Source organism: Pyrus communis, chromosome 15, assembly GCF_041283825.1.
Source record: "Pyrus communis isolate YQ-2024b chromosome 15, ASM4128382v1, whole genome shotgun sequence".
NCBI lineage: Eukaryota > Viridiplantae > Streptophyta > Magnoliopsida > Rosales > Rosaceae > Pyrus > Pyrus communis.
Window position 1 is genome coordinate 26,944,540 of NC_142579.1, and position 56,663 is coordinate 27,001,202.

The 56,663-nt window shown below is 37.2% G+C and overlaps 5 protein-coding genes and 1 pseudogene across 10 annotated transcripts; 2 read left to right on the top strand and 4 right to left on the bottom strand.

Moving 5' to 3' along the window:
- Positions 1-5,017: 5,017 nt before the first annotated feature.
- Positions 5,018-7,266, top strand: LOC137737394 (uncharacterized). The gene is made up of 6 exons (XM_068476855.2): positions 5,018-5,222; positions 5,321-5,404; positions 5,560-5,644; positions 5,880-5,968; positions 6,631-6,742; positions 6,931-7,266. The coding sequence occupies exons 1-6, from the start codon at positions 5,187-5,189 to the stop codon at positions 7,164-7,166; spliced, it is 642 nt and encodes a 213-aa protein (XP_068332956.2). The 5' UTR covers positions 5,018-5,186; the 3' UTR covers positions 7,167-7,266.
- An 88-nt stretch (positions 7,267-7,354) lies between these two features.
- LOC137737387 (GDP-mannose 4,6 dehydratase 1) lies at positions 7,355-8,855 on the bottom strand. Its single transcript, XM_068476846.2, has one exon. It carries the CDS (start codon positions 8,665-8,667, stop codon positions 7,549-7,551), a length of 1,119 nt encoding a protein of 372 aa, XP_068332947.2. The 5' UTR covers positions 8,668-8,855; the 3' UTR covers positions 7,355-7,548.
- Positions 8,856-22,558: 13,703 nt separating this feature from the next.
- Positions 22,559-26,045, top strand: LOC137714713 (zinc finger CCCH domain-containing protein 6). 4 transcript variants are annotated; one of them, XM_088685148.1, is made up of 5 exons: positions 22,614-22,852; positions 23,966-24,030; positions 24,143-24,346; positions 24,469-24,593; positions 24,685-26,045. In XM_088685148.1, exons 2-5 carry the CDS (start codon positions 24,016-24,018, stop codon positions 25,751-25,753), a joined length of 1,413 nt encoding a protein of 470 aa, XP_088541274.1. In that variant the 5' UTR covers positions 22,614-22,852; positions 23,966-24,015; the 3' UTR covers positions 25,754-26,045. The 4 variants fall into 4 exon arrangements, with proteins under 4 accessions (XP_068309961.2, XP_088541274.1, XP_088541275.1 ...); XM_088685149.1 differs by having other exon boundaries at positions 23,966-24,027; XM_068453860.2 differs by lacking the exon at positions 23,966-24,030 and having other exon boundaries at positions 22,559-22,852.
- Positions 26,046-30,978: 4,933 nt separating this feature from the next.
- On the bottom strand, positions 30,979-31,716 carry LOC137714364 (protein SMALL AUXIN UP-REGULATED RNA 12 pseudogene; annotated as a pseudogene). The gene has a single exon (XR_015956427.1). The product of XR_015956427.1 is annotated as a protein SMALL AUXIN UP-REGULATED RNA 12 pseudogene (transcript).
- A 4,934-nt stretch (positions 31,717-36,650) lies between these two features.
- On the bottom strand, positions 36,651-39,562 carry LOC137709620 (transcription initiation factor TFIID subunit 14b). The gene is made up of 6 exons (XM_068448650.2): positions 39,195-39,562; positions 38,772-38,860; positions 38,455-38,676; positions 38,188-38,375; positions 37,984-38,105; positions 36,651-37,110 (listed from the first exon to the last, which is right to left on the bottom strand). The coding sequence occupies exons 1-6, from the start codon at positions 39,309-39,311 to the stop codon at positions 37,015-37,017; spliced, it is 834 nt and encodes a 277-aa protein (XP_068304751.2). The 5' UTR covers positions 39,312-39,562; the 3' UTR covers positions 36,651-37,014.
- Positions 39,563-40,612: 1,050 nt separating this feature from the next.
- Positions 40,613-43,955, bottom strand: LOC137738264 (uncharacterized). 2 transcript variants are annotated; one of them, XM_068477895.2, is made up of 3 exons: positions 43,710-43,955; positions 41,805-42,667; positions 40,613-41,033 (listed from the first exon to the last, which is right to left on the bottom strand). In XM_068477895.2, exons 2-3 carry the CDS (start codon positions 42,662-42,664, stop codon positions 40,859-40,861), a joined length of 1,035 nt encoding a protein of 344 aa, XP_068333996.2. In that variant the 5' UTR covers positions 42,665-42,667; positions 43,710-43,955; the 3' UTR covers positions 40,613-40,858. The 2 variants fall into 2 exon arrangements, with proteins under 2 accessions (XP_068333996.2, XP_088542485.1); XM_088686359.1 differs by having other exon boundaries at positions 43,683-43,870.
- Positions 43,956-56,663: the final 12,708 nt, after the last annotated feature.

Sequence of the window (56,663 nt, forward strand, 5' to 3'; positions counted from 1 at the left end):
TAGAAAGGAACAAGCCATAGATTACCTCAGTAGAGTCCTTACTGAGGTAGAGACAAGATATACTCCAGTGAAAAAATTATGTTTAGCTTTGTACTTTACTGCTTGCAAGCTAAGGCATTACATGTTGCCTTGCCACATCCATATCATTGCTAAGACCGACATGATCAAATATATGTTGTCAAAACTAATGTTGACAGGTAGAATTGGAAAGTAAATTCTCGCACTATCAGAATTCAGTTTTCAGTATATACCTTAAAGAGCCATCAAGGGGCAGGCAATAACAGACTTCTTAGCCAAACATCAAGAAACAGGAGATGAGCTTATCAACATCCCTGGAACTCTGAAGGTGGCTAACCTTTGGATTCCACCAAGCAAAGCCCTCTCGGGCAGAGAAGAATGGGTTTAACAAGAAGTAAAGAAGATATCAAGCCTTTGGATTACTCCATAGAGGCTAGATTTTGATAGATCTTGTACCCAAAGTGATGCAGGAGTGGGGATTGTCATCATCGATCCTAGAGGAACTCATCATTGTTATTCTTTCTTCCTAGATTATCAAGAAACTACCAACAATCGGGCAGAATATGAGACATTAATAATTGGCCTAGAGATCTTGGTAGAGTTGGGGGCAACTGAAGTCAAGGTATTTGGTGATTTAGATTTAGTGGTTAATCAATTGAATGAGGAGTACAAGCGCAGACACAATACCATGGCCGATTATTACTTAGCGGCCACTCAATTGTTAAGCTATTGGGCACTAAAATATCAGTCAGCCACATCCCTAGATGATCAAACGCGATAGCCAACGAGATGGCACAATTGGCTTCTGGAGTACATATCCAAGAAAAGAGGTCTGAAGGGGATATCGAAATCCAGAGAAAGAATCTCCCTTCTATCTTTGAAAAGGGATTCAGTGTAGATGTGTTGACTGAGGAAATAGAGATAGAAGATTGGAGAACACCTATTGTTCAGTATTTAAAAGATCCACCATTCCCCACAAGTAAGAAAAATAGACAACAAGCAACTAAGTACATCATATGGGATAAATATATGTTAAGAAAAACTCTAGGGGGACTGTTATTAAAGTGATTAGGCCAAGACGAATCAATAAGGGTAATAACCGAAGTACATGAAGGGATTTGCGGAGCATATTAGGTTATAACTAAGATGAGATGGCTACTTATAAGGTATGGTTATTTCTAGCCCGAGATGGAGAATGATTGTAAAGCTTATACCCGAGGGTGTGAGGAATGCCAAGGACCTAGGCCTCTAACATATGCCCTCAGTGCCCTTAAACCCTATGGTCAAGCCTTGGCCCTTCAGAGGATGGGCAATGGACTTCATCGGGCAAATTTACCCATCTTCTAGCAAAGGACACAAGTTCATAATTGTGGCAACGGATTACTTCACCAAGTGGGGAGAAGTTTCAGCAGTGAAGACAATCACCTCGGCTACAATCAAGAAATTCATTAAAACCAAGATCTTACACAGATTCGAAGTGCCCGAGACAATTGTCACAAACCGTGGACCATCTTTTATTTCAAAGGAAGTGGTCGTAGGAAAGTTTAAAATAAAGATGATTCGGTCCAGTCCTTACTACCCCCAGTCAAACGGTCAAGTAGAAGCTAGCAACAAGGTCTTGGTGAACATTATCAAGAAGATGGTGGCAGAAAGCCCTGAAAAGTGGCACGGGAGGTTGGGAGATACTTTGTGGGCTTATAGAACTTCTAAGAGAGCGGGAACTGGAACTACTCCTTATGCCCTAACCTTCGGGCAAGATGTTGTCTTCCCCATGGAAATTAATGTGAATTCTATCAGAATTCAGCACCAATTCGAGCTACATAGTGAAGAATACATTCAAGCTATGTGTCAAGGAATTGAAGATCTTGATGTAGCCCGAATCGAAGCCCCAAACAAAATCCAAGAGGTGAAGAGAGTTGTTGCCCGAGCATATACTAAAAAAAGGTAAAAATAAAAACTTTCAAGGAATGAGAGTTGGTTTGGAAAGCTATTTTGCCTTAGGGAACTCAAATTAGAGGCTTTGGAAAATAGAGCCCGACTTAGGAATGTCCTATCATTATTAACAAAATATTGGACAAGGGTGGATATTACTTAGCAAATGTGGATGGAGGCTTGCAAAAGCATCCAATCAATGTTAAATTCTTGAAGAAATATCACCTAACCTTGTGGGATGTTAGAGACTGTTACGTAGAAGAAGAAGTATAAGCGTCGCATAAAGTCATTTTCGTGCTTATCATATATGGATCTCAAGAGGATATAAGACAAAGTAATTTAAAGAAATCTTGCTCATTTCAGCAAATGTTGAAAGTTACATCAGATTTAGCTCAATGGTTTTACATTAAGGACCTTAACTAGGGAAGTTATCCTAAAAAGATGGGTCTACATTTTGCCCGACTCCTCCTAAAACATTATTACTAGTGGCCAAATATGTTTCAATATGTCCAACTTTCATTTGTTGTCTTAACTCATTCAAATCTTATGTGCCTTCGCCCGAAAGCCCGACCAAGTTGTCTAGTCGATCAAGTCGTGGTAGTTAATCCCAAAGCATACACCTATGATGATGAAGTGACCAAGAAAGCAGAAGCCATGGGGAACTCTAGGCTTGTGAATATTAGCGTAAACGGGATTTACCGGTGCGATTAAGGCTCCTCGGTTACTCCTCAATGTTATAGAAGTCCTGAAACGAAAGCGGGAAGTAGTGCACCTTTCTAAAGATATTATAAGAACTGATTTCTTACTAGGCATGCTATCTCCAACAATGATTGGGACCTAAGAAGTCCATCCAGGTTCCAAGGGATACACTCATTCCCCTTTGAAAGAGAACCTAGTATAAAAGCCTACCCGAGGATGATGAAGGCCATTAAGAAGGTGATGCATGGTGGAAATCCTTTCACTAGTCTCAAAGGAAAATTGGATTCATGCGGCTTCGGGTATCTTTGAGAGAAGATGGGAAAAAAAGTTGGAATTATAAGGGTCTGAAAACTTTTAAAAGCTTTGAGAAATTTTGGGAAGATTTTGATAATTCAGAAAGACTCGAATTGGTTAAAGTATCTAGCCAAAGAATGGAATTGAAGGGAGTTTTTTAGCAAATGATCAGGTGACGGTTAGGATTCATGGGTTAGTGCAAATGACCCAGTTTACAAATGGTTGCATTAAAATGGTACAAGTTTCAAGTAAAGGCGTGTGACGGTGGTTACTGAAAAGCAGTTGTTCAATCATTATTAGCATCTTGGTTTGCAGGCTTAACAACGATTGAATGAGGCACTATTTAGGTTATTATTTAACTTTGGGCTTTAAGAGAAGAAAGCCCAAAAGAGCTCAATAAATGAGATTTTGCCCGAGGCCTAAGGTCAAGCCCAAGAGAAGTTACAATCGATGGAAATCAGTCTACCTACTCTGGGCCCAAAAACACTTTCTGAATGGCAGACCATGTAAAAATACTGATGACTCACTACCCTTCAGTTGCTTTCGAGCAAGAACAGAAATAGTATAGTTGGGTTAATTCGCCTATAAAAGGAGGAAGAAAGCCCAGAGACAAGGACACTCAACCAATCAAACAAACAAACATACAACTTGCCTCTCAGTTAAGCAAATACCCAGAAAACTGTGCTTTGTCCAGATTCTGTACCCTTTTAGCCTTATACTCCCCTTAAAAAGACATCTTTTGTTTAGTGTAAAAGCTTTGCTACATTTCTAAATGTTGTAGTATCGATTCTCTTAGGTAAACCTGTTCACCATTGATCCTGCTTTAAGTACTCTACCCTCTGTAACTACAAAGAGAATAAACCGAAAGATGTTTAAACCTTGCCCAACAAGGTGAAATCTTGCCTGACTCTCTTTGTTTTGTCTTTAAGTTAATAGATGTGGTGTTATGATGTATTCCCCAGTATATATTCAAGTCATTTCCAGTCTTTTGACAAGCCAAAATTCCTTCAGTTCTCAGATATGGTTCACTTAATGGTTTTACCGTCATAAGAAGACTAAATGTGAATTGAACTGATGACTTGATCAGATCTGGACCTCCACCATTTAAGCATACAAGATAACCAACTAAAAGTCTTTGATCTCAAGGCATGGAAAAGAACTTAATGTAGACTTAACACATCTACAACAATCATTTGATAACAAGAAGTCATAATAACTTGGGGTGCAAGTAATCAGCTTAAACACCCTTGTTCTACATCTACCATACTGAGATGGCAGTGGCACGCCTAAGAACTCAGTTAGTTTTGGTCGTGAGCCTCAAGACCTACACCTAAGGCCCCATAAAGGCACCTTTCAGAACTAACTTTATCCTCCTTTTGCAGCATCTCAGCAAGTCGGAGCCCGACAATCAACCAAAGTGCCAACTCCTCGGGGAGCTGTGTGCTCGAGCTAGAGACCCCTCCCAGCAAGATTTCCTACCCAAACAGTTTCATCGCAAACGTGAGTTTAGTAGTCAAATTTAAATTCTCCTTGTCATAATCTTTTCGCTGATAATTTTTTATTCAACATTGCCATATCATATGCATTATTCGATAGTTTGAATCTGAATCGTTACTATTGTTTCTCTAGTTTGTTTTACTATGCTTCAAATTGCTCTTGAGGGTGAATTAGGAGAGCAATTTACATGAAACGGATTTATCATTACGTAGCGTCTCAATTCAATAATAAATGATCATGTGAAGAAAAACTTACAATTGACAACATATTATTAGATACGAAACATTACATGATGGTGAACTCGTTCTATATAAGTTCTTCTCACATATTAAAAATTGACTTGAATACTTTTCTTGCTTTTTTGTGTGCGGTTCTCGTGAGATAGGATTTGCAAATGTTGTTTGTGAAGACAATTTTACAGCGAATCAACCTGCTTTTATTAGTATGAGAACAGTAATTTGTACCGCAGTAAACTTGCTTTTATTAGTATCAAGCCAGTAATTTGTACACCTCCAAAATATGCTACACCGTCTAGCTCAACACAAATAAATAGGCAAATGCGACGCTCCAAGTCTTCGAGCCCAATACCAAACTCAAAGTCGGGGCGCGCTTTCCGTACACGCGCGAACCTTGTGTCGTTGAAGGGTACTCGGAAGTATAAGTACACAGTCGGTTATGACCGTTTTAATTCCGCAGTATTCAGCTCCACTTGAACGCTGCGTTTCGGTCGTACAGAAGCAGCACCGATGGGCGCCTCAGAATCCACACTCTCAAGCTCACAGGTACTTCTCCGTCGTAATCATCTCCAAATGTAATTTTATTTGTCTCATCATCCAAATTTATTTAATTTAGCATTTTTAATTTTTAATTATGCTTTAAGAGGCCGGCCGAAGAAATCACCACCGTGTCGGAACGATCGGAGACCGCCGATCCCGTCTTAGAAAAGCTCAAATCCCTCAAAATCGTGAGTTTTGTATTCTACTTTCCCAAATTTTCATCAATTTGAGAAAATTGTAAGGAAAAATAAACCTAGGGTTTGAAATTTTGAATTCAGTTAATTGGTTACTGTTCTCTGAAAACGAGTTTTTGAATTTGCGTTTTTGAAATGTTTGATTGCAGTCGACGCCCCTGCTGATTTCACCCCCGGCTGAGGGCAGCTTGACTGACATTTTAGTGAGGAAGCCTTCGTCTTCTTCAGTGCCAAGTAAGCTGCTTCACTAATTTATATTTTTTGATTGCGAAAAAGATTGAGGTAAAAAAACACCAAAATGAAGTCCTTACAGAGGAATTGGACTAGCTGAATTTGGAATTCCACAGCGATTAGTATAATGGTTGTAGTTCTGTAGATGCTGTGTCTTTTTTCGTGACGAGATTGTGGCTTGTATTTTATTAGTTTTGATGCGGAAATTTTGCTACTCTGTTATGAATTGACAATGTAGGTGTTGTGGATCCGAAAGTGCTATTGGAACTCTTCTCGATGTACCGTGAGTGGCAGGAGGATAGTGTCCAAAAGATAAGCAAAAGACAGGTTTGTTTTCACAACAGTCCTTGTTGAATAATTTGAGTTTGTTTGAAGAAATAAATCTCTGGTTTTTAGGGTTCACGCATGCACTGACTGTCCGTTTTCTACTGTCGGAGGGTTATTTCATATAATTTCGAAGTTCAGGAGGCAATTTTTTAGTTTAAAATCTAAGTAGAAAATAGAACATGGGTCAAGGTTTAGAGTATTTTCTGCAGTGTCCTTGCACGCATAGAGCATGTCATCGTCTACTTTGTTGTTCTGATGCTCTGGTTGGTAAAATGAAACCACTGAATTAAGTGGATCATGGTTAAATCTGAACTAAGTTAAACAACTTAATGGAGGTGACCACTTTAAGAATGTCGCAATGAAATTCAAGTTATTTTTTCATGTGATCGCCCTTAATAAAGCGATGAGCTGGTTTCTGACCGGGTGCAAACTTTGCATATAGTGCGGTATAAACTAGTGTTAATAAATTTCGTTGGAGTCTGACATGGTCATACACTTTTGATATGTTTGGAATGAAGTATGTGGTTTGTTCTTCCTTATCCGAAGCCTGTTTTTCTCATGTCGAGATTTGTACAAGATTCGCAGTATATTAGTTAAGTTGTTTTGCATCCCTTCTCCCCCAGAGGAATGTTTAAACCTTACTTCGGTAAAAATTGTTGCAGGAAGAGGTAGAAAATAAAATAGAGGTTACGGATGCTTTGGCTGCTAAACTTCTTCAGCGTTTTAATTATTCAGTGTCAGCAATGAAGACATCTTCACAACATTTATCCGAAGGTAAGTGATCACATTATACGCTTTAAGGGGAGAAAAATGTATGTTCCAAGCGTCTTTTTCCCTCAGCGGATTTCAATGGACCTAGTGTATGGTGAAATCGGTACTATCTACAATCTGTCGCATGTCTGTCATAACTTTCTGAGATGTGTTTCCACTTATCCTATCTTCGTATTGGAACACACATGCAGTTCATTCATTGCAGGTGGAGATTGGGGAGCTTAAAGGAAGGTTGACAGAGGTCATTAGCAACTGTGATGCACTGTGCCGGAGAATATCTGTTGAAGGACCCGAATCCCTCCGGTCATCCATCAAGCCGTTTGCAGTCTGCACCACGGGCCAAGAAATCCAATCTAGCTCTAGCTCATCCGACGTGCAAAGAGATCCAGACCAAAGTCTACCATCCGGCGTATCCAAGTTAGACTGATTTTGCATTCTTTCGTGTACAAAATCTATGAACGATAACACGTTTGATTAATTTCTTTTCAGCAAGATTGTGGCGTATAAAATACTAGTTGATTGTTATAGTCCTTGATTCATTTTTGGATTAACCGAGGACCATTTTGGAGCGCTAATAACATCTCTCTGAAAAACAAGAAAACGAAAATGACAGGGTAGGAAACAAGACAAGTAGGTAATTTGCTGAAAAATGAATCAAGTTACAGAAAAATTAAGAACAAAAATAACCCTCAAAACGAACAGCACTGAACAATTAATTACTGGAATTCAAACTCTATTGAGCTCTAGAACTAAGCCACATTATATAACTTAAAACTCTTTTGGCACCCATGTACCCAGCGTCAGAGGAATCAAGGCTGTTGCTGAGCATCCATGTACCCAGCATCCACAAGCACCTTCTCCCTCTTAGCCAATTCAACGTCTTCGTCCACCATCATCTTCACCAGCTGCTGAAACCCGACTTTCGGCTTCCAACCCAGCACCTTCTTCGCCTTGCTGGCATCCCCTTTCAGATTATCCACCTCTGACGGCCGCAGGTACCTCTTGTCCATCACCACGTGGTCTCTCCAGTTCAATCCCACGTACCCAAACGACACCTCCAGGAACTCCTCCACCGTGTGCGACTCCTCCGTCGCCACTACGTAGTCGTCCGGCTTCTCCTGCTGCAGCATCATCCACATCGCCTCCACGTAGTCGCCGGCAAAACCCCAGTCCCTCGACGCCTGCAGATTCCCCAAAAACAGCTTGCTCTGCAATCCCTCCTTGATCCGACCTACGGCCCGGGTGATCTTCCGGGTCACGAAATTCTCCCCCCGCCGCGGCGACTCGTGGTTGAACAGAATCCCGTTGCACGCGAACAGCCCGTATGCCTCGCGGTAGTTCACGGTGTACCAATGCGCCGCGCATTTCGAGACGGCGTAAGGGGATCGGGGGTGGAACGGCGTCGTTTCCGACTGAGGAGGCGGGGTGGCCCCGAACATCTCGGACGACCCGGCTTGGTAGTACTTAATGTCGGTGCGGCCGGTGGCGGCGATGTGGGAGCGGACGGCCTCGAGGAGGCGGAGGGCGCCCGTGGCGACGACGTCGGCGGTGTAATCGGGGATCTCAAACGAGACGGCGACGTGCGATTGGGCGGCGAGGTTGTAGACCTCGTTGGGGGCGATTATGTCGAGCCAGCGGCGGAGGGAGGAGGAGTCGGTGAGGTCGGCGTAGTGGAGCTTCATGCGGGCCTTGTGGGCGTTGTGGGGGTCGATGTAGATGTGGTTGATGCGCTGGGTGTTGAAGTTGGAGGACCGTCGGATCAGGCCATGGACGTCGTAGCCTTTGTCGAGGAGGAATTCGGTGAGGTAGGAGCCGTCCTGGCCGGTGATGCCGGTGATTAGAGCGACCTTTCGGTGCTCCGGCGGATCAGGGGCGGAGTCGTTGGGGGTTAAGGTTCCGGATCTGACGGTGTCAGTTTCGGATGCCATTGTGGGTGTGAGGATAAATGGAGAAGGGGAGTGAGATTGTGAGGAGATGATGGACTTTTCGGAAGAATTTTAAGAGGGAGGGAAGGACAGATCCAACGCTGGTAGCGCGGTTGGACACGGACGCGCTTTTGGCGCTTACTTTGGTGACGTATTAGAGGGCGCCAGCTTGCATGATGGTTGGGTCCCACAGCACTACGTTGGGAGCTAAGATCTGCCAAATTTATAAGAAATTCATTTTCATTTATTAATCTACTAGCCTTCATGCATTCGTTTACGGAAGACATTTTTTAAATTACGACGTGATACCTACGATTTATACATTTTAAATGTATTTATATGCTTAAATTGACAAAAGGAAAGTTAAATATTTGAACTAAATGAATAATTTTAGATCATGCTAGAAGAAACCCTTTATAAACCAATTAAAACAACTGAATTAACATAATAAAATCGATCTCTATAGTGAAATTAATATTTAATAAACAACTAATTTAATCACATTATTGCTAACCCATTGTGAGGCTATCTCTACCCCTCCCTCTTAGTGTAGATAATATTGTTTGTTAAAAAAAAAAAAATCATTTGACAACTAATTTAATGTAATTTAATCACATTATTATCCGCGTCCGGAAGACCTTTGCTATAACTGGCATAACAAGCCTCTTAAGATGTTTTGAACGTATTTAAAATAGAGAAAATAATCTTTAATAAACAACTGATTGAATCACCTTATTGCTAGCTCATTATGAGATTAAGCCCACCCCCTCCCCTTAGTGTAGATTTTGTTTGTTTAAAAAAAAAAAAAAAATCATTTGACAACTAATTTAATCACGTTATTATCTGCGTGCGAAATGCTATTTTTATAACCGGCATTACATGTGACAACCCGTTCCAAATTTTACGTTTTTATTTTATTTTAAAAGCGTGAATTTACGAAATTGCCCTAGAGGTAAGGACTTTGACTTCTGTTGACCATCGTCTAGAGAGACGTATGATTTATTCTTTTAACATATTCTCGTAATACTCGTGGATGTGAACGCATAGGCGAAAGCCGTTTCCGAGTCCGGATTATAACGGTACAATTACGGACGTTCGAAATTGGTTATTCAAGGTTTAGTGTTAATTAAATTAAATCCCCAATTAGAAATTGGTTATTTAAGGTGAAGCCCAATCAGAAATGGAGAAATAGAAAGAAGAAAAAGAAAAAAAAAAAAAAAAAAAAGCCAGCTTTCCCGTGGGTTTTTCTAACCCGCGACCACCCATCTTCCAAGGTCGATTCCGGCCAACTCCGGTGGAGTTTTTCGATGCCACCACCACCATCTTGAAACTCTCATTCCCCTCTCCAAAACCCACCCAAGAACCACCTTGATTAACCATGGTATGTGGCGGTTTGAGGCCACGAAAGTTGACGAAAATCAATGGTGCTCCGGCCACCCTTTTCAATTTTCCGGCAAATCGGAAAAGCGATGGCCGATGCCACCACTTGGGCTTTGTAGCCCATCATCCCAGGAGAAAAACCCAACCAACCTTGACCCCGTTGGACCACCGTAGACGACGAATCGACGTCAGGAAGTTTTAGGCACACACAGGCTTTGTGGGCAAAATTAACCATCTTCCGTCCACTTTTGGACTTTGTGACAGGTATGAAAGTTGCTCCACTCACTGAGATATTCATTTCTGTGAAGTTTGAGAATTTTTGGAAATAGTTGGATTTTCCGGCGAGTTGGGGCGGCCGACCGCCACCCGCGGCGGCGCGTGCGGCGGCGCGTGGCCAGTGGGCCGCCAATGCTATTTTTAGGCTATGTCAAATGTCTTGAATTCAGTTTTGTCAGTTGAATGACGTAGGTTGATAGTTGGAACCTAAATTCGTTACGATACGTTACTTGATAAAAATGTGAATCGATGATCCGACCGTTGGATCGTCACCAAAACTAGATACATTATAATACGTAATATTTAAAGATCATAGGAGTTTATGGATTAGGAATTTGACTTACGGATCTTCCTGAATTGGGTTTGTAAGTTAGTAAAATAAATGTTCACGACCACTTGTTTTAGGCAATTGGCGGAGATCTGACCGTTGGATCGTAATGAAATTTTAACATGTTATTCTAGAAACATATTGTGGATCGTTGGGAGTTGCGGATTGGAAATCTGATATGCGGATCTTCCGGGTCAAGTTATACAGGGTTGTAAACCCTACTGTCGATCTTTGATCGACGGTTGACTTGTGGTCAATGGGTCTCAGACTATTTTAGAATGTCGTTGAGGTTGTGTTTTATGTGAATTACATATTCTACGAATAAGAGTTCTGAGATGTGATTTGATAATTGATCACAGGGACCAATCATTCAGGACGCCTCGATGTGTGCGCTAGAGAATCATAGCGTGGACTCCAGGTGAGTGCATCTTTTCATTTTTATCGTACATATTATTGAGAGTTCTATCGACACTTTTAAATTGATTAGGCATATTACTTTCATATATAATTATTGTGAATGCTTAAAGTACTATATGAACTACGAATGGCTTGATCCCTGTTTAGGGTACGTAGGCAGTCTAACGAGACGTTAGATGCAGCCATAAAATATTTGAGACAAAAGCCTTGCTTGGGAAATTGAGTAATGCGAAGGAAATTGGTAAAGGGAAGTTTTAGTTTTATGAATTAGTTAGCTAAATTAGTGTTAATTGGGTCGTCATGGATAATTATCCCTGAAAATATGTAGTTCGGGAGTAGGGCGTTATTGATTGTACACTTCACACCGTATTGTTTATAATTGAGAATGTTTCGACATGGTTGAGTATTAGATTGCATCATGGTATATCAATATGTATATTTCTTGCATATAATTATTGGGAATGCTTTCAAGTGCAAAGGTGAACTCAAGACACCCAGGTAAGTTCAGGTGAGTTTATGGTACTAGTTGAATCGATTGCGTTATAGCATGACTACAGTTATGTGTTAGGCAACTTCGATACTGTCGTACTAGTTGCCATGAGTTGCATATGTTATATTGAGATGCATTGAGAGCTCATAAACCTGCACCCCGGTGTTAGTGTTCCCGCCCGTGGCCAGGGCACACTCCTTCACGTGATGTTCACCTTCTGCACCTTACGCTCACCTTAGATTCAAGGTAGGTGCACAGTCCTGTCGTACAGACCACTTTAGCTGGTTCCAACTCGTAGCTGACCCGCGATTATTCGCCCACTCTTCACGTGATCGTAGCACTTGAGCGTATTTATTTACACCCAGTCCTGTCGTACAGACCACTTTAGGTGGTTCCGACTCGTGTGCAGGTATACTTATTGAGCTATTGGCTAGCCAGGATTGATGAGATATGGATAAGTCGTACAGGTCACTATAGGTGACTTCGACTTATATGCTAGGCATGATTGATGAGATATGGATAAGTCGTACAGGGCACTATAGATGACTCCGACTTATATGCTAGCCAGGATTGATGAGATATGGATAAGTCGTACAGGTCACTATAGGTGACTCCGACTTATATGCTAGCCATGATTGATGAGATATGGATAAGTCGTACAGGTCACTATAGGTGACTCCGACTTACATGCTAGCCATGATTGATGAGATATGGATAAGTTGTACATGTCATTTTAGATGACTCTGACTGATATATCACTTATTAATGTATGTTGATTTAGTTCATTTGGCCTACTTATTAATGTATGTTGGAGTTGATGGCAAACCGTGGTTTTGGTCATTTCTGAGTATGATTTGGATATATGTATATATGTTGTACTGTCTTATGGAAAACGATACGGGTTTTACATTTAGGGGCATTACTTTTAGAGAGGTAATAACTTTAGGAAGCTTGGTTTTATTGCTTACTCATACCTTCTGTTTGGTGCCCTCCAGGTTTTAGTTGCTGAGTTTGTATCGACAAGAATCTGTGGCGAATCTTAGTATTGATGGATATTTCTGAGGGTATGATTCTTACCCACACTATTGTACCTTACCTATGCTCTGACATCGCGTGTGAAATGGGTTCGCTCCCACTCGTAGCGCACTCTGGTACTTAGACACTTTTAGATTCAAATTTATTCACTTTTTATACACTATCACATTTTATGGCTTCGTCACCTTCCAGGTGTCGGCCAGCACAGCTCGATTCAAGGTCCAAGTGGACTTTCTGGGTTGGGGTGTGACAGTTTGGTATCAGAGCATATGTTAGGCAGTATTGTGTTCATCACACGCGTGATGTGAGCACTCTTGGTTTTTGTGTTTGACGTTCGAATGATGCCACCTCGTCGAATATCGAAAAATATGTTAACTTTTCTTCAGTTTTGGACAATTTTGTGGTCTTGACGACATTTTATAAAATCATTTTGGCGGTTGTCCTTAGAATTAAAACGAAGATTTTCCTTGTGGAGGAAAGGTATAAAAGTGAGGCAAGTTGATGGCTTAAGTAAATGTTTTGATAATCATGTATCGCCAGAGATATTACCAAATAATTTTATCATTGTCCTACCGCCGTTAGTATTGATCCTTTAGAGATTGGAAATCTTAGTTAGTCTTGATTTCTTAGTAACATTTCGCGGAAGATCATCTGAGGGATAATTATTTTTTTTGGTCCCTATTAGCACTAATATCTTCAAGCGTACTTGTGTTCATGTTGAATCTTTAGGAGGAAGATCGACTGTCAATGAAGTCTTTTTGAAAGTAGATCTTAAGCAAGGTCTTTTTCTAGCATTGGGATTTTTCAATCAACGCTATTCCCAGATTTTTGCTTTCGTAGTTGTACTTATTAAATGGGTGAGAATAGGCTTGCGAATGTAAGTTGTCATATCCTGGGAGTTGTAGAAATCCAAAAAGCAATCATCAAATCCTCCTAGGATCAATGAACTACTTCGCTTGAGCCGAATAAATTAGGATCGTGGAAGCTTAGGAATAAGCTTTGCAATAGGGCGGTAAACTCATGATTGTTGTTTTTACCCTATCACTTATCTAGGTAAACGAAAACCCTTTGACTAACCACCTCTCGATCACTTCCATAGGTAGACATTAGAATCGAAATGCGGGATGATATCTCACTGTTAGATTGTTATGAGTGTCGAGGAAACTGTGAAGATCTTTTAGTTCGTGTCGTAGAGTTGGTTAGTAATACCTTAATTTTCGAGGACGTATACTTTTGGCGTCATATCCCAAAAATCTTACCGCGGATACCACCACATTGTTAAGTTGGTATGGCAACATGACGGAGTATTGCTTTTACTTTTCACGATTAGAACCGTTTGAAACAAACCATCTTATTCATTGACCTAAAGTCAACAGTCATCACCTTATTTCGAAGGCTAGATGACACTTCTCGGTGGAGATTTTGATGATGCATAGTGATTGTCGATTGATGTGACAAGTCAATTCGGATTCAGACTTTCTTAGTATGTTAACGATTATGTTTCTCGGTGGTAGAACCGCTAAAGATGAACCATCATACTTATGACCTAGAATTAACAATTTCTAATTTCATTGGAATATTGATTGGGACTCTTATGTTGAAAAGTGTGTCCAAATCTTCATTGATCTTAGAACTTTTTATTACATTTACTTTTTGGAACAAGCTAAGTTCTGTCAGAGGCAATAGTAGAATTAAATTAGCATCTATGAGTGCACTATTGTGTATCTACTCGCGCACACTTCCAGCCTGTCCTATTCTATTTAGTTGGGAAATATGAGTATCGATATAGAGTTACCTTTAATCTATCAAGAAATGGTTCAAATGATTTTAATCATTTTGTATGAATGGAGTTAGCAAGTATCTTTTTATATGCTCAGTTCGAGATATGTTGTATATGTAAATAATGTGAAATTCATTAATCGTGATGCTAAACCAATGATACGCTTATATGATGTTCCAATTGGTGGTTGTTTACTTAAGTAGAAAACAATATTCTTCTTGCTTTAAAAATTGAAGTATTGGCAATAGTTATTTCCTGAAAATGGGTGTTGAAATTTCAACAACAAGACACTTGTGAAGACCACTAAGATAGAAGTGGGATGTAGTCAACCTCTTCGGGTGATGTGATCTAGAAGTTCTCTTTGTGACGTGACCAAATGTGGAAGTAGGAAAGAGATAAAATCGAGGCTCCCTTTGATGTGTTTTAAATGAATCCTCACTCTAGATGCACCTTACTTTTGATTAATGTTGTGGGGATATTGAGGATATAGAGTTCAAATTTCCTGGACAACTACAATTTTCTAATTACGTTCAGAGGACGATGACTTTTTGAGAAAACTACTCCTAGACTTCTATACAAAGTCAGCAAACAGAAACCCGACAAGATTATCATCTTGATGTATTTATATTTCATCGTGTTACATGTTTCACTTCCAAGCCTTTGGAAGTTGTTATGAAGGTTTTGAGTATTAGAAGTTGTTCAGTATTGTATTTCTACCCCTAGATTAAGGATTAATTTGAAATGAGTTACTCAGACCTTTGTGGACGAGTTGCATCTTGTTTGTCCCACCATTAGCATGGTTGCAGTATATCCTTATATCTATTCTAGTCACTTGTAACGGCAGTTTCAATTTTGGGTTAACTATGGTATCATTGGAGTTGACATATAGAGATTTTACGCACAGTGCATATTTAATAAACGCTTACTTTTGTTAGGATTATGGGTAACGACAGTTACATTCCTGTTTAGGAGTATAATATCATTTGAAATAACAATATGCAGCTTGTGATTTACAGAAGAATATTGCGAACAAATATTTGATTGATTGAGATTGTGATGTAGAAAATTTATGTTATTAACAATGTTGCCTAAGAAGGTAGTGAATGAGTACGATCGAGACTTGTATGTGTATTTCCCATTGAGGGGCAAGATGGTAATACTGCACCCTCGAGAATTGTTACTTACTTATCAAGACGACAGTGAATTGTCGGTATTGTGAACTGCAAACCGTAATATTAATAACTTATTCGTTCGGTTGTTAAGCAAGTAAACAAGTAGATTATTCTACTTTAATATTTTTATTTACTTATTTAATTCATTAATGGTTGTTTGGGCTTGACCCAAAAATATTACATGCTTAATTTCGAAGTGCGTTACGCTTTGAACACGTTTATGAGAGGATAGTAAGAATTTGGAGGCATGAAAGAAGAGTCACTACACTCCGATCATGATGGAATGTCATCTTTTTTTTTGTAGTCGCTATAACTTGATGTCTTCCTCGTGTACGTATTTACATACATATCTCTTTAAATTTGAGTATTCTACATTGGACTGATGATTTTAAATTTCGAGGACGAAATTTTCTTAAGGTGGGTAGATTGTGACAACCCGTTCCAAATTTTACGTTTTTATTTTATTTTAAAAGCATGAATTTACGAAATTACCCTAGAGGTAAGGACTTTGACTTCTGTTGACCATCGTCTAGAGAGACGTATGATTTATTCTTTTAACATATTCTCGTAATACTCGTGGATGTGAACGCATAGGTGAAAGCCGTTTCCGAGTCCGGATTATAACGGTACAGTTACGGACGTTCGAAATTGGTTATTCAAGGTTTAGTGTTAATTAAATTAAATCCCCAATCAGAAATTGGTTATTTAAGGTGAAGCCCAATCAGAAATGGAGAAATAGAAAGAAGAAAAAAAAAAAAAAAAAAAAAAGCCAGCTTTCCCGTGGGTTTTTCTAAACCGCGACCGCCCATCTTCCAAGGTCGATTCCAGCCAACTCCGGTGGAGTTTTTCGATGCCACCACCACCATCTTGAAGCTCTCATTCCCCTCTACAAAACCCACCCAAGAACCACCTTGATTAACCATGGTATGTGGCGGTTTGAGGCCACGAAAGTTGATGAAAATCAATGGTGCTCCGGCCACCCTTTTCAATTTTCCGGCAAATCGGCAAAGCGATGGCTGATGCCACCACTTGGGCTTTGTAGCCCATCATCCCAGGAGCAAAACCCAACCAACCTTGACCCCGTTGGACCACCGTAGACGACGAATCGACGTCGGGAAGTTTTAGGCACACGCCGGCTTTGTGGGCAAAATTGACCATCTTCCGTCCACTTTTGGACTTCGTGGCATGTATGAAAGTTGCTCCACTCACTGACATCTTCATTTCTGTGAAGTTTGAGAATTTTTGGAAATAGTTGGATTTTCCGGCGAGTTAGGGCGGCCGACCGCCACCCGCGGCGGCGCGTGCGGCGGCGCGTGGCCAGTGGGCCGCCAATGCTATTTTTAGGCTATGTCAAATGTCTTGAATTCAGTTTTGTCAGTTGAATGACGTAGGTTGATAGTTGGAACCTAAATTCGTTACGATACGTTACTTGATAAAAATGTGAATCGATGATCTGACCGTTGGATCGTCACCAAAACTAGATACATTATAATACGTAATATTTAAAGATCATAGGAGTATATGGATCAGGAATCCGACTTACGGATCTTCCTGAATTGGATTTGTAAGTTAGTAAAATAAATGTTCACGGCCACTTGTTTTAGGCAATTGGCGGAGATCTGACCGTTGGATCGTAATGAAATTTTAATATGTTATTCTAGAAACATATTGTGGATCGTTGGGAGTTGCGGATTGGAAATCTGATATGCGGATCTTCCGGGTCAAGTTATACGGGGTTGTAAACCCTACCGTCGATCTTTGATCGACGGTTGACTTGTGGTCAATGGGTCTCAGACTATTTTAGAATGTCGTTGAGGTTTTGTTTTATGTGAATTACATATTCTACGAATAAGAGTTCTGAGATGTGATTTGATAATTGGTCACAGGGACCAATCATTCAGGACGCCTCGATGTGTGTGCTAGAGAATCATAGCGTGGACTCCAGGTGAGTGCATCTTTTCATTTTTATCGTACATATTATTGAGAGTTCTATCGACACTTTTAAATTGATTAGGCATATTACTTTCATATATAATTATTGTGAATGCTTGAAGTACTATATGAACTACGAATGGCTTGATCCCTGTTTAAGGTACGTAGGCAGTCTAACGAGACGTTAGATGCAGCCATAAAATATTTGAGACAAAAGCCTTGCTTGGGAAATTGAGTAATGCGAAGGAAATTGGTAAAGGCAAGTTTTAGTTTTATGAATTAGTTAGCTAAATTAGTGTTAATTGGGTCGTCATGGATAATTATCCCTGAAAATATGTAGTTCGGGAGTAGGGCGTTATTGATTGTACACTTCACACCGTATTGTTTATAATTGAGAATGTTTCGACATGGTTGAGTATTAGATTGCATCATGGTATATCAATATGTATATTACTTGCATATAATTATTGGGAATGCTTTCAAGTGCAAAGGTGAACTCAGGACACCCAGGTAAGTTCAGGTGAGTTTATGGTACTAGTTGAATCGATTGCGTTATAGCATGACTACAGTTATGTGTTAGGCAACTTCGATACTGTCGTACTAGTTGCCATGAGTTGCATATGTTATATTGAGATGCATTGAGAGCTCATAAACCTGCACCCCGGTGTTAGTGCTCCCGCCTGTGGCCAGGGCATAGTCCTTCACGTGATGTTCACCTCCTGCACCTTACGCTCACCTTGGATTCAAGGTAGGTGCACAGTCCTGTCGTACAGACCACTTTAGGTGGTTCCGACTCGTGTGCAGGTATACTTATTGAGCTATTGGCTAGCCAGGATTGATGAGATATGGATAAGTCGTACAGGTCACTATAGGTGACTCCGACTTATATGCTAGCCAGGATTGATGAGATATGGATAAGTCGTACAAGTCACTATAGATGACTCCGACTTATATGCTAGCCATGATTGATGAGATATGGATAAGTCGTACAGGTCACTATAGGTGACTCCGACTTACATGCTAACCATGATTGATGAGATATGGATAAGTTGTACATGTCATTTTAGATGACTCTGACTGATATATCACTTATTAATGTATGTTGATTTAGTTCATTTGGCCTACTTATTAATGTATGTTGGAGTTGATGGCAAACCGTGGTTTTGGTCATTTCTGAGTATGATTTGGATATATGTATATATGTTGTACTGTCTTATGGAAAACGATACGGGTTTTACATTTAGGGGCATTACTTTTAGAGAGGTAATAACTTTGGGAGGCTTGGTTTTATTGCTTACTCACACCTTCTGTTTGGTGCCCTCCAGGTTTTAGCTGCTGAGTTTGTATCGACAAGAATCTGTGGCGAATCTTAGTATTGATGGATATTTCTGAGGGTATGATTCTTACCCACACTACTGTACCTTACCTATGCTCTGACATCGCGTGTGAAATGGGTTCGCTCCCACTCTTAGCGCACTCTGGTACTTAGACACTTTTAGATTCAAATTTATTCACTTTTTATACACTATCACATTTTATGGCTTCGTCACCTTCCAGGTGTCGGCCAGCACAGTTCGATTCAGGGTCCAAGTGGACTTTCTGGGTCGGGGTGTGACATTACACACCTCTTAAGATGTTTTGAACGTGTTTAAAATAGAGAAAATAATATTTAATAAACAAATGATTGAATCGCATTATTTCTAGTGTGACAGCCCGTCCCAAAATATTTCTATCGATGGCGTGGAATGACGATTTACCCTTGGACGGTAATTGGTGTTGTGTGACATGCACTTTGGTTGTGGACCAAATAAGTTTAGTCCAACTTGTTTGGATCCAATTAGAACTAAAGGGCTTAAGGTTTTGTTTTGGTTGGTTGCCCAAATCCAGATCACACACACACTTACCCGTTGACCCTTCTTTCTCTCTCTCTCTCTCTCTCTCGATCGTTTTCTTCCGTCTGTACAACCTGTACGGACAACTCCTAATCTAGCTTTCCATTCACGAATCAAGCTTGTGGACACCATCATCACCTTCCTTGTAACCATACGATCCCATCTATACCAATTTTAGGACGTGAAGCCGTCGGAAAACTCGAGAACCATAATTCACGATTTGGTGCACTGTTCATGCAATCATGATCGTGAAGTTTTTAGAAGTTTTTAAGCTTCTAGGGAGCTTTAGAACGTCTTCACAAAGCTCGGAGAAGAAAAATGAAGTGTTTTGGAAAGCACTTATACTCGCAAGTGTTTAAGTAGGAGAGTTTTTATTTCAAACATATCAGATTTTTTCTTAATTTTGAAAAAGTATATAGCAATGTTATGATTCATCACTTTTTAAAATGTATTTACCAAATTTATGCATAACTATTTCTCCTTCTACATGCAAGAATAACTTACATGACACAGGTATACAATCAATATGATGTTCCGTGTCAATGTTTAAAGATATGTGTAATCTTTTTGTCTATATGTTTGTATTATTGACACAAATCGATAGAATGATCATATGTTCGTGTCATGTAAGTTTCTCTTCTTACACAACCTCTATTCCTTTAGTCTTTAGATGTTGGATTTGAACAAACTAAAGAAAAATCAAATGCCAAGATTAAGAGAAAATGTGCATAAAGTACAAAAAAAAGTTTTGTAAAATTACTCACATATGCTTTTATTTCCGACAAAAAAAATTGGTTATGCCGTGATTTATCTTCTCAATTTCTTGGAACAAAGCCGAATTAAGACATGGTTCCAGAAAAGAGAAAGACTTACATGATGGATACATCATCATGGTGCCATCTTATGCCAATGAATAAACATGTGTAAATTTTTTATTTACAAACTATTGTTTTATACAAACCATCACGTGATGATGTACGATCTCCTGTAAGTTGTCCCTGTAAAGGCATTGGGCTATAGCTCAATGCATTTTTTAGGATGAATTGGCAATTTAGTCATTGAATTATCATCTGAGTGAAAATTAGGTCTCTAAACTGATTTTTTTTCAAAAAAAATTAGTCCTTGAATTATAAAAACCTACCAATTGGAGACAGGAAAAAAAATCAGTCCTTGAATTATAAAAACCTACCGATTGGAGAAAGGAAAAACTAGTATGAACGCCTAACATTGACGAACACATTCAGCTCACCCACTTCTAAAGCTCACTTCATGGTCCAACAATGGAAATAGAATAATACTTACTTTTTCCCTATTGGGGAAATGCACATATCTTTGCGAATAAGGTATCTTTCCCGTTTAAACTTTATAATTGAAATCATTTAATTTCTTAATCTTCGTATGAAGATCATCCCTATGAAAATATTATTTGAATTGAAGGTCATTTAGTCATTAATATATATATATATAAATTGACGGTTTATCATGAGTATGTTATTTGGTGCTAATACTATCGATTTGTTCCATACATTTAGATGATTAAACGATCTCTGAGTGAATGTTTTTTTTTCTTTTGGGTAGAAATGATCTTCAAATGAAAATTAAGAAGTTAAATATTCCGATTATGAAATTTGTAGACTAAATATACGTCATTCGGAAAAAAACGAAAGATGTGCATTCCCCATAAGGGAACACAAGTATTATCCATAAAAATATATATAACCCCGCAACATAAGTTCTAAGCCAAAAATTCAATCCCCCTTGTAAGTTCTAAAGCCAAACCATAAAACATCAAAGTTTTACAAAAATAATATCCCTTGTTCCTGAAAAGTTTAGGGGATGAAAGGTTACCCCATCCACATTCAGGGACAGTGCATACCACAAGTTTCTGAGGACTTACAAAGGGGGTTTTAGTTTTTTTTTTGTTTGTACAGATCACCCACCAAGAGGGATTGTCAGCAGCGGGACTCGGATCTAAGTCTTGGTTTAGCAAAGAGAACAATCATTATCAACTCAACAAACCATCGTAGACTTACAAAAGTAATATCAAGCAAATGGAAAGAATGTACAAGTTAGTATTGACTTTTTTTTTATATTATTTTTTATTAAAAAGATAAAATAATTATAATAAATTTATCTAAATTACAGAGAAATAGATTCAAAATTACGTGTAGAAAATAGAGCACATTTATCTAATTAATGTGTCTAAACCTCGGGTCTACGTCTACATCTTTGACTCCCTCCCCCTCAACTGTATACCCCGTCAATCAAGTATTAGGTTTTTGTCAAAATCTTCGAGAGTGTGGTGTGTTCTCCACGTTCTTTACTTACGCATCAACGTAGAATGTCAGCTTCCTTCTCCTTCGACCACGGCATGCTTTGACTTGCGAAGGTGCCACCAGACCTCAAAATATTTAATTGTCGACGTGGTTTCTTTGGACAAAGATAATTTAAGGAAAATAATTACATATGTTAAGGTGAGGTATTTCCTTAAAAGTAAAGGATGGTACAATGTATTTTATCTTCTCAATAAACTTGGAAGATGTAATGTGTTTTACCTATTTTGACAAAAGGTGTTTTAACCTTTTCAAGAGATTAGGTTAACCAAATATCATACGAATTTGTGAAGGACTTGTAACTTAAATGATTAGAACTGTACTCGTGCATTCAATTCTACATTCGAACTTCTTATCCTCTAATATCGCTTACATAAAAAAAATTACACCATCTAATTAGTTGTCCAACCCTCAAGGAAATATAAAAATCCAAAAAAAAAAAGGCTTTTTTATCCAAAATAGTTATTGTGATTGACATAATTACTCACTTTAGTCCCTAACAATGAGAATTGATAGAAGTAGTCTTTGAGTTTGTCCACTGTAAATGATTTTGATTTTTTTGTAAAAAATATGTCAATATCCTCATTAAATTGTCATGCAAACGATCGTGTGATCACTTTTTAAATAGATTTTTGTCAGACTCAAGAAACACTTCTTTTTATTATCAATTACTAAAATGAAGAGTATCAATCTCAAAAATCATTTTAACTAAAAATTCAAGAAAATTTTTATATAAATTGCCCAAAAGGGTCATATGAAATGAAAGGCCAGATAAGAATTAGCGCATTTTCGCGGGTCTTACCAAATATGACGTCATAATTGAAATTTACAAAATTTGGAAAACCCAAAACAACCAATTAGCTGTCTCTGTCGATTCCCGACGCTCCCCCAAACCAAATCACCCAATTCGATTCATATAAGACCACCAAGTTACCAACACCCACCCACACTCGAAGCGACGACGCATCGCCTCTAATCTTCTTCCCGGTTTCAAAAATTAGGGTTTCAATTTCCAAAATCTGTATAAATCGGACCGGTAATTTTACAAATTTGTAGGAAGAATTTTGTGTAAATTGAGATTATGAGAATGAATTTGAAGCGGTCGAGGAAATCGAATTCGGTATCTTGGGCTTCTGGACCCGATCTTCGTCAGGTATAATCGCCGATTCTTCTGAAACCTTTTCTTGCGTTTTTCCCAGAAAAGTTGTTCCTTCTTTCTTTTGATTCGATTTTTTCTGTTTGGCGGCTGAGAAAATACCCCAATCGATCAGTTTTGTTCTTTCCCTTTGATTATTATTTTCCCAGATTTAATTAACGAAACTAAAACTCTTAAGATGATGATTAAAGCTTTGCTTCTGGTTATTAATTTTTAATTATCGTTTTACTTGTTTTAATCTTTCTAATTGGATTTGGATACTCATTTGAAATCATCATCAGAAACTCATTGAAACTCAAAAAAGAAGAAATTTATTTGCAATATTGGACAAAAGCTTGGATTAATGAAAATATCAAGACCAAATATCCAAAATATTGTAAAAAAAAAAAAGAAAAAGAAAAAAGAAAAAATGAGTTTATATTAAGGATTAACAGAGTTATAGCATTAATCAACGGATCTAGAACAAGAATCAATAGGATTATACAATGAATCATTAGGATTAAGTTTGATTTCGTTGCAACAAAATCGTGCACGATGAAGTTCTTTAAACCAGTTGAACGATCTTACTGAAACTGTAATGCTGTTCTCTTTATTTTTTGTCAACAGAATTACTAACTAGGATCTTAAAAGAATCAGCAGGTTTAAATCCTGTTTTAGTGTTATGATGTGTACAATTTATGACGTCGCGTGGCTATCTGTACACACTTGAGTAATACCATCACGTGGTGTTACGATCCACCAATGATACATTTATTAATAATTGATCCTGAAGTAAGTAACCCATCGCCCACCACATGTTATAATTTGGGTGGATTGGTAAACCCCATGGCGAGTTTGTATGCATGTGGTCCATGTGGTGGGCGATGGTTAACTTATTTTGAATAAATTTGTAATATATAACGAGGGGTGATTTAATGTCTAGGCTTTTGAATAGGTAATAGCTCACTACTTAATCTACATAAGAGTTGTAGGGGATGCAAATTATCTTCTGCTAATGTTTTGAGTGCTCTGTAAACGAAAATGGTCAGTGAGAGCATGTATACTTTCCTGATCAGGCTTGTTTTTCCTTGCTGTTTGAATTCCAAGATTGGGCTGTCTTGAAATTTGCAGGACATACAATGAAATGCTGAACCGTCGTTTCAACATTTTCCTGCAGTCGGATGCTTTTTCTAGTTGTATAAATTTGATTCTCGAAGTTTATCTTTCCAATATCTTGTGGGAAATGCTACTGATTGTTTTCATTCATCTGTTCGTTGTGACCTGACTCGATGTTTTTCTGCTGGATAGGTAAAGCTGTTCTCTTCTGAAGATTGTCCTGTGGCTGTTGGCGTGAAATATCAAAATCATCTTCAAGCAACGGTGTCATATATGTCGCGTTCAGCTCCTATAGAACATGATTTTCCCCCTGGGTTTGAACGCTGTGTTCGTGTGAGACAACCAAAAGTGGAACGGCCACTCATCCGTCAGATTCAGTGGAAATGCCCTTCCAAGGTGAGTAGGCGTTAGATCTTTTCTAAATTGTTGTTTAAGTATGCATGCGACGAGAATATATGGTCTGTAATCTGAGTCGAGGTATTCATTTCAATGGTGTTATGTTTGTTTTATTTGAACAGTTTGTCGTGAATGACGCCTGGCAAGTGGCAGCAGGTGAGGAAAGTGAGGAAGTCGAGGCTCAAAAGTTGAGAGTGATGAGAGTGCTCGAAGCAGCTTATCCTCGTCTTTCTGCAATTCCCCCTAAGTAAGCGTTCTATCTTGTATCTGGACGTATGTTTCATAGTCTTTTGTTCTTTTACATAATGGAACCTGATCAGCTCTAATGTTTTATACAGCCCCTCTGTTTCTGCGGATGTAAAAGCTGAGCGTTATGACGACAGCCTCACTCCATCTGCCCCCCTTATTCCAATTGAAGAAATTGAAGAAGAGTCCCAGAATTTACCATCATCTGATATGGAATTGGATTCCGATGCAGAATGTAAGCCACCAGCCTTGCCCCAAGGTCTGCCCGCGTCTCCTCAGCAAATTGCCGATGATAAACCATCGCTAGGAAACTTACCTAGCCAAAATGCGGATGTGATTGCTGCTGCAGTCGCATTGACTGCAATCGTCGAAAGCTCAGAGAAGGGAAGTTTGATTGATACTGATTTGCTCGTTAAAATTCTAAGCGACCCGAAAATGATCCAGAAATTGATTAACGAACCCGGATCACTGGCCAAACTAGGAGATGCACCAACCAACTCCTTTACTGCACCCATGCCAAAGACAACAGTTCCATCAGTGCCCTCATCTCTTCCAAAAACTGATATGCTAACGACTGCAGGTGGAAACTTGTTCCCTATGGCAGGTACAGTGGGACTGGGAACTACTATGAATGCAATCCCTCTTCAATCAGGTAGTGTTCAAATGTCCGGGTTGAACCGACCCGCACCATCACCACCCGTGCCCGTCCCCCAATCCAACTTTGGCACGTTACCTAGGCTGCCAAATCAAATTCAAACACAACCCACCATCGGTGCAATGACTTATCTGAACAGAGCTCCATCACCGGCATTCCTCGTCAGGGAAGCCCCGCTCCCTCCGGCGAAGAATATCAACAACTGTAAGAACCTCATCATGCAACATGGAGCGGAAAAGCAAGGAATCCCGTACCCCTTTGTTGCCCAAAAACAAATTGGTAACAAATTTAATCTCTCGAAAGACATGAAAATGGCACGAAACTTTAAACCAGTAGGAAAGAAACCAAAGAAGCCAAAACAGTGCAAGTACTTTAAGGGCTCCAACGGATGCCGTAACGGCGTTAATTGCAAATTCCAGCATAACATGCCGCCTCAATGGGGTAACGGTAACCTTATTGGGGCCCGTATTGCGAAGAGAGCGAAACCTAATGGGGTTAATACTTAATACCTTAAGGATGTGAAAATCCTATAAAATTTGGAGCGCCATTTTTAATTTCTGTACAGTTTGCACACTGAAACTTGGGGCGGTTGGGAACCCGAGACACAGGCTATAGGGTTAGTTTTCAAATTTTGTATTTGTAGGCGACCACTGAGTAGATTTTTGGCATTTTTTTGAGATTAATGAAAAATTAGTGTTTTTATTGTCAATGGCCCCCAAATGTATAATGTTGAACAAGGACAAATAAGTAATTTCAGATTTAACGTATATTTTCAACATTTGAATTAAGTGAATCCAATATTTTTAGTCCGAACCCCTCTTAGGGCATATGTTTACGTAAAAAAAATGGAATTGGAAGAAATTAGTATCGATTAAGATCACGTGTTTAATCAAAATCAAGGAATAAGCGAGAGAAAGGGTTTATATTCCCTTTCATCTTTATTCTTTTTCATGTATTCTTATGATTTCTTCAACTTCAAGTAAACATGTTATTAGAGTAGTGATATTCTTCTCTGCTTGCAAGTTTAACTCACAAAAACGATAAGTTTGATACCTAACTATTATTGTTGAGTCCTGTGGTTTATCTCAAATTCCCTCTAATAGTTATTGTTGAATCAGCAAACGAAAATAAAGAGAGCAATCTTTTATAAGTTGTATTGACATTTTAATTGGAGATGAGAATTTTCTCTATTAACTTATTTATGAAAATAGGGTAATGCGTGTGTGTGTGTGTGTGTATATATATATATTGACTTGTGGCAAAATATGAAATCATTTAATTGGTATAAGTCAACTTTCTAATAAGTATTCAAACTTTTTCATATTTTTTAAATCCTTAATTAATTATCAAATAATTGATGAATAATAATTTATTTTGATGTTAGTGTCATCTCTAAATCATTATTTATTTGGTATAATAGGGGCTGGGAGTCCAAAACACACAGCCAGAACACATTTTTTAATCGAATTTCTTACTTTTTAATTTTTTTTTAATTTTTTTTTTTCCAGTCTCGTAACCATTTCTGTGGTTTCACATAGCAATCCAGAAACCCGCGTTTGGAAGAAAACAACGCATGTGATGTTGTGAACAAATCTAAATTTTAACGTCTTTTAATTCCCCAAGTGACATATATAATTGGGACAAAAACCAGCAAACTTGGGAGACGTATAGTTTGAGCTCCAGGAGACATTCTTGATATTCCACCACCTCATTTGGCACGAAACTGGTTTGTGGCAGTTGTGTGGTGCTGAAAAATCAAAACCCTAATTTCACAAATAGAGAAATGAACCCACCATGTCTACCCACCTCTACCTGTCCCACTTTCCCAACACAATCTGTTTCCTGCATTCAAATTAACCAAATTTATGTGGGAAAGCCCCATTTCAGATTAAGATCGCAGCAGCACTGTGGTTTTCGCAAGATCAGAGAAAGAGACTCGTATCAGAAATTTTTTTGTGGCTGACTAATATATTCCATTCAAATTCAGCCATGTGTTGGATTTTAGTTTCTCTCACATTCATTAATCTTAAATGTTTTGCTGGTAAAGATCTAAAATGTTGGGTTCTCTATGATTTGTCAATTTTTATGTATTGGTAGGGCGCATGAAACCCTAAGTGAAAGGAAAGTTAAATGCAAGAACAAGATATCCTCCGGCAATTCATTAATTCATGAAGGGAGTCCAGGGGCTTAATTAGTTAAATGTATGAAGCATGTTGTAAACCCATTCGGACAAATGACAAGTGTGTTAGTTTGGTGTATCATCTTAATAAGATTGTAAAACAAATTTAATTACGTATTGTTGTATGCAATTGCATGCCACAAATTCATAAATTTTATATATAAAAAAATGAATTTTGTAGCTGATGCTGAAATTCCTTTGGAACACGAAGCACACATATTTAGCCACAAATATATTAATTGGGACGAATTGTGTCTTAGATGTAGAAGGGTTAGTTATGAGATTAGGTAGGTTATAGGGGTTCATGTAGTACATTTTACCCAAGCTTGGTTAACTTGTCACTAGACCATGATGAGTGACACTTTCATTGACTTAAAACTTTTTATTAGTTACGATTAAGTAATAAGTTAATAATCCGAATGCATTTTTTCATTTGTGTGTCCGGATCATTTTTTGATAATTTTATTGTGGATAATAATGTACGTTGTAATAGTAAGCAAAATGATTTGAAGTGCACAAAAAGGGATTATTTAGAAGAACTAAAATGGAAAAGGTAAAACTGATTGATATGGATGGCAAAATGGATCAATCAACTTAATAATCAATTAAGGGGAATAGCAAAATCGATCAATCAACTTAATAATCAATTAAGGGGAACCTATAGCTATGTTCCAGTTTGAATCCTAATAACTAATGGTGTTTAGAAAAAGATGATGTGAAAGATTATGGCGTCTTTCTTTGATCACAAAACTCTCTCATGTGAGCTTTGTCTCCTTGATTATATATAGCAGAGTGTCAGGTTAGTTACCAATCCCTTTCTACCAAAATAAGGTTATATGCCTCTAAACGCAATTATTTTGGAATTTTGGAGATTAAGGAAATGAAAAGGAATTTGCACTGTCCAAGTATTATACGATAGCTAGATAGCAATAATCGATCCATCGTTAATGTATTAAGATCGTAATTAGGGTACGTACGTCTAATTAACGATGCAATTGATTAACTAAAGGATGATTAAGGTCTCCTAACCACCAAGAACTTCAAAATGGACAATGAGACCCACTTGCGTGTGCCTCTGAACGTACAAAAATGGAGTCCGATTAAGCATGCGCGTCACAGCTAACCATTAAGCAGATTAGGTTTTGTACTAATGTTGGTTGAGTATCTTTTTAATATCTTCTTTTTTCCATGGCTTTTGAAGAAGATCGAATTTTGTGGAGCATGATAGTGCTCTGTGGTTGGCACTTGGGTTAGGAACCATAATAAAAATAGTAGAGATCAACGGATTTGCTTAAGTTAGTGACTTCCACAAATTATGAAAAGGATCCTCGCCGGATCTTTTTCCTGGGGATCCGAAGGATCCCATAATTTCATCCGTTTATCGTACATCGTGCAATTAGAAATCATTTAAAATTTAAATTTTAAAATTAAATATAAATAATATCTAATGAAAACTGACCGTATGATATACGATGAACGGATGAGATTACCAGATCTTCCGGATCCCTAGGAAAATGATCCGGTGAGGAACCTTTTCCCCCAAATTATATGAAGTGGGTACTTGAACTTTGTACGATATAATTAATGATGCCGTATGGGTGTCTCCAACTATCAAATAAGTACAAATTTTGTATTATTTAGATATTTAAAAAGCACTTGATCGCTTCTTACAAGAATCACATAACTAGGTGCTTCTTACAAGAATCACATAGGAAGCACTTTAAGTGTTTTTAGAACTCAAAAAGTACTTTCATAAAAAATGTTTTCAGTTATTTTAAAAATACTTCAAAACGAGCCGTAAGTGTTTGATCACGAAAAATAATATATGGGTCGTTCTCACCTACAAATGATCCGTGCCATTTACACAAACCTTAATAAGTTGAAACCCCAAACCCTAACCAACAACTTCATTTTATCTCCAAAGTGAACCGATGGCTATAGAATTGGGTTTTGTTATGTCTTCTTTCCTGACGATTAACATTTTGCTTGACATAATTAGTTATTAAGTGAACTTCCGTGGGGTTTAAATTAATTTGTTGAATGTATACATTATTCTCCATTGATTTTAGTTTTCTGAGATAACTTTTCGTCTCCTTTAATTTATTCTCTCTATTGGTTTATTTACTGAAGCGTTAGTCTAAGTACGGTATCCTTTAAAAAGGACTAGAGTCATTTAACCTAAACGATGATTATGTATGTAATCATATTCATGCATAACATGCATCTCACATTGACAGTGTAATAAATGAATTTCAGAGTGTAAAAACCAATCTTGCTACAGTAATTAGAATGTAACTATGTGTTATTAACTATAATTAACCTTAATTACCATTATTATAAAATTTTAAATTGTAAACTTTGAGGATTATATGTGATCTTATTTTTCTTATATTCCAAACATTATGTTAACGTCAGTTGTAAACCCATTAAATATGAAGGTAGGGAGCCAAAAATGAATAATGACGGTGGATAATTTCAAGATATCCACTAAGAATAACTTACTATATTGTAACAAGACTGTCGCCCGCGTATTTAAGTTGTTTGCATAATATTCTACCCGTTGCTCAGTAAAAATTATAATTCAAGAGGGCCCTCGCGGCTCGTCGGGCTTGTCTGGAAGTCAGATTGACGTTTTGGTTTCTTCAAAACTCGTAGTTATTGTTGCAGGTTATCTTTTTTCATTATTTAATGGTAGACCCGTGTTACAGTTTCTTTGTTAAGCCAATTCATATATGGCTAGCGAGTCTGGGAGACTTGCTTTTTGAGCGAGTTTCCTTAGCATTTCTCTTGAAGGATATAGCAGTCAACTTTTTATAGTGTTTATTGCATGAACCCCAACTTTTCTTACTAATGCAAGATAATTAAGGTGTTTAGTGGCAGAGCCAGGAATTTAAAGAGATGAGGTCAAAAAATAGTTTTAAAAAATCCATCATATTTTTATTTATAATTGTCCACGACGTGTTCTCATATTTTGGAAACATCGTATCACAACATTATTATCAATAGAATCAAATACATCTACACAACCAAACTATCATTCAATCATTAATCACCCATCTTATTAAGATGTGGATTCTTCATAATTTTCATCACCAAGAAAACTCTTTCAACTGAAGCAGTCGCAAGAGTTAAAATCAATGCTAATTTCACTAGCAAGTACACCAAGGGATACTGTCTGTTCCTCTTTGTCTCCGTCAACTTTTGTGCAAGGCTACTAATTCCTTTCAATGTAGAAAACTCATTATGCAAACAACGACATATGTTTGTTAAATTAAAAAGGTATCAATTAAAAATTATTTTTTACTTTTTTAGGGATAAGTTTAGAAAAGGATAAGTTTACAAGTAAAAGGTTACTGGGATAAGTTTACAAGGCAGCGTGCTGCCGCAATGCTGCTGTTGCAGCGCTGCTATACGGGTTCATAAATTTTCCAAAAGGATAACTTGACAAGGTTATTGGGATCAAGGGATGCCAATGCCCCCGCATTGGCTCCGCTAGTGAAGTTGTCTAAACCTAAAGATAGAAGTCAAAACGAGACAGAATAGAGAGAGAGATTAATTAAAAAGGGAGATTTGGAGCTCCCCTTGAAGTTCTTCATTAAATGTCTCACTGAAGAAAAACTCCTTAGATCATAAGCATCATCAATATACAATCACTAACGTTAATAAATCACTGTCAATTAGAACCACCAAGTTTCGACGACATATACATCAATTTATATTACAAATTAATCTAAGGTTTGCAGAATGCATGAAACAAGAATGACGCAGCTAGCAATAAGCTTCATTTCTGTTGCACATTCTGCAGAAACGCAAAAAAGAAAAACCCCTCCTTTTCTTTATCACCCAGACGACGATCAATTAATCAATATATTTGGTAGATTAGAGAGCGAAAAACGACTTCTTCGCAAGGAATCGTTAAACCCATGTCGTGGTTAAATCCAAACTCCTCCTCAGCTCTTTGGAGAAGAGTTTGGAACTCTGGATGCCCCAGCCATGAAATTGGGATAATATATCTGCTTCTGTTTTCACCGACATACACTGCAAAATGCCCCTTTGGCACATCGTCCGGAAGGCCACCTTCATTGTTGTACACATTTTTCTTCCCAAAGCTTGAGTATCTCTTCAGAATTTGCTTCAAAGCTGCTGTTTGAGGTAGCTTGTTTGATTTTTTGCTGATAGCCATTGTTGTGTTTGTGTAAAAGGTTTGAATAGTATTGTGTAATGGGTTGAGGGTATAGAGAGAGAGATGAGAGAGGAGGGGAAGTGTGTAAGATGATTTGATGGGGGAGATTGGAGGGCTGGGGAGGTATTTATATGAGGAGGGAGTGAATTAGGGAACTGGTTTTGTGAGCAAACAAGGCCATGTGATATGTGGGGGCAAAGAACAACTCGCAAGTCAATTAGGGAAAACAGTGTTCAAGGGGCATGCATGTTTGCTAGCAACCCCATTGGGGCGGCTTGGCCTACCCTTGCTTCCCTCAGAAATGTACACCATGGGACCCCTCTCTCTATCTCTATGTACTAGTTTAGTATCTACTCATACGAGTATTCTGTTACTCCTAATAATGTTTAAAATCTGTTTGATAATTATTTTGTTTTTTTGTGTTGTTTGTCTTTCTAATTCAGAATTCAGATCGCATAAAGATAAAAGGAAGAAAGAAGATTGAAAGACAGAGGAAAACAATAAACCACAATGGAATTTTACATAAGTGAAAACTAAAAAAATATATGATTTTCCTTTTCAGGTTTTTATTTTGTACATATTGACAAGCATTAACTTGTGAGTGGTTAATTTATAATGAATTAGATTGGTCTAGCTCAATAGGTTGGTTAATAAGTTTATAATAGCCAGATATAGCGCTTTGTTACTTGAATTTTTCTTTAACTTTTATTTGTAACTTTGAGACATTCATTGTATTCAATATACAAGAGATTTCATTTCTCCTTTCTTCTTCGTCTTCTCTTTGATTCTCAAATCTTTCAATGCAGTTAAGAGTATACATTCTCTTTATTTTTCATCCTCCCACCCTTTTCTATTCTTTCTCCCTCTCCTTTCTACCATATGTTTTCTCTCCGTATTACTAAAACTAAAGTGATTATAAAATGGATATTAATTATTAATTAGAGGTTGAGGTCCCCTTTTGGAGAAATAGTTTGATCAGATGTTCAAATAGTTTTATTCATGCTGTATATATGAGCTTTGGAAAATTCGAGAATGTGTTTGTTCGAAGTTTCCTATCATGAACAGTGAATTGGCCGAAGAAAAATCTGTAATGTTTTTCTTGATGGAAGGAATCTGTCACACTCAACTCTCGTGTATTCCTCTCAACCTTAACGGCGCATATTCTTTCAATTAGGTTTCGTTTCATAGTCACTAATGCAGACAAGAATATTATATTATATAAAGTAAAAGTTATTGGATGTTTCAAACTTTTATAATGTAAATATAGCATATACAGTAGCTAAAATTGGAGTTGCATAATGCATGCTCATGTAACCTTCTTTTTATAAATACAAACGATATTGGCAGAAAGAAAATTCAGACCTAGTATGACTCCTTTGCTCTTAATTACTGTGCTATGACCCTTTGCTCTTAATTATTTAGCTATATGACCCCTTTCCTCTATAAACTTGACAATTTTGTGTTCCATCCATTATAAATTAATCCTGAACTAAAACAGAATAACAAGAATGGATAATATGTAAGACAAATTCGCAAAAAAGATATAAAGAATAATGATTGAAGGAATTTTGGAACGAAAAATTATTGACACCCTTCCAATTAAAAAGTAAGAAGTTAGCAGCTGATGGTGATTGGATATTGATGGTATTTATGCGAGTGCATAATCATAGATCAACAAAGCATTTGGAGGAGATCATTCATTGCTAATAGATTATCAGCAGATCAGACTACGTTGTTGGGGAAATATCATTTCAATTGTTTAGGAATTATAATGTGTGGGGAAAACTAGAAGCTATTTTAAGAGTAATAGTGGATCAAGAAATGACATTTCAATCTTTTAAATTTTATAGTAGATGAAATTATAATTTAAATGAAAAAATAAGACACTGAATGGATCTAACAACTCTCTATTATAGTAAACTATTTTGCATGTCGCACCAACAAGGTAAAGAAATTGCGATGTCCCTTTATTTGATAAACTTTTTGGGTACATCCAATTCTTGGTCAAAAAATAAAGTGACTGTATTTATTTAATAGATGATGGGCATCCATGGTGCATACTGCATAACAAATTTGTTTGATAAATGTGGGAAGGAGGATTGAATATGCAGCCTCTTTTAGTTTTAAGAAGAGAAATACAACTAGACTAATATATATGTAAATACGTCAGTCTTCTTCTAAATCATACAATCCAAAAATTTAAGCCGTCTTTCTTTAACAACTTTCATTTTGTGCTTTACAAATTCAAAAACAATTAAAAAAAATTACGGAAATAAGATTTGTAAAGATGTAAAAGGTAACTAAATAGTTAACTCGATTAATAATTATCAACTATTGATTAAATACAGACGCTTAAGCTCAAAGTTGAGTACAACTCTTAACCTAAATTAGTTGCTTAGTGACTATTAAGAATAAAAGGCAAAATCTTCGTAAGTGCAATAGAACCCAGCTAACTGAAAAACAATATTAAATCTTTCAAGAACAAAGGGTCAAAAGATTTTTTGGTTGGCAAGTGAAATAGAATTCTTTTTTCCAAAAGGTGGTCCAAATCCAAATAATTGTGTGGATTTCCTTTTTCTTCTTAGGTACCAAGCAAAGTAATCACGCATATATGCAATTACTCCATTGGATACAAGGCCATAAGATAAAAAGGTGGTGTTAGGTTTAAAGTTTAAACAGGTTGAGTATATGTTATTCTCCATATCAAATGTTTGAGAACATAAAGCATCTGAGTTTACTGCTCGTCTCATATTTATATTCTCCACCACCAAATCAACATCCTACTTCAATTTCTCGTCCTTGAACGGTCTATAAATAGATGTTTATATATTATCGTTTAAGGACAAATTGCGTCCACATGTGAGTGAAATGGTTAGAAGCCTTTTGTTTAAGACCCAATAGTGTGGCTTAAGAAATGATAGTTGCTAACTAAATACGTAAAGACTGAGTGTCATCAAAATATAAACCTTATATTCCTACGGCACTCAGGACGAGTTCTACAATGATTCAGAAATATGTTAGGACCTCGTCGATCTCAATAGGGGACCAAATGAGCACACATTTGTCTCACCGTTTTTCCTATGCTTGTCATGTACACAAAGCAACAGAAATAGCAACATACCAAACTCCCATGCCCAACAGGTTAAGGTCAGCCCAGTTGCCCTAAGCCTCCAAAACGGGGGGCAAACTTCTCTCAGTCACATCTTTTGGTGTTGCATGCCGCCTTGTGGCACTGAAACTCATTGACAACCATAATTTTTTATAAACAAAAATAATAAAATTAAAATTCGTATAAAATTATCAAACTTTGCAGATGAATTCATTTACACACAAACACACACATGTATATACAGAGATAATTTGTAGGTGCACGTGTTCAACTTGAGTTCCAAATGCGCAACGAGTTCTGGAAATGTCTCACCATTTAAGACTGCCCATGTTTACCTTTGTGATAAAACCAAAAGCCAAAAACCAGACCATACAAATACAAAGATGTATGCAGAAGGAGCTGCTGGTAAGTTAAAGACACATGTTCCTAATAAAATGAGCACCAGTTGTTACAGTACTAGTCTCTCTCTCCCTCTGTCTCTCTGACTCACTTTTGAGAGAATTTAATTAACCCATGTTCTAAGGCTCAAAAATTCAGCCGGCATGATCATCTGTCTTCCTTTCTTCAATGTTTCATGTCCATGCAGGATTGGACACGACGCGATAACCAGACTCAAAAATGACATCAAATGAACGGTTCATACCATAATATGTTTTATCTCATAATCGTGTCAACCTGTGTAGCACAATTAATAGACAATTCGTGTTTCGAGTCGATCTGCATGTCCCGGAAGTGACATGCTTTAACACTTTCAGAGTCATGTAACATTTTAACCTGTATATTCACATATCCCGAAGATCACAAGATAAGACATTTCCATTGAGGGGTGAGACTATAAGCTTAACTCTTTTCTTTGATGAAAATATTATATTTTATGGATAATTTTGTACTTACGAACAATAAACGGGTCATTGTCAATCGTGTAGTACCTTTAATAATTGTGTAGTACCTTTAATAATCGTGTCATGTTCGGACTGACTCTAATCGTGCTCATACAGAATACGTGTTAACAAGAACCCAGCCCATGAACGCAAATGGCCGCCCTTACTCGTACTACATACTAACACTCTAACCAATTAAAAGTTGGTATATGATGTATTGATAGGAAAACTTGTCATACGAACACCAATTATGCTGATCCAGCAGTTTTGACTGTATTCGTATGACATACGTCTTCGTATGAAAGAAATTTTCCTATCAATATATCATATACCAGTTTGGTGTTATAAATTCATTATGGCAAAACTCAAGGAACCAAAGAGTTCCTCCAATACCAAAGAACCTAGTCACATATGCGGTTACCAATGTTGTGGTAAGGTGGTACCAACATATGCGGGTACCCATGTTGTGGATATGATGAATATGGATAGAGAGTTCAGCATTGAATACTGGAGGTACCACAGACCATATCATCTTAGCTGAAGGCACGACCATGATTGCCAATTAACAGAGAGAGAGAGAGAGAGAGAGAGAGAGAGAGAGAGAGAGAGAGAGAGAGAGACACACACACACACACACACACACAGAGACCTCGTGTTACAGTAGATGTTCAAAACCTAACTTATGGACATGTGAATGCCATGTTTAAAGAACCTGACGTGAGAGGAAAACAACACAGAAACTGTACATTGCATTGCAAATCACTGTATCGAAAGTCAGAATTCTCTGCATTTGACTTCAGAGTTCCACTCGAACACTTGATTAATCCGATTACATTCATCGTCGCTGAATAAGCAGAAGTTAATGAACAGATTAAAGCTGCTTTAAATGACTAGAATGTTTGATGCAACAGCAACTAAAATCTGTGAAATGACTGGAAGCGGTTCGAATCATGTATTCAACCTCTAGTTGAGAGCTTAAATTGAACCTCTTGCGTTCAGTGAAAGTACTCGGCTTGTAAGACTGAAAAACATCAAAATTACTACGACAAAATGAGCAAAGAAACCGAGTGGCTTGTGATAGTTCATGTCATACACACAAAGAAACCGAGTGGCTTATGATAGTTCACGTCAAACTCACAAATCGACCAATCAAAACATACATGTAACTTCAACATATGCATAAGTGCATTCATACATATTTTACATTCATGTGTTCGTGCACGCAAACTTCTAATTCGTGTTCAGTGATATGCTCCTTTGTTGTTCCTATACTAACCTTCAGTTAGCTCTAAAGGAGAGATTTAAAAAACATGGAGTTTACCGTAACTGTGGATACACATGTTTACATCAATAACCATTCATTGATCTTCCGTGTTTTACACTGACGAGGAAACTTCAAGGATGACCTAGCATGATCATGCATATTCATATCCTGACGGTGGTTTTGACAGTTGGGGCGGCCCATCCAACATACTCAGTTTTCTTCTCACATTGACAATGTGGGCTTGGACCTATCAAGTTGAAGGCAATGTAAACATGTTATTCTCCCAAAAATCCCAATATAGAAATCTGCAGTCAGACCATTCAAACAGGCACAAAAGGAAGAGCAAAACGAGCAACAACTCAGCACATTGAACTAGGCATATGCCTACACGTGAAAACAGGCCCATAAAATAAAAGTTACAAGATGAAACTCATCATATGCTTTCTGTTTAGTGAAAAACACAGAACACTCAACAATAACCCGGTATTAGACTTGACCAAAAGTAAGAAGAAAGAGGAATCCAAGTCGCAAGAATTGATAAGGGCAACAGTACATGCAAAGGGTCATAGCTACAAGTGAAACCCGAGATGATTAAAAATGGATTCAAGATAGTGCGGGACATGTAAGACATCCAGCAATAACGACTCAGACTTGAACACAATGGACAGACCTAGAGAGGATATACGTACAGTATAAGGGAAGTGAAACAGATCATCATAACCAGCTCAATAGAAGCTAATAATAGAACGTAATCTCTACTAATCTTAGACAGCAGTACCCTAAACATGACCACAATTAACATGATCATATAGGCTAAAGAAGAAAGGCCAGTAGTTCCATTCTTATTAGGTTGTTTGGGGAGGGAGGGAGGGAGGGAGGGAGGGGGGGAGGGGGGGGGGGGGGGGGGGGGGGGGGGTGGTTGGTGGGGGTGGTGTGGGGGGTGGTGTGTGGTGGGGGGTGGGGGTGTTTGTGTGTTGTGGGGGTTGTGTGAGGAAAAAGAAATTGTATACTAGTTCCAAAGTATTAGCATTTTACAACTAGACAAATAGAATAAAACTAAAAGAGCATTGACCACATTGACCAGTAAAAAATGAAAGAGAACATAGGTACTAGTTCTAACCTCTTGACGAGCCGCTGCAAGTTTTAAGAGCTCATCTGCCTCAGAAAAATTCAAGAACCACTGACTAAGGGGATGATCTTTTGTGTCCCCCCGTTCCTTGTCATTCTTCTGATCAATTGACACTGAAAAAAATCCACATAAACATTTAAAATCAAAGGATTATAAGAAGTGAAGGTTCAAAATCCATCAAAGCTATAAATTTACCAGGATTAGGCAAGTTAAAACCAGCAGGTAAACGGGGTACTATTACAGCTGGATGGTTCTGCAGACGAGCAAAACAAGCCTCTAAAGGATCAGGGAAAACTATTTCATTGTAAGACTCCACAACAACAGGTTTCTTGGTTGACTGGGGCCCAGATTCATCTTCAGTATATAACTTCAAATGGTGATACCTGCATGATATGAGCTCCGGTAATTAATGATCCGTATGTTTTCAAGTAGATGAAATCAATATCAGAATACGCAACTCACAAGTCTAACTGTCTCTCACAGACATCATTGTGGAAGAACAGACTGATGGCAATTTCAAATTCACCCCAGCCACATTCCGTTAACTCAAATGGGGGAGAATCAATCACTCTCATAGGGTTATTGAAACTAGGGTGCAATTGAAATATAACTCGCTTTACCACCACACCAAGGTCCTCATTTGTTGCCCCACGAACATAAACAGTCCACTTATGGGACTGAGACCTAATAAACGGAAAACATATGCGGAAATTATTCAAAGATACAAAAAGGCATAAACGGAAATTATTCAAAGACCCAATTAAATGAAAAATACTTACTCACTGGCCTTCCTACCGAGGTAGAATGCAACTGTCCCGTATACTATCGGCACACAGATATCAACATCCTTAAGTCTCTTGTTTGTGCTCTATGACAACCGAAACGAAAAATCATCATAAATGTTATGGAATTACGTCTAAAATGAAAAGTAAATGGCATTCAAATATACGGAACCAACAAATGCATATCTCTTTCGATTCTTCCCGTTGCTTCCTCAAAGTCAATGAACTAAAAAATCTACTAATTACACAAATAATATCAAAAGACTACAAATTTGCAACGAAAAAAGAAGAAAAACTCAAAATTTCCAGCCTCTAAGTTGTGATTCACCGAAACCCACTACATTATTAAGCTAATTTACAAATTTAAAAGAAAAAATTAGAACCCAAATGTTAAGACGAACAGCGGAAAAAATGCACTACCTTCTTGTCGCCATCTTCCGCAGGCTTTGAAGTTCGGACTGGCTGCGACAGTTGGGCAGAGCTGCCACCCTCCTCCGGCTGAGGCGGTTCAGATTCACCTGCTTTTCTCACTGACATCGTGAGGAAATATCAAGGTTTTCGTGTTTTCAGTTTAAACAAAGGAATGGAAACAAATAGTTCGACGGGAAAAGCACGAAAGGGTTTTTCAATTGGGAATATTTTCCATCTGGTATTGCAATTCCCTTGGAGAAATTAGGTTCCAGAAAGGGCAAACTGGAGGAGTAAAGAGGGGTTAGGGTTTTTTTGCCTTTGTTATTTTCAGCGGGATTTCCAAGTATTCCTTTTGTTTTTTCCGAGGGAAAAAAAACAAATTATTTTTTTCCAAAATTCTTTATTTAAAAAAAAATATGTTGACACTTATTACAAAAGTCTAATGATTTCATTTCTAAGTGAGAAGTCTTAATTTCGATTCTAGCCAAATATGAATTTGAATCAAATCATGGCTAGATCACCCCCCCTCTCTTAGTAAGATAATATCGTTTGTTAAAAAAAAAAAAAAATTAAGAATGAATTCCGTATTTACGAGAGTGGTAACTTTAAATAGGCATATATTGCATTATATTGTGAATTAATTTTACCTGTAACCCTAATTTTTGTCAAAATGAAAATTGAAAACTCGTATTTTAAGTAGTAACTAAGTCTTGTGTTTTAAAATAAATGAAAACCGATGGACAAATTTTGATGACTCACAGGAATAGCTTTTAAAAAAATGTAAATAATTGACGAACGAGTTTTTATTTTTTGAAAAAAATAAATAAAAACAAAATAACTATTGTACCGTCCCTTATTATTTTTCAAGATATCCTGCAAAGGGATAAAAACCCAACGGCCCCATACAAAAAAGTCAAGGTAACACGAATTCGGATTCTCGCAGGATTCTCTTTGTGAGAATTTCGAAAATCCGTGAATCGTATTCGTTCATCGTACATTATGCGATCATAAATTATTTTAAATATTTTTATTTAAAATTAAACACAAATAATACTTGACAAAAACTAACCGCACGACGTACGTACACGATTCATGAATCTTGAGGATTCTCACCAAAAGGATCTGGGGAGGATCCTGTTGGAAGGTAACACTATCATGTGAAATACAAAACTTTCGTAAAAAAATTAAATGCATGGCGATGCATGATAATTTTAGGAAATTGTGGAAGTCTTTCTCTGGTGCCTGTTTAGAAGCAAATACAAATGCTGAGAATATAAGAGCCGATTAAACTTCACGTTTAGCCTATAGATTATAGATTAAATCAGCATGCTTGATATAAAACATTTCTACTTAAAATGTGGCCGGGGTTCAGACAAAATGCAGATCATTCACCAATAACATTCAAATGAAACCTATACAGCAAGCGATTAACAATGAGATTGTATTCCAATCAATGTATGATGTTCTGGGTTCGGTCCAACTGCAGCGTAAATGCAGAACTAGACAATGAGTTCAAGGGGCTCTTCACAATGTTACAATTGAAAGAAAGAGTCTCGGACAGAGATTGCAATCCGGAGTCGCTCATTCATGCATGCCTCTCTGGTACGTTGATAGGTGGAACTGATCCAAACTGTGTTGCAAAGCAAGCCACTGGCCAAGCGAGCGTCAGCAAATTAGATGTTCAAGGCACTCAAAGCCATCACCTTGCATTGTTCATTCATGGCCAGAAGTTGGGCCTCTTTCTTGTCAAGAAGAGCGCTCAGCTTCACATTTTCTTCCATAAGTTTCTGGACTTCCGTCTCTTTCTGGACTTTCTCACCCTCTAACTGTGTTGTTTTCGCAACGAGCCTGTTTCAAAGCAACATCAGAATGATAAAGCACCAAATATTTCTACCTAGAGTTGATGGTTGCAGAAAAGGGCCGAGATCAAATTGCCACAGACGAATAACCCATATTACAACGATTGCTTCAAAAACATAAGAACTTGTGCACACACGAAAACACATGCATATCCCTGCGCATGCACATATGTAGAAGACTGAAGACTGACACGTTCATGTTTCTACAGGAATAATGACAAGATTATCTCTATTTTGTTTTTTTTTTAATGAGAAGAAGGTTCTCATAAAAATGGAAAAAGAAATTCAAATAGTTATGTTTAAAAACATCATTTAGCATTATAAATACTTCAAATACATTTTTTCTGTAATATTCTATGTGCCTTGGCCATGTAAATGAAACAAAACAAAGAAAAAGCCCAACACTTTCTTAACTAAAGGATATAAGAGTACCCACGTAAAATCTTTTTCCATTGACTAAGTTCCTATTTCAAGAGAGTGGCATATTGTTTTAAAGAAAAACTCAGCACCTCAATTGATCAAACCAAGAAATTCTACTTACCATGTTCATGTTTGATGTCACTTGCCATGACACAAGCAATACAGTGCCCAGCAAAGCACTCAATCCATGATAATGGGGCACTCAATCCATGATAATTTGTAGGACAAACAAGAGTAAAACAAGGATAGCAAAGAATATGGCATAACCAGCTAAATGATAAAAAGTGGAAGCACTCGAGATGAATGAATATGTATTGAATGCAGAAGAAAACATACTCACCGCTCAAACAGTCTCTCTATAGTTTGAAACTGTTTCTCTGATGAAAGCAGAGTTTCTCGTACAGTTATAAGACTGCTGACATATGATTTCAGAGACTCAAAGTCCCGCTTGACACGGCAAAGCTCCTGTTCATTTTCTGCAGCTCGTAGCCTCTGCCTAGTTGTTTCTTCAACCAAATCCTCAACTCTCTGCCGCATTTCATTTAAAATACCATTTGTACCTAGTGCAAAGTGTTCCATCTCCTCTAGCTTCACAGACATGTTCTCAATTTGAACCGACTTTTTTTTAATTTCTTCCTGACCAAAAGTCACCTTCTCCTTCTCAATTGCAGTTTCAGATTCTGCCAGTAAAACTCTCTTCACAAGAGCTTCCATAACATCCGTAACCATCTGAACAGATTTAAGTAGTTCACCAATATAAGCCGCATCTTGTTCATCCAGAGGACCATGCTGGTTGCTAATCCCAACCCAAGTCTCTTCATCTGGACTATCAAAGGAAGTAAGATCAACATTCCTAGACCAACCAGACAATGGTGTACCATTTTTATCAACAAGGCCCACCCCTTCTAATTGTTTGATGCCACATGATGTATGTGCTAAATGAGGAACAGCCATTACTCTTGATTTTGATTTCAAGTATGTTAACACCGTTGCAGTAGTTTTAACTCTCCGCCAAAGAATCTCCAGTTCCTTTTTGGAATCTTCCTTTGACCCCTCTATACAAAGCTTTACCTCCATAAGCTTTGTTTGTAATACATCTACTTGGGAATGGCGCTGTTCTATCTCCTGCTTCCATGGTTCATGTGTTTGACCCAGCTGAGACTTCAAGGTTGACAAGTCAACATCTTCCTCTGCTGCCATCCCCTGTTCAAAGTTACGAAAATGAAAACTTTGAAATTTAATACGACAATGACTATTGACCCTTCAAAGGAATAACATATTATGAAGCTTAAATAAAGTTATAAGCAGAAAACAAGGTTCCTAGTAACTCAAAAACGCTTGATAGCATAAAAAAATATACGAAGTTTCCATCTTGCGATATTTGGCATAGTTCTCTGGTAAATGCAGTTGAAATGCACCCAAATTAAAATAAATCTAAGGTTAATCATATTAAACACATTCACCACTCCAAACTACTCAATCACGGAAAAAGGCTTAAATCCAAGCTGCACATGCTAGCACTAAAGAACTGGGATATTCTGCATGATGTAGTCGTTGTAAGCTTCAAGCAATGTAGGTTATACACTCTAGTACAAAGAACCTAATAGGTTGCTTAAACGAAACTTAAAAGTCGAATAGAGCTACATCTACGCCTCGAGAAAAAATATTAACACGCGTAAGAAATGTTTTAGTTCGCCAATAGCGGAACAAATGGGTGATCATCACCCAAGTACTTTTAGGTATTTCCCTGAAAGCTACACAATTACTCATATATGCAATCAGATGACCAAACAACAACAGGCCAGCAACGCAAATGCATCCCTCAACTACAACTCGATAGCAGTACGCAGAAGAAATCTAGACGACAGACAGATTAAAGAAGATCCAATATACGAATCATAAATCTAAGGATATTTCAAGTTCAAAAATTCTGAGAAATGGAGGCGAAAATTAAAAATATAAATATATTTGCACAGAAACTTAAATCACGCTTAACCCTAATTATCATATTTCGAAGCTAATTCTGTAAACTTTTGCTCTACAGTTCATCAAACTAATCGCATACAATCACAATCCGATCTTAAAAAAAAACCTAAAATTTGAACAAATTTACAAAGCAAACTGAGAAAGGCGCGTAATCTCCAAAAATAAAACGAAATTCTAGCATCGGACGCACCAAAGAGAAGGAAACGATGAACGATTAAAGCAAAATTCAAACCGTTGAGAGAGAGAGATGAGAAGGGACCTTCGGAATCGAGGAAACGGCGAGGGATTCCGACGAAGGTTGGAGTGGAGGAGGAGCAGATGGATGGGTGGTGGGTGCCGTCTTCCTTTCGTTTTCGTCCAGCACACCGGTTTTTTTCTGTCGTCTGCCCCTTTCTTCTTCTGTTTTCAAATAAACAAAATATAAACGGGAAAATTTTATGAAAAATGTCCATTCACATACCTTCTACATTTTTTAAGAGGGGTGTTGTCAGTAACATTTGCCTACACACTTTATGTGTATGAACACATTTTTTTAGAAAATGAGAAGGAGAGGGGGAGAGAGAAAACGTGGGGAAGTGGGAGATTTTTGTTTTTTGTTTATTTATTTAATTTTTTTTTTTAATATTGGAAGTATTTTAACATCACCTAAAAGCGAAGTTTCAATAAAAAATAGTAAAATTTGGACTTGTGAAATTACATTATTGCTCATCATTTTTTTTTTGTGTGACAGAAGACTAAGTAGTCTTTTCACCATCTTTTAGTTGACAAAGAATGTTTCATTAATTAATAGAGATAATAGATATATGAACTAAAATTTTCAACAGTTTGTCATACCAACTTTTTATTAATTTATCATCTCATTCTAATTTCATAAAGGTATCCATCTAAAATAAGTCATGTGACTTTCCTATGACTTATTTTTAAAGTTATTATGGACATTTCAAATCCCCACCCTTGTCCAAGATTATTTCAAACATTTCAACTTCATTTTTTTTATAGACATGAATGACCTCGCTGATTCTCAAAGCTTGCAATTAGTTAAAATTCATGTTAGTGAACCTAATGTCTTTCTTAGTAGTTGACAATAAGTTTTTGAAACGAAGCTATCATGTTCTTTTTACCACCAAAAGTTTTCGGTTCGTACCAAAAAGAAGTAGAGAATTTGTGAAAAAGAGGTCAAAAGTCATAGACCAATTTATTCTCCCACTCCATGTTTAAAATATATCTATGTATAAAAATAAAATAAAAAACTTGTGAAAAAGGTCTCAAAGGCCGAAATAATTCTGAACACAAGCCATGCACATTGTACATGACTTATTGTGAATAAAAAAACTTAACGGAGTTAGGTGATATGATAAATTAATGATTTCAAAAAATTGATATGACAAATCGCTTAAAATTTTAGTTCATATGACAAGTTCAAAAAAATATATAAATTCATATGACATTTAAAAAAATATATATAAATATAAGAGATATTGGGTGATGAAGAAATCAAATCTATGATCCGCTTTGAAAATAAATGTTGTGCCTTTTATGCAAGTGATGTTGAGAGAGGACGAATCGAACTTAGAACCTCGTGGTATCTTCCTCTCTTTTCTATTCAATTGTAGGGTTTAGAACCTTACAAAGAAGACAAAGTCGACTAAATATTATATGATTCAAATGTTTCTTGACCATTTAAAATTACAAACTTAATTTTTATGATAAAGTTTATAAGGCACATCAGAATACTTAACATATGAATAAAATTTGTTGATTTGATGTGCAATCTAGCCTGATCCCTCACTTTCGATATCACTGTATAAAAAATAAATAAGTTTAATGCACTATGGTAGGTCTGAGTGGTCCTTGATTTATGACTTTTGAGCAATAAGCCCCAAAGCTATGTTAGTTATTTTGGAACAAGTTCTATCAATAGAGTTCTTATCCATTACATGGCATATATAGATAACATTATAAACTCGTTCGGAAATACTTTTAAAATAGCTAAAAGCGTTTTCGATGAAAATATTTTTAGAATTAATCCTAAATAAAACTCCAAATGAGTCCTAAAAAGCACTTCAAGAATAACATAACTGATATTTCTTGCAATAATCCCTTCAAGTGCTTTTGCAACCTAAAAATATTTTTTCTAAAAACGTTTTTAATCATTTTAAAAGTACTTCCAAACGAACTCTAGGTTGAGATATGTTTCTTAAGTTTGATTTATGGTGAAGAAAATGTTTGTTTTGGGATGTTGGACTTCTTTAAAAACTTGCATTGTTTTTGGGGCAATTAGCTGAAATATCAGTTTATGGCATTTGTTCGCAAAAATTATTAGTTTTTATCATGTCGTCATTTTATCATTATTACGTCACCATTGTGTCATTCATATACTAAAATCTAATCATTTATACGATCAATATCAAAACCGATCTTTGCAACTAATTGACCATATCGATTTTTGGCATTTGTTCGTAAAAATTATCAATATTTTTCATGTCGTCATTTTAACATTAGATTGAGATGATATGTTTTCTAACCGTTTGCATATATCCTCTTATGACTTTTCTCCTATCAAGCCGATAACAATAAAAAATGACTAAGAATCTTAGCAAGACTGGAAAGACGAGGGGAGCTTAATATGCTTATACCACGATGAGAGGAACCCAACATTTCAGACCAAAAACCTGCCTATATTACTGCTGAGGATAAAAAATGTATACCAAAATGAATTAAAAAAAAAATGATGAAAATGGTCCCTGCATTAATTCAAAGATAGTGAAGATGACAGTGGCGCTAAAGATTAACGGTGGAGATTAAAACCAAAGAAATCTGCTTCATTCATTTAAAAAATATGAATTAAACAAGAAAATAAGAGCAGTTGCTCCACGTTGCCGAAAATAAAGAGTAATGCTAAGGAGATCAAATTTTTTAAATTAAATGATGTGGTTGTAGATTATTGGATTATTAATTAAGTGTCGCTTAACGTGCTTATTTCTTATTGATAACACATTATTTTATTTAAAAAATTTAGTTTCCATAGCATTACGCGAAAAGAAAACTGAAATAGGAGTTGGCTCTTCTCATCTCTGAAAACTACAATAGATAGTCGAGGTGGTTCCAATTCCACTACCCACACCCACTTTCTTTCATCCAGACTGTCAAGAGAAAGTACATAAAAGACTTGTCTTTATCAAGAAAAATTGGTAGAGAAGTGGACGGCAGAGCACAGCAAGAACCTAAATAAATAAATAAATAAAAAATAAAAAAAGAAAAAAGGAAAAAAGGGGCACAAAGGGATTCATGGCAAGGAGGAAAGAAACCCAAAAGAAAAAATGAGCAAAATACTCAAAGGTATAAACTCTTTTTGGTCTTTTCTTGGCTTTGGCTTTTGTGTCTCTATTTTTGCAGAAGTTGCAGATGCACCCCGAAGCAAAAATGGAGGTGGGGACTTCGTAAAGTTCACCAATTCCCCATGGCAGCAACTATTGTTCGTCATAGAGTTGTGGCCACAATCAATGCCATCTATTTCTTTGTATTGTGATAATGAAGCTACATTGTCTAGAGCTTATAGCAAAGTATTTAATGGCAAATCTAGACATATTAGCTTTAGACATGAATTTGTCAAACAGTTAATAACACAAGGAGTTGTTAACATAGCTTATGTAAGGTCAAATAAAAATTTGGCAGATCCTTTTACAAAGGGACTCTTGAGAGATATGGTACAAAGTATATCTAGTGGAATGGGGCTGAAACCCTTTACTATAAGTCACTAGTAATAGTAACCCAACTTTGCCTAGAACATCACTAGACCAAAGTTCAATGGGTAATAACAAGTTACTGATAAGTGGTTTGAATAAGCACTGAATAATTTATATAGCCTGTTTCAGAATGTCAGTACATACTGCTATGATATAGAGGATGAAATTTAAATTCTTAATGAGGCATAATAATTTAAGATGTTCAAATAGATGGAACATATACTAGTAACCTCACCTATATAAATATAAGGATGGGTGCCGCTTCTACCAAGGGTTTTTTGGGTTTTCTCTTGTAAATGTTTGTGAAACCAGGATGTAGCACATGGCCATAATAGTGCTAACTAGATACAAAATTTTCTCCAAGGAAGCTATAATATGATCATGTGTGTAGTATTTTCCGGTTTTGACTAATAAATTTATAGTTTAAGGTATGGAAAGACCACTATTGTATTTGTAAGAACCTTGAGATACTTACACTAATTGAAGGTTAAAATCGAAAGATACCTTTTTGTATGCATGAACATATGTGTATGATTAAAGTTAGGGTAAATTACACAAAACTACCTCAACTATTGGTCTCACGACACTTTCATACCTCATCTTTTTAAAATGACAGTGTCATACCTCATCTTACGAATTTTTACCAATGTCATACCTCCGTCAGTTTTTCTATTAGTTTCTCTGTTAAGTGCTAACGTAGCTAGAGTCGGGGCCCACTCACTAATCTAACTGGATTAAAAAATTATTAAATATATTTTTAATAATTAAAAATTAAAAATAATTTTTTTTATATTAAATCTCTCTCTCTCTCCTCTCTCTCTCCATCCCCTTCTCTCTCGCCTCCCTCTTCTCTGCATCCCCAAAACCCCTTCCCACTAGTCCCCCCAACCCCTTCCCACCCGTCCCCCGCACCCAACCTTCCTTCACCACCCTCTCTCTCCCCTCTCTCTCTCGCATTTCCCTCTCCTTTCCACCGTCGTCTCCTTCCTCCCCACTTCTCTCTCGCCGTGCCCAGAACCCCCCAAACCCACCTGGGTTTTTTCATCCGCCATCCTCTTTCCTCCCGTATTCTCTCCCATTTTCTCCCTTCACGCTGTAACAAGAGCCTCGTCGACCCTGACCTTGACAGTTCTCCCTCTCTCCCTTTCTCCTTGACAGTTTCGAAGACAGCAACGACGGCGGATCAGCGGTGGGCAATGGAGTGGGAGAGGGAAGCGGGTCAAAGCTTGTAGGTAGATCCGAGAAAGAAGGGCGAATGAAAAAATTCAGGTGGGTTTGGGGGGTTCTGGGCACGGTGAGAGAGAGAAGTGGGGAGGAAGTAGACTTCGGGTAGGTTGGGGGGGTGGGTTAGGGGTGGATCCCTCATACTTGCCCAAATAGAGAAAGAAGAGAGAGAGGTGAGATAGAGAGAAAGAGAGAGAGAGAGAGAGAGAGAGAGAGAGAGGAAATAGAGAGAATGGTGGAGGAAGGTTGGGGGGACGAGTGGGAAGGGGTTGGGGGGGGTCGGGTGGGAAGGGGTTTTGGGGATGTAGAGAAGAGATAGAGGTGAGAAAGAGAGAGAGTGAGAGATTTAATATTAAAAAAATTATTTTTAATTTTTAATTATTAAAAATATATTTAATAATTTTTTAATCCAGTTGGATTAATGAGTAGGTCTCACCTCTAGACACGTCAGCACTTAACAGAGAAATTAACAGAAAAACTGATGGAGGTATGACATTGGCACAAATTCATAAGATGTGGTATGACATTGTCATTTTAAAAGGATGAGGTATGAAAGTGTCGTGAGACCAATAGTTGAGGTAGTTTTTTGTCATTTACCCTTAAAGTTAATGCTAGAAAGATTGATTCATTATAATATTTCTAGTTTTATATATTTTGAGATAGAGGAGAATTGTTAGATGTTTCCAAGTATATGAGCTATATATATTATTGAAATAGGGAAGAATTGTTGGTATATTTCATTAATATATATATATATGTATAAATGTGTAGCTGCCATGATGTCTCGACCACAACTTTGGGAGTTGATGCATCTTTGCGTGTATGATGAGAGATTGGCTACAGTGTCGTGTCTTTGGTAAAAGGCACATGTATGAAAAGAGAGCAGACTTGCATCCATTCGGTGGAAACGAAAGAATGCTGGAAATATGAATTTGATCTTTACATACTTTCAATTGAAGGATGTGACTTTTCTATGCACACTTTGGAATAAGTCCAATGGATACCATATAAACCATATATAGCCCACGTTAGCTACATAATCAAACATACAATTCTTCAAACAATAGTTTCTTATCCTCTTTCTCTCCATCAAAATCATACAGTTTCCTTTTAGAAGATTTTAAGGGAATTTTAGTTCTTGCTAAACTAAAATTCCAAATTTTATTGTATCCTGGAAGTGATTTCCTTTAGACCCGTTAGCAAACTCATATTAGAGTGGGTGCAAATATCACTTTAAGGAAAACATATTAACGTGTCTCAAAGTCATTTTTCTGTCAAATTCTCAACCTTATTCTAACAATCTTAAAGTGATATTCACAATGGAGAAGATGTCTGAAACTATGGCTTTGTCTGCAATGAACGACGGTGCTTTCTGGAAACTCAACAAGTTTGATGGAACCAATTTCATGCGCTGGAATGACAAAATACACTGGATGCTGACGGCCCTGAAAATTGCCTATGTTCTTGATCCAAATCTGCAGCCAATTCTTGAACCTAATGATACAGATACTAAACAAATTATTGCCAACAGAAATAACTGTGAAGACGATGAATTGATGTGCAGAGGACATATCTTGAATACTTTGTCGGATCGGCTCTACAATTTATTTTCTACAACCTAATCTCTAAGGGAAATTTGGAATGCTCTTGAAGAGAAGTATACATCAGAGAACAAAGGTACCGATAAATTTATCACGTTTAAGTTCTATGAATTCACTATGACTGATGGCAAATCCATTGTGGACCAAGTTCAAGATTTATTACTTTTGGTCACAAAGCTTCGTGAAGTCAAAATAATTGTTCCTGATGCATTACAAGTAGGGGCTATCATGTCAAAATTACCCCCTGGTTGGAACAATTATAGAAATAAGCTTTTGCATATGGCAAAAGATATAAGTCTCCAAGATCTCTTGAAGGGAATCCAAATTGAAGAGGAAGCTCGGAAACGAGAAAAACATTTTTCCTCACAAGACTTCACTAAGACTAATTATGTTGAAAGGAGCAGTAGTAAGTTCAAAAAGAACTTGAAAGTGAATAACCTAGGAAAGTTCAAAAAGACATCTTTTGGCACCAATAGTGGCGAGAAAAATGCAACTTGCCACCATTGTGGAAAGAAATGCCACTTCATTCGTGATTGCAGGTTCAAGAAAAATGAGGATGCCAAATTAAACAAAACAAATATGGTAGAGGAAACTCATACTGAAAATATAATTACTATGGTGTCTAAAATGCAAATTGGCAAGATCACTGAATTGAATATGACTACAGCCGTTAAATCTTCTGACTGGTGGCTTGATTCTGGTGTTACCATACATGTTTGCAATGATAGAGCACAATTCAAGATCTACAAAACTGAAGAGGATGGTCAAGAAATACTAATGGGCAATCACAATGATGCTAAAGTTCTTGGAAAAGGGACTGTTGAACTACAATTCACTTCTGGAAAAACAATGACTCTGACAAATGTTTTTCATGTCACAAACATTAAGAAAAATCTTGTATCTGCAAATTTACTGTGTAAAAGTGGTAAATTTATACTATCAAAGAATGGTGTATTTGTTGGCAAGGGTTATTCATTTGATGAAATGTTCAAACTCAGTATCAATAAAGTGAATTCTTTTGTTTATATTGTTGACTCTTCTTCTACTTTATGGCATTCTCGTTTAGCACATTTGAATTATAGATCTTTAAAATATTTGTCTAAACAGATGTTTCATTTAAAAATTGTGAAATCTGCACACAAGCTAAAATTACAAAGAAACCTTTTCAAAAAGTAGAAAGAAATGCTGAAATATTATATTTAGTTCACTCTGATATATGTGAGTTTAATGGTGTTTTAACTAGAGAAGGAAAACGCTATTTTATTACTTTCATTGATGATTATTCTAGATTTACTTATGTTTATTTAATGTCTAATAAAGATGAAACCTTTGAGTTTTTCAAACGATATAAGGCTGAGGTTGAAAACCAAAAGGAAAGGAAAATTAAAATCCTTCAGAGTGATAGAGGTGGTGAATATTTTTCAAATGAATTCTCTTTGTTTTGTGAAGAACAATGAATCATTCATCAGAATATTGCACCTTACACTCCACAACAAAATGGCTTAGCAAAAATAAAGAATAGGACACTCACTGATTTGATTAATTCAATGATCATAAGTGCAAATGTTCTTACATATTTATAGGGTGAAGCTGTCACATCCCCGCCCGGGCCCCCACCACATCCCGGGCTCAACTCCACCGTAGCATGATATTGTATGTTTTAGGCCCCGACCACGCTATCACGGTTTTGTTTCTGGGAACTCACACGAGAACTTCCTAGTGGGTCACCCATCCTGGGAATGCTCTAGCCCGAACTCGCTTAACTTCAGAGTTCCGATGGAACCCGAAGCCAGTGAGCTCCCAAAAGGCCTCGTGCTAGGTAGAGATGCGAATATACATATAAGGCTTACAGGATCCACTCCCCTGGGCAATGTGGGATGTTACAGAAGCTCTTCTTGCAGCATGCCATATACAAAACTAAATTACCTCTAAGAAAACTCATGTGTCACCATATGAAGTATAGAAAGGCAGAAAGCCAAATTTGGAATATTTAAAAGTTTGGGGGGGAGGGTTTTTGTCCTTTTAAAAGATCCAAATTAGGTCCTAGAGGCATAAAAAGTATTTTTGTAGGATATGCCCAAAACTTTAAAGCATACAGATTGCTTGATGTGAACTCAAATGTCATTGTTGAGTCAAGAGATGTAGAGTTCTTTGAGGATAAATTCTATAATGAACCTAATCCTAGTTCAGTTGAAGAACATAATCAACAATCAGTGTCGAAAGAAAATCCCAGTTCAATTTCCGGCACCAAAAAGAGAAAGGAACCGGAAGAGGTTCTAGAACGTAGGAAAAGTCAAAAGGTTAGAAAAGAAAAGAATTTAGGTCCTAATTTTATATCTTCAGAAGCCATTTTACTTTTTGTGGAAGGAAATAAAGAAAAGGTTCTACATAAAATACCTTTCATTTTAAATGTAGAAGGAGATCTTGTAACTTTAAAAGAAGCAATGACTTATAGAGATGATGTTTTCTCGAAAGAAGTGTAGATGATGAGATGAACTCATTATTATCCAACCAAACATGGACTTTGGTTGACTTACCACATGGATCTAAACCAATTGGTTGTAAGTGGGTGTTTAGAAGGAAAAATAATATTGATGGTTCTTTGTAAACCTTCAAAGCCTGATTGGTAGCCAAAGGTTTTAAACAGAAAAAGGAAGCTAACTACCTTGACACCTATGCACCAGTTGCAAGAATCACCTCCATTAGAGTGTCGTTTACTTTGGCATCTGTATATAATCTATATGTACATAAAATGGACGTGAAAACAGCCTTTTAAATGGGGATTTGGATGAAGAGGTATATATGGAGCAACCGGAAGGATTTGTTCTTCCTGGTAATGAAAAGAAGGTTTGTAAATTAGTGAAATCACTATATGATCTAAAACAAGCGCCAAAACAATGGCATGAAAAATTTGACTTTGTCATTTTGTCAAATGGTTTTAGAAAAAATAATGTCGATAAGTGTATTTATTCTAAATTCACTGATGAATACGGTGTTGTCATATGCTTATATATAGATGATTTACTACTATTTGGGACCAACATGAAAGCTATATCCGAAACTAAGAAGTATATAAATTCAAATTTCAAAATGAAGGATCTAAATGAAGTGGATACTATCCTAGGGATTACAGTAAAGAGACATGATGGGGGTTTTGCATTGTGCCAGTCACACTATATTGAAAAAATATTGCAAAAGCATAATCATTTGCAAATAAAAGAAGCACCGACCCCTTATGACTCTAAGATCAACATGCTAGTAAATTCTGGCAGATCAGTTGCACAACTTAAGTATACTAGTGCAATTGGAGGATTGATGTATGCTTCGCATAGCACAAGGCCAAATATAGCATTTGTTCTTTGTAAACTTTCAAGATATACTAACAACCCTAGCACTTTACATTGGAAAGCAATTTGTAGAGTTTTTGGTTATCTTAAGAAGATTACTAATTTGAGTCTATTTTATTCAAGATTTCCAGTAGTACTAGAAAGGTACTCAAATGCTAGTTGGATTACTAGCGCAAGCGATAATAAATCCACAACAGGATGGATATTCATTATTGGGGGAGGTGTTGTTTCTTGGGTATCAAAGAAACAAACTGTTATATCACACTTCACTATGGAATCTGAGTTTATAGCATTAGCAGCCGAATGCAAAGAAGTGGAATGGTTGAGAGATTTATTGTTCGACATAGAGTTGTGGCCACAACCAATGCCATCTATTTCTTTGTATTGCGATAATGAAGCTACATTGTCTAGTGCTTATAGCAAAGTATATATAATGGCAAATCTAGACGTATTAGCTTTAGACATGAATTTGTCATACAGTTAATAACACAAGGAGTTGTTAACATAACTTATGTAAGGTCAAATAAAAATTTGTCAGATCCTTTTACAAAGGGACTCTCGAGAGATATGGTACAAAGTACATCTAGTGGAATAGGGCTGAAACCCTTTACTATAAGTCACCAGTAATAGTAGCCCAACTTTGCCTAGAACATCACTAGACCAAAGTTCAATGGGTAATAATAAGTTACTGATAAGTGGTTTGAATAAGCACTGAATAATTTATATAGCCTATTCCAGAATGTCAATGCATACTTGTAATACCCTGAAAATTTAAATATATGAATATGCGGAGAAAAGCCAGAAATTATTATAAATTATGTTGTGAAATTTATTGTTAGGTTGAAAAGCCGGAAATGCTCATAGTTGGCTTAACGTAATTATACGAGGATTTATTTTATCTTTATATATTTTATCTGATTTCTTGACATATTTGGATAGAGGATGATCCTATGAGCGAGTAAGCGAAAATCGTTCGTGAAACGGAGTTATAACGAATGAGTTATTAGCATTTAAAGTTACGAACATTTTTGTAAATTTAATCCCTTTTAGAAGGCTCTAGATTTTCTGCAGCATTGAGATTATGCCACGTGGGTGGCTAAGATGAGAAGAAAAGAAGAGAAAGGAAAGAGATGGACGGCTGTGATGGAAAGGGAAGGAGAGAAAGGGAGAGAGAGAGGGACCAATCAGAGGGAATGAAAAGGAGGGAAATGAGAAAAAGAGAAAATGGGGGAAAATTGGGTCTCTTGACTCGTGCGACCCGACTGGCGGAGGCCATGAACTCCGGCCATTTCCTGGTCAAATTTCGACAAATTAAAGCCCCTCACCACCTGAAAAACATTCCATGACTTTCCCTCTACCTATTCCACCATAAATTAGATGAAAATTGGCCTTGAAATTGTGCAAACTGCACCAGTGGGTGCGCAAGTTCATAGATGACGGTCTACCGAATCTCAAACAAATTCCTTTGATCACCACCACCTATAGCATTCTCTTGAGGCTTAGAATAAAGCCTAAATAAGTTTGGGGATGGTGGTGCTGTTAAGGAGTTAAATTGAGGACACCCAAATTCTAGGGTTTCGGCGGGTTCATGGCGATTTGAGGCTTTTCCCAGCCGAATTGGATTTCAGCCCAGGTATAAAAGTTGTTCCCCTTAACTTGCTCTACATTTTTGTAAAATTTAGTAATTTTTGGAGATAGTTGAATTTTCTGGCAAGTCGAGACGACCGACAACCACTTACGACGGTGCCTGGCTAGTGAGCCGATGCTGTCTTTTTAAGCTATTTTTGATATTCTGAATTCATATTTGATATGCATTTGGTGTGATTCCTTTGTTTGAACCAATGTTCTAAAACGCGGTCAAGGCGGCCGCCTAGGAAGCTATAATATGATCATGTGTGTAGTATTTTTCTGTTTTGATCATGTGTGTAGTATTTTCCGGTTTTGACTGATAAATACATAGTTTAAGGTATGGAAAGGCCACTATTGTATTTGTAAGAACCTTGAGATACTTACACTAATTGAAGGTTAAAATCGAAAGATACCTTTTTGTATGCATGAACATATGTGTATGATTAAAGTTAATGATAGAAAGATTGATTCATTATAATATTTCTAGTTTTATATATTTTGAGATAGAGGAGAATTGTAAGATGTTTCCAAGTATATGAGCTATATATATTATTGAAATAGGGAAGGATAGTTGGTATATTTCATTAATATATATATTTTTTATATATATATATATATATATGTATAAATGTGCAGCTGCCATGATGTCTCGTCCACAACTTTGGGAGTTGATGCATGTTCCATCAAACAGTCTTTGCATGTATGATGAGAGATTGGCTGCAATGTCGTGTCTCTTGGATTGAAAAAACACAACTAATGGATACCAGTGCCGTTTGTGAAAAAGCACAATTAATGGACTGCAGTGCTGTTTATGAAAAAGCACAACTAATGGGTTGCAGTGCCGTGTCTTTGGTAAAAGGCACATGTATGAAAAGACAGCAGACTTGCATCCATTCAGTGGAAACGAAAGAATGCTGGAAAGATGAATTTGATCCTTACACACTTTCAATTGAAGGATGTGACTTTCATATGCACACTTTGGAACAAGTCCAACGGGTACCATATAAAATATATATAGCCCACGTTGGCTGCATAATCAGACATACAATTCTTCAAACAATAGTTTTTTATCCTCTTTCTCTCCATCAAAATCATACAGTTTCCTTTTAGAAGATTTTAAGGGAATGTCAGTTCTTGCTAAACTAAAATTCCAAACTTTGTTGTATCCTGGAAGTGATTTTCTTTAGACCCGTTAGCAAACTCATATTAAAGTGGGGACAAATATCATTTTAAAGAAAACGTATTAATGTGCCTCAAAGTCATTTTTTCTGTCAAATTCTCAACCTTATTCTTAACAGCAACAAGGAGCAACAAAACATCTTCATTTCCCTTTTAACTCCCCTCATAAGGAAAACGAAGAAAGAAAAAAAGGGATCGGGAAATGTCCTTCGCCGCCGCTGCCTCTCCACTGACAACAGGCAAACGGAACAACCCGCCCGGCCCCTCCGCCTGCTACGATGCTCGTCGGTGAGCCTACCTCAAACGGGACTACAAAAATGTACCCCGAGATCCTTCTTCTCCACGGACACCACCTTCCTCTCGGAGTGGACCTCGACAATAACCCTCCATTGCTCTTCTTCTTCCGAAAAAAAAGGTGAAGAAAAGAAGCTTTCTGTTTGACCGGCCAGAGATCTTTCTCTCTCTGCAGGATACTCCACCAAAACGC

Coding starts and splice junctions, on each gene's coding strand:
- LOC137738264 (XM_068477895.2), bottom strand. CDS start 42,664: ATGGCAGCAGAGGAAGATGTTGACTTGTCAACCTTGAAGTCTCAGCTG. Junction 41,034..41,804: donor ATAGAGAGACTGTTTGAGCG/GTGAGTATGTTT, acceptor GCTTTGAAACAG/GCTCGTTGCGAAAACAACAC.
- LOC137737394 (XM_068476855.2), top strand. CDS start 5,187: ATGGGCGCCTCAGAATCCACACTCTCAAGCTCACAG. Junction 5,223..5,320: donor CCACACTCTCAAGCTCACAG/GTACTTCTCCGT, acceptor TTATGCTTTAAG/AGGCCGGCCGAAGAAATCAC. Junction 6,743..6,930: donor TTCACAACATTTATCCGAAG/GTAAGTGATCAC, acceptor ACACACATGCAG/TTCATTCATTGCAGGTGGAG.
- LOC137714713 (XM_068453860.2), top strand. CDS start 22,781: ATGAGAATGAATTTGAAGCGGTCGAGGAAATCGAATTCGGTATCTTGG. Junction 24,347..24,468: donor AGTGGAAATGCCCTTCCAAG/GTGAGTAGGCGT, acceptor TTATTTGAACAG/TTTGTCGTGAATGACGCCTG. Junction 24,594..24,684: donor CTTTCTGCAATTCCCCCTAA/GTAAGCGTTCTA, acceptor TGTTTTATACAG/CCCCTCTGTTTCTGCGGATG.
- LOC137737387 (XM_068476846.2), bottom strand. CDS start 8,667: ATGGCATCCGAAACTGACACCGTCAGATCCGGAACCTTAACCCCCAAC.
- LOC137709620 (XM_068448650.2), bottom strand. CDS start 39,311: ATGTCAGTGAGAAAAGCAGGTGAATCTGAACCGCCTCAGCCGGAGGAG. Junction 38,677..38,771: donor CTCGGTAGGAAGGCCAGTGA/GTAAGTATTTTT, acceptor TCCGTTTATTAG/GTCTCAGTCCCATAAGTGGA. Junction 37,111..37,983: donor TTGCAGCGGCTCGTCAAGAG/GTTAGAACTAGT, acceptor TCAACTTGATAG/GTCCAAGCCCACATTGTCAA.